This window comes from Podarcis liolepis, assembly GCF_965112155.1.
Source record: "Podarcis liolepis genome assembly, chromosome: 3".
NCBI classification, from domain to species: Eukaryota; Metazoa; Chordata; class Lepidosauria; order Squamata; family Lacertidae; genus Podarcis; species Podarcis liolepis.
This window is the reverse complement of record NC_139557.1, coordinates 75,070,081-75,142,169: the sequence shown is the minus strand read 5'-3', so window position 1 is coordinate 75,142,169 and position 72,089 is coordinate 75,070,081. Positions and strand designations below refer to the sequence as shown.

Here is a 72,089-nt window from a genome sequence, read left to right as displayed (position 1 = left end):
AAGCCTTATGAGGAGGGAGTTGGGTATGCTTAGCCTGGAAAAGAGGAGACTGAGGGGAGATATGATAGCCATCTTCAAATAGCTAAAGGACCGTCACGTGGAAGATGAGCAAGCTTGTTTTCTCCTGCTCTGGAGGGTAGGTTCTGAACCAATGGCTTCATGTTACAAGAAAGGAGATTCTGACTAAACATCAGGAAGGGCTTTGTGGTGGTGAGAACTGTTCAGTGATGGAATTGTCTCTCTTGGAGGATGGTGGACTTTCCTTCACTGGAGGATTTTAAGCAGAGGTTGGATTGCCCTCTGTCATGGATGCTTTAGTTGAGATTCCTGCATTGCAGAGGGTTGGACTAGATGAATGGTCTCTTCCAACTCCACAATTCTCTGAACACATAATTGATGTATTTGAACTGTGGAGGGTAGATTAGATAATCTTCCCAAGTTACCATGTTTTTTCTCCAGTGGGAAAACAGCTTCCATTCCATGATACACTCTGCACTTAAATACATTTCACAAAAACCTCAAGTGACTCTTGAAAAATATATTATTCAAAAATATTTTGTTACAAGCATGTTCTTATCTTTGCCTAACTAGAGAAATCTGATGCTTCTTTCTAGAGAGATTGGTTGGCATTAGAATTCAGTACAACAGTCCAAAGTCATCATGAGATAGTGTCCAAAGAAAATCTATTGGACTGTTTCTTTTCAGCATTTTTGGCACATTTCGTTTTCTTACAGTCTTCACTGTGATCAAAGTTGCTCGTGAAAGCAAAAATGAAATGAGACTTGAAAACAATCTTGCGTTAAAAAATACAAGCTAGCATCAAATATCCGTACTGCAATGCTCACTCCTATTCTCTGAGCGGTGATAATACCAGGGGCATAGTGCATACCCAGGTTCTGTTTAATAATAATAATAATAATAATAATAATAATAATAATAATAATAATAATAATAATTTATTTATACCCCGCCCATCTGGCTGGGTTTCCCCAGCCACTCTGGGCGGCTTCCAAAAGAATATTAAAATACTATGATACATCAAACATTGAAAGCTTCCCTAAACAGGGCTGCCTTCAGATGTCTTCTAAAAGTCTGGTAGTTGTTGTTCTCTTTGACATCTGGTGGGAGGGCATTCCACAGGGAGGGTGCCACTACCGAGAAGGCCCTCTGCCTGGTTCCCTGTAACTTGGCTTCTCGCAATGAGGGAACCGCCAGAAGGCCCTCGGTGCTGGACCTCAGTGTCCGGGTAGAACGATGGAGGTGGAGACGCTCCTTCAGGTATACTGGACCGAGGCCATTTAGGGCTTTTTTTTGTGGAAAATGGTTTTATTTACCCACATAGGCAGGTGAGCATAGGTGGAGACAAAGCTTAACTTCAACAGGTTTCTTAAAGTTCACACCTTCCCATCAGATTCCACAAACAGCCCTCCAAATGCTGTTAGCTTTCAGTGACTAAATCTCAGCCCTCTTCTCTGACTCTGTGTGACTGCAAAATTGCCAGTCTATTATTCTCTTTGACATGAAAAGACACCTCAGTGGCATCACTTCCAACTGAGGCAGGGGGACACAAAGAAAGAGATGCCCTCTTTTGCCATACTGGTGTTGCCTTCCTGAAGCATCTCCAGCTACTTAGTTCTATGGCAACATACTGCCCCTGGCTTACATAACAAAGGGGACCCTTAACATATCCAGCAAAGCTATTTACCTAAGAAAAGAAACTAGTCTGACCATTTTAGAAGTTGTCTTCTTATCCAGATCCCAGTCTTGCAGGCATAGAATCACAGGGTTGGTGGGGGATGCTGAAGAGACATTTAGTCCAACACCAATCCCATAGTATTATTGGCACTAGAATGCATAACTGATTGAGTGTGAAGGTGATGGTAGTGATCAGGTCTCTGGCAGTGATTGGCTGGATTTCCCTGAGGTCACAGCAGAGGCGCTGACTTGGGCCCCAGGTTATGGGTGCCCAATGGTGCCCGTGATGTAGTATGACATCAACTTGCGTCGGCAGAGCAGCAGCACTTCCAAGGCCTCGAGGGGTCTTGGAGGTTATGTCTGAGGCCTCGCAAGACCTCCAATGTAACTTCCAGTTTCTATCAGGTTACATTCGGAGGTCTGGCAGGGCATTGAACATCGCTTCTGAGACCTCACAGGGTTTTGGAGCTCACATCTGAAGCCTTGCAAGACCTCCAACATAAGTTCTGGTTTCTACTGCAAGTCGTGTTTGGAGGCCTGGCAGGGTCTCTGGCTTCGTCTGGGAGGTCACGTTAGGGCTCCGCCATGACGTCTGGTAGAAACCAGAAGTCACGCTGGAGCCCTGCATTGTGGGTGCCCTGGCCCCCTAGAGTCAGCACCTATGGGTCACAGTTGTTCTGGCCACGTAGCAGGTTTCTGACTGTCATTTCCTAAACTGGTTTGATCCTATGGAAAGGCAAGGCAGATAGATGGGCCTACAGAAGTAGTGGTGAAGTAGTCACATGACCATGAGTGTTGGGGGATTAGGAAGCTGAAGTTTGAACCAACCAAATCTTTGGTTGCAGAACTCTAGTCTTGAGAGAAGGGCCATATCTATTCCAGCTTCAACCACTAGCATCTCCAGGTAGGGCTAGAGATTCCTTGGAGCCACAACCAATCAGTGTAGACCATACTGAGCTAGATGACCAGTAGTCTGACCACTTGTAAGGCAGCTGTGAATGTAAGCAAGAATGAAACCCCTTCATACTTAATTTGCTACTCCCTGGATTATACACAACTGTGATTTATGGCAGAGAAAGGAAACTACAATACATCCTAACCTTGAGAACAGTAAATCGCTTTAATTGCATATAGAGAGGGTCACACGCCTCTGTGTTTGAGGGATCAGTATGATCCACATCCAAACTCTGGTCAGTCAAATTTAAGGGCGTTGAGTGCTAACATTTTATCTGGGTCTCATCTGTCTCTTAACCCAAGTGCTAAAAGCATCAACCTGTCAACAGATAACAATAAAAACTTACATCTATTCCACTGAAAACCTAAGGAGGACTTAAGGGATTTTGGTTAATAGACATCTGTGAGAACATTGAGATCAGACTGCATGCCATCTGATGATTAGAACTAATAAAATAATATAAAATGATTGCTCTAGGAATAATTGAAGAGCATTAAATTATTCACAGCATTGAGGAGGATATCTAGAAACTGGAACACAGTTTAAGAAGGTTACCAACCAACAGGGACATATCCAGAGGAGAATGGAAGGCTGATGAGGGGCCTGCAGACCAAATTGTGGGAGGAAAGGTTGAGGGAGTTGGATATGTTTAGCCTGGAGTTAAGAAGAGAGATGACAGCCAACCAATTGTGGTGAAATTTTGTAGCTTACATAAGATATGCTTTCATTATGTTATTATAATTTATTAAATTTGTATACCTCTCTGCCTCCTGCAGGTACAAGGGGGGGGGGGACTTCCATCCCTGGGTGCCAGCTTTCAAATTCATTCCCCTTCTTCTCCTTTTTTACCTGAGGCTGCCAATCCCTGAGAGAACTAAATATCTCCCTGGGTTAAAGAGAACTGACTTGTCACAAAGGTCCAAGCTCTCACTATGACCTCTCACTCCCCAGCTCAATAGATCTACCCTGTAGCTCTGTAACCTCTCCTTTCCCTAAGATACAAAGCTTTCTTGGATCTGTTTCACTCCAGGGAACAGACTCCCAACTTCCATTTTTCACTGCCCACCCCCCACACTGCTTGACTCTCCCGTATTTTTTATACAGTGGCCACTGAGACTTGCACACTGTTCACCCCTGGCTTCTCAACAGCATCTATTTCCAGAATGTTGAGACCATATTCCTATGAAACAACATCAGGACCGACTCCTGCAGAGTCTATCTCCAGCGTTGCACAATCCCTAGCAGTAGTTCTTAGTCATGTGCTTTACTGCACATTTGCGTATTGGTACCTGCTTCTTCCAATGTTCCTATATTGGAATTGTTTGCAGGTATACAAAGTGTGGCATAGCATGAAACAGCTCCTTCAAAGGGCACTTGTAACACAACAGTTCCCCTTACAAAGAGAGCGCAGCAGAATGGAGCTCTGCCACAACATGACATAATCTTACCATGCAGTTCCAGAGATGTAAGGCAAATGGATTATATGCTGTCTGATACTCTTGGGCTAAGCTATAGCCAGGAAAATTGACTCCAGGTCAGCAATGCATTGCAAAATGTATTAATCATTTGCAAAAGTCCAATCAAATATTTTCTCTCTGTGTCATCACTTAGGTTAACTGCAGACCTGTGTGGGATCATCTTCATTCTAGTTTCCATTGACAGACTGGTCTATTACATAAATTTTAGGGGTTTTTTTGGCCGCCTTCTGGAAAAGATTGTATCAGCTTACGGCGCTGGACTCAGTTTTGGCTCCATGACATTGAGAAGGCGCTACATGGCTTTTAAATTAACACATGGAAGCATTTGATCTGGAGCATTGGAATATTAATTTGTGGAAGGTTCATATGTAAGAAACAGTTTTGGGTGTTTGTAATCAGTGTGTTTTGTCACTCAGTTCTCGGTAAATCAGTAGCATTCCAAAACTATGAAGCACCGACAATTATGTCTGGCATCATTGATGTTTGGCAATCTTAAACCATCATTCAATATACTCCTTACATTGTAAGATCAGCCTTGAGTTAGGGGGTTTCAAAGGCAAGAAAAGCTTAATGGAAATGTGTGGTTTTTCCAGATATCACCCCAATTTTATTTTAGCACCTTTCTAATGTAGGCCATATCAGGTGCTGCTGGCATGATATTGCTCATCCTCATATAATGCAAATAATGAATCCATTGATTCTGGGGGTGGAGTGAAGAAAAAGGAGACAATGAGTGACTATTCACAGCTCTCCTGTCTGACACATCTGAGACCATCCTAACTGGTACCAAAAGTGGATTGAAAATGTAAAATGTTCATTACAGTGGTACCTCGGGTTACAGACACTTCAGGCTACAGATGCTTCAGGTTACAGACTCCACTAACCCAGAAATAGTACCTCGGGTTAAGAACTTTGCTTCAGGATGAGAACAGAAATCACACGGCAGCAGTGTGGCGGCAGTGGGAGGCCCCATTAGCTAAAGTGGTACCTCAGGTTAAGCACAGTTTCAGGTTAAGAACGGAACTCCAAAACAAATTAAGTTCTTAACCCGAGGTACCACTGTACTAACTTTCAAATAAAGGTACAGATTGTATTGTGGCATTTCAAACTCCCTCCCACTGTGTTTTTTTTAGGGCCAGTGTGATCCCAATTAAAGTGCAGGAGGGATGAAACACTATAGATCCACAATGTATTTTGGATCTAAGTGGCCCAGTCACGGCGAAAACTCATATTTAACAACACCATTATGTTGCTACAGTAGTTAAAGTAAGGAGGTGTTAACCATATAGTATTATTTTTATATTCGTACCCTCAGGAGGTTTTGAGCTGAAGGCATGAGTTCATGATTATCAGGACTGTGCAAGAAATTAATATGAGGGTCCTTAGAGACCTCAGTGCATATGCGCTACTGTATTATATAGGACAATTTTGTTTCATATAGTTTTTCATTAATTTGGAGCGTTCACCAAAACCATCTTCGTTTCTTCAAAATTATTACTTTATTGGGGCGTATGTAACGCAGTGAAGTGCTTTCTACAAACACAGATAGGAGAGGGTTGTGTGTGTTTATAACATGGGAGATGTGCATTTTGGTGTGGGAGGGGCGCACGGAGCCTTGCAAAAGCTAAATTACAAGGGGGAAATATAAAGCTGCATTATACTGAGTCAGGTCATTGATGTCTCTGCCTCATTACTGTCCATGTTTGGCAGCAGCTTTCCAGGGTTTCAGACAGGAGTCCCTCCCACCTTCACTGGAGATGTTGGGGGCTGACTCTGATGTCCCACCACTGAGACGTAGGAGGAGGAAAGAGATGACGGAATGAAAGGTGATTCCAAAGGCCCTGTGGCTGATTTTCCTGCAACACAATTAAACTTATTAAAACGGGAATAAAAAGCATCTGTCTAATCATCTTGTTGTGCCATCCTTGACAAAATGATGCAATGCAATGTTTCACAATTATGAACTGGACTTTGCCGGCAGTCAACATTTCCTTCTTTCTAAGTCTGGGCAAGACAATGTGTCCCTGATCAGAAAAATTGCATTACCTCAACCAATTTCTTTTTGTCTCTTTGCATTCCTGAGAAGATTTTCTAGGACCTTTCAAGCTGTGTTGCAGGCTGTGCTTTGTCTGATGGTCTTCCCCAGGAGTATGTCTGTCCAGTCTTGGTGACTGTCCTTCTTGAGCCACTGCAAAGACTTTGGAGTCCTGGAGCTTGTGCTTCGGTGTTTGTTCTGGTCTTACATAACTGGGCATTCTCAGAAAGTGGTGTTAGGTGAATCTGTTCTATCCCCTGAAAATTATCATATGGTAAACCTCTGCATTTTATTCCAGCACTGCATAGGAATATCGGGAAGCTGCTTTACAACATCAGGCTGTTTGTCCATCAAGACTGGTTCTGTCTTCTCTGATTGGCAGAAGCTTTCCAAGTCTCCAGCAGAAATCTCTCTCATTACCTGACCCCTTTAACAGGAAATGCTACAAACTGGACCCAGGAACTTCAGTACTCCAAGCACATGCTCAGTCCCTGAGCTGTGGTCCTTCCTCTAACACAGGGTTTCCCAAACTTGGGTCTCCAGCTAGTTTTGGACTACAACTTCCATCATCCCTAGCTAGCAGGATCAGTGGTCAAGAATGATGGGAATTGTAGTCCAAAAACAACCGGAAACCCAAGTTTGGGAAACCCTTCTCTAACATGATTCTGCTCAACATGTATATGAAGCAGCTGAGAAATATTGTCCTTAGGTTTGCTGTGCATGCCTATGACACCCAGATCTATTTCTCCCAACCCACCCAACAAATACAGTCACAGTAATTCTAACCATGAGCTTATACACCAATAGTGGGCTAACAAATGGAAATGGAATCCAAAGGAACAGCAGTCTGATGGCCCATTTCATAGACTCATAGAACTGTAGAGTTGGAAGAGTCCCCAAGGCATCTAGTTCAATCCCTGGCAATGCAGGAATCACAGCTAAAACATCCATGACAGATAATCATCCAACACTTGTTCTTGGGGAATGCAGTTTACCTGTCCTTGATATAGTCACACTTTCTTGGGAGAGTGCATTCATAATCTGGGTTAATATTGAATCCAGCTTTGTTTCTTGAAGTACAGGTAGCAATGGTAGCCAAGAATATATTTTTATCAGTTTACTGCCTGTACCCCTTCCTGGAGGATAGGAATAAGGACACCATCATCCATGCCCTGTTAACCCAGCAAACTGACTATGGCAGGAGGGGTGAACCTTTGGCCCTCCGGATATTGCTGAACTACAACTCCCATCAGTCTTAGCAAGCATAGTCACTGGTCAGGGGTGATAGGACTCAGCAGCACATGGGGAATAACAAAGGTTTCTCACACCTGGATTATAGTAATATTTTGAAGATGGTTTCGAAGCTGCAACAACCATACCAAATTGCATAAAAATTGTGAACTAAACGGTCAGTTCAGTAATCCCATGAGGATGATTTACAGCTTTTCTGCAATGAGCTATCAGTTAATGCAGTTAAGTGATAAGTCCAGATTACGATCTACCACCAGCCATTCCATCAGCACTTTAATTTATTGCTGGCTCTTTATGTCACTTCTGAGAACTGGTGGGATCCGCCAATGTTCGGAAGTACCTGGCATATGAAACAGAGCAGGTGTGTTTTGCTTGGATGTTTCTGGAAGCTTCCATAGCAATCAAACAGCCATACATTAAAAATAAAGAACATTATGTGATTTCTGTAAAGTGCTCCTGCCTCAAGAGGCAGTTGATAAAAGAGATCCCAATACCTTAGACCAGCTGTGGTTGGATGAACTCTCCTGGAATATTTGTACTGTTTTCAGTCAGCCTACTTCCTACCCCACAATGAAAGGTCAACCATGCCTTGGAAATGCCTGGCATTTTGCAGACAGCTATCCTGAAAGACTATGGACATTCCCCCTCCCCCCCTCCCTGGTGCACAATCACTTAAACCAAATGCTTACATAATGACATAAAATATCTGTAAAAGTTAGATAATGTATTGACCAAGTGGCTATAAAGCACATTGGCTGTAGTTGAAAAGTTGAAATTGTATCTTCGGGGGAAAGATCAGATGTGGGCTTTTTCTGCTTCTAAGGCTCAAAAGAACTCAGAATTTAAGCTCAGCTATTCAGCCTATATCATAAGTCTTTGGAGTAAGATAATAATGTCAACTTACGAAACAGATCAAATTAGCAACACCCACAGGGTTTTTTTGTAGCTGGTTTGCAATGTGGCAGTAAAGAATGGGCGTAATGATGACTTCATTGTTACTTTCTCATGGAAATTCAGATCCTCTTACGAGGACTGTTTGTGTCCCGGATGGCATGTAAAAGTAAAATACCATGTTTAATAAATAAAACATTTCTTTATGAGGGATGATAAGGCGCTGACAAGAGTAGTGAGCAATACAGGCAGTGATTTACTGCTGAGCCTTGAAAATTCCATTTGTTTATCTTTAGCAATGTCAGCATTGGCTAAATATATTACTTCTCTAGTGTAGAATCCCCAACAGCCTTTTCTTCCTTTAAAATTATAGTTTTGACTACGTGACAGCTCATAAATAATTTCGAACTATTTCCCCCCTGTTTTGCACAAGTCGAAAACATTTCCCCTACAAAACTCAAATTGCAACTAAATACCGACTTTTCTCTCGCCTCGTTCACTCTTTTGGGACACACTGTGGATACAATTCATTTGAGACCCATTTTGATAAAAAAGGTAAAGGACCCCTGACAGTTAAGTCTAGTCGTGAGCGACTCTGGGGTTGCGGCGCTCATCTCGCTTTATAGGCTGAGGGAGCCGGCGTTTGTCCACAGACAGTTTTTCCAGGTCATGTGGCCAGCATGACTAAGCCACTTCTGGTGAAACCAGAGCAGTGCATGGAAACACTGTTTACCGTCCTGCCAGAGCAGTACCTATTTATCTACTTGCACTTTGAAGTGCTTTTGAACTGCTAGGTTGGCAGGAGCAGGGACCAAGCAATGGGAGCTCACCCCATCGTGGGGATTTGAACCGTCGACCTTCCAATTGGCAAGCCCTAGGCTCAGTGGTTTAGACTCATTTTGGAGTTGCCACCAAACCCTTGACACGCATCATGTTGAAAGCTCTTGTTATTTTTCAACAAAATGTTCTTGTGGAAGGATAAACCAGACAAAATGTTCCTTTCGGGGAAGTATCTAGGAAGCATGTGCTCATCTGATGTACAGAATGGTACCTTAACCTGAGCCAAATTGTTGGTTCATCTAGACCAGTGAGGGGCAATTTGTTGTCATAGAATCATAGAACTGGAAGATCTTCTTAGACTTCAGCTTCCATTGGCCTCAGCCAGCATGTCCTTTGGCCAGGGATGATGGGAGTTGTAGTCCAAGAACATCTGGAGTGCTGCAGGTCACCAGTCTTTGGCTGAAAGGATCCTGAAGGGAAGTCACCTTGGAAACGATGACAAAGCAGAAGTAGAAGTTATTTCTTCTCACCTGAAAGAGGAGTTTCTTTGGGCTGTATCAGATTCCACTTATTCTTGATTTGACTTGCCTTCCATATTAAATATCTTTTTGAAGACAGGTCAAATGATATTACACTGGCCGTGGCAAGGGTTCTTTCAGAGGTTATAATAAACAAAGATCATTATGCCCTAGATAAAACAAAATGACTGCCTTGGTTTCTTCCATCTGTCTGTCTGGTTGTTTTAACTGTATCTAGTTTTGAAATTGTTTTGTGGGTCTTTGGACCGCAATAAAGTATGATTTGGCTCATATATGTGGAGAGGAAACAATAATATATCTGCCCACCAGAGTGACTGCCCTGCTGCTGACACACCACAATATCCACACAAGGGCATAACATTCAAACATGGCTGATGTGAGTAAAATTTAACCAGCACAAGCTAATTTCATTCAATAGATTTCCCAGATAAAATCATAATACATGTGATTGGGTATACATGTATTGGATTTTATGCACATAAGCTGCATTGAACATTATGATCCTGTATGGAATGCAGAAGGCAAGGATGGTTCTGAGTGGGTAGGGAGGACAAATGCTCTCTCATTCTGATTTGCGTGTGTGCGCCACATCAAAGACAGATATCATTTTACAATCCGACACTCTAACTCCCTTTTGTGCTAGATCTTTCTGAAAAATATGAACTCATTATTCTGAAGGCAATAAGTGATGATTGCCTCTGATGAGAAAAGGCATGCTATACCCAGAATGCACTATGCAAGCTCTTGGGATTCTTCTGAAAATAAATAAACCCTTAGCACATTTTGAGGGTTGACTCATTTTTTTTATAAGTCTTTGTTCTGTTGATCGGTGCCCTTTTCTTCCTCCACTCTCAGAAAGAATGCTACTGCCAGATCTGGTCAGTTCCTTACACTGAGAAATTCCTGAAATTGCAAAGCATAACATATGATGCTACATGCATCGATGTTTTGTGGAGTAGTTATTTCTTAGAAGTGAATGTTTTGGAAACCCGGTGCTGCAATCTTAAACTTTACAGTTGAGGCTTTTCACATAGGAGTAGACTCTGACTTTTTGTATTCATTGTTTTGTCAAACCTGAAGAATTAAAACTCCCCTCTGTCAGATAAAAGTCTGATTCATGCAGTGATTCCGCCCCAATTTCCACTGCAGGTGTACATAAACTGGGACTTAAATGGCACTGTTGGGAAGCAACTGTCCATCCAAGACTGGAGTAATGAATGCAGGGAAATATCAGATCTCTCCAAGGGCTGAAATAAGGGAACTAAAGAAGAAAAACCTTCTCATTAAAATGCCTCTCATTAAAGGTTTATTTCTTGCTAGTGGATAGATAGGAGATTACATACACAAACACGCACACCCCCCAAATATAGTTCTCCCTTTGGAGAAGTGAAAAAATGTATGTTTAAAATTAATAAGGGCTGTAATGCAGTAATAGGAAGTAAATATGCCTTGCAGTCCCATCTCATAAGTTGCAGGGCAAATAAGCATGGATTGATGACTGTGCTGTCAGTGCACCCCTGATTTCTACAGTGGTACCTCAGGTTACAGACGCTTCAGGTTACAGACTCCGCTAACCCAGAAATATACCTTGGGTTAAGAACTTTGCTTCAGGATGAGAACAGAAATCATGTGGCAGTGGGAGGCCCCATTAGCTAAAGTGGTGTCTCAGGTTAAGAACAGTTTCAGGTTAAGAACGGACCTCCAGAATGAATTAAGTTCTTAACCCAAGGTACCACTGTAATGGTGAGGATTTTTTAGCATTGTTTTATCAGGTATCGGCAATGCAAGGAAAGCTTTTGCTGGGTGCAACAAATGACCTGCAGTGGAGCAACCATTAAAACATATACCATGGGGTTGTGGGAAGCCAAACCAGATGCCAGACCTGGAGAGTACATCAGTCCTAAATAATAATAATAATAATAATAATAATAATAATAATAATAATAATAATATTAATTATACCCCACCCATCTGGCTGGGTTTCCTGAGCCACTCTGAGCAGCTCCCCAACAGAAGATTAGAAACACAGTAAAACATCAAACATTAAAAACTCCCCTTCAGATGTCCTCTAAAAGTTTATTTCCTTGACATCTGATGGGAGCACGTTCCACAGGGTGGGCGCCACTACCGAGAAGGCCCTCTGCCTGGTTCCCTGTAACCTCACTTCTCACAGTGAGGGAACCGCCAGAAGGCCCTCGCAGCTTCTCAGTCATAGGAGCTGACATTACCTATTCCTACCCAATTTAAAATGCAAGAGGACTCTGAAGATTGAGCACAAACTGTCTCCAGTAGCTTACTTGGCTAGGACCTAGCCTCAGACTTTGAGGTTTCCATTTCAAGCCTGGGAAGAGCTGGCCTGTTTCTCACCGAGTTTGTAATATATATATATAATCTCCTCCATAAAGGGGAGGGGGCATTCCATCAAGGATACCCCCCGTTTGCAGTCTGAAATGGTATTGCTGAGAGACAGGTCCCCCACTTCAGTGATACAACTTGGCCTTCGGCACCTGGTTTCCTTGGCTCTACTAACCACATAAGCTGCGACGGGTGGGGACTTCACAAATGGGAGGAGAGGAGGCTTAAATCTCCCTTGTGGATATTCAGAAGTCATCAGGAATGGAGGAAAGTCAAAGCAGCCAAACACATCCATGCCTCGCAGCTATTAAAGGTACAGAAGCTCAGACCAAATGAGAAGTTGGCAGCTCTCCTCACAGCTGCTGCGAGTGTTGGAAGGAGCTATGTTGTGTGCTGTTCTTCAGTGGAGCAACCATTCGTATTACTTTCTAGCAATTTGAGAGTGGGGTGGATTCCCCCATAACATTTCACATTTAGGATATCAATGGGTCTCTGCCCCCACCCCCATCCCTTCTGCAATTCTTATAGACATATTTTTACCTCCTTGGGGAGTCTCAAGAGTTACTTTCCAACTGACGGCAAAACAGAACTTCTTTTTTTTCACTTTGGGGAAAAATCTATAGCGGAGTCTGCACTGGCCAAAGCAAGATCAGGTGCTGTGAATTAGAAGAGCGGAGAAAAGGAATGGAAATGATGATTTACACTCAGAAAAGCTGCACACTTTTTTCCAGACTTAGGAATGCTAAGCAATAAACGCCTGAGTGGGAAAGTGTGGTTTTGAGAACATTTTCTCCAGAATCTGCCGAATAAAAAAAATAATGCCTATTTTGGCTCTTGAAAATTTTCATACTGAGCCAAAAATATTTGTTTCAGGATCACGCTTTTCCATATTTTCTTTTTATTGCTCACCTCAAATGCTACTTGTACTTGCTGGTTAAGCAGTTTTCATTGTACAATCTGACTTTCTGCCCACTGCAAGGGAACAGTTAAAATTGAACAGGCCGGGGAAATGTGACACATCACTCTATCCTAAGATAACATCTTCTGCTCCATTTGCCTGCATTTTTTGCATTTCTTATCTGCCTGCTGCAGAGAGCTGTTTATGTATTTCCTGGAAGCCTATGAAGTCTGTCTGTATAATAATAATAATAAATAACTAAACTGTAAATCAGCAAAAAAATAAATAAATCCTTAATGTTCACTTCCTTAATGTTCACTTTTCCCCAACTCAGGTTGTGGCTTTACTTCACGGACATGAAAGGAAATAAATGAAATAGATAACGCACTTCTCTTGTGGCTTTTACTTATTTATTCCACATACTTATATACCACTTTGTGCTAAAATAGTCCCTAGGTGGTTTACAAAAGAAACAAATACTATGGGAGGAATTCAGTGTCTCACTAAGGAGATCAGTCTGTAAGTACAAGCAGTTCTGCTTGCCTGATGGAATGATCTCTCATCTCCTCCCTGCTGCCATCGGAGGGTTCTCCCATCTTCACAGAGAAATGGGGGGGGGGTGTCATGGGGAGCACATGGAGGGAGGAGGGAATGCCCTGTTGCACTAGTGAAAGTCCTTGCAAGTGGGACCTGATAGTTGCTGCCAGCTCTATATATGGAACAATAAAACAGAAAAAACAACAATAGAATGCAATACAAAACCGTAAAATTTCCCCCAAGGGGAAAAAAAATAGCAGTACATTTTGAAAACCATCAAGAGTAAGGGATCCCTTCTGTCTGACCTTCTTCTTCTTTCTTCTTTCTTCTTCTTTCTCCTTTGGTGATCACATGTAGCCGAGTAAGATTGTCTTCCATAAACACAGTTTTAACAATGAGTCCGTAAGTGACTGTGGAGGTCAATTCTGGATCATCCTGACTCAGTTGCTCAGATTAGTACATTTAAGAGATATTGGGTAGCCATTGTGCTCTTCTAGTTGTTTGCACAAGCACTGCAGCTTGCCCGATGGAAATATCTCCCTCCATACATTCTGTTCTAGGGGTTCTGCAGCCCCCCCCAAATGAGATTCCTGTGAATAGGGCATGATGGAAATGGACAGATAATCTAGAACGGTTCTTCCCAGTGGGCCTCCTAAAGTGAAGAAAAACCTTCTGAGAGGGAACCTAGTACTATTTCCTCCTGCCATCTCCCCCCTGCCCTCTTCCTGGCTCTGTCGTCTTGTTCACACAGCCAGTCTAGGGAAGCTTTTTCCTTATAATGACCCATTGGGTCTGGCAGGCCAGAGCTGAACTCAGATGTCAAAAAGTGGACTTTGGAGGAATATTTTTCCTTGCTCCCTCAGCTCTACCTACCTGTGAACCATAATAACTAAAGGCCATTGTGAAAGCATCTTTCAAGATCTAAAAGTCGAGGTCCTAAGTCTGACCCCCTAGAAGCTTGACTCAGACTTTCAGGAAAATTTCTACCAGCATCCCAGAAAGATCTTTATTAAGCCAGTCTGTCAACTATGGACCTAAAACTTTCTTCATTACATTATGCACAAGCAGGGGAAGGACTTCTGGAATCTTTTCCTTTTTTTAGGCAGGGAGAATAGCAGTAAAAACCCCACCTGGTGCCTTGGCAAGTCACTGTTAGCTAGAACAAGCAGCACTGGGATTGGCTGGGCTCAGGGTGAAGCATTACTGTTTTGCTGTATCTCTCAGTGGTTTCTCCCCCGTCCTCACTGTAGTGTGTGATGTGCGCTTCAACAGGGTTGTGGAATGAGATAACCAAGTCTTTTAAAACAAATTAGGCAGGGGAAGGTAGAGTGTCTGCTGAGGAAGTGGTCCGGACAACGAGAAAATCTCAGTGATGCAGTTTATATACACTAACACTGAAAAGATGCTTTTTGCCGCAGTCAGTATTGGTATGAATGTCAATGGAAAGAACAGAACAGAGGGTTTCCAAGTCTGCACAAGTGAAATAGACAGCCCTGATATATTGCACAATATTGCTCCAAAACTTTGAGAGGTATTTGTTGGGATTATACTACATACCGATTGGGCTGAGGTAGAATAGCAGATCCATCCAAAAATGATGTTGCTTTTTCCATGAGCCAGAGAATTATCTTCCATGAATAGTGCATCACAAAAGAAAACCTGGCCAACGGCATTTCTGTTCTTAGAACGAGCTATTTATTCTTTCTGCTTTCCATGCTTCTCTTTCTTGTAACAGATTCAATTTATAATCTGCCCAGTGCCTTGGTCTCCATTAAGAATTGCTGGTTTGGACTTAATTTTCAAGCTACTTAAAGGCTAGAACTTCCAGAAGATTTTGTAACGTGGATGGCATGTCAGATGGTGAGTCTTCTGAATCAGAAAAGAAAAGCAATGAACCATGAACATAAAGAATTAATTTAAATTAGTATAAATATCAAGAAACAGAATTCTGTACTCTCTGAAATAGGGCTTTGCCCCCAAAGTGGTGTGGGTGTATGTATACATACATACATACAGTTATGTAGGAAAGTAGGGAAAATATTATCTCTATAATATATCTATACAACTTCTGCTCATTTTACATTATTCTCTGCCTTGGAAAGTTTGTTTAAAAACTAAGAACTAGACTGGTGGGCTAGTGCTGGCAGAGGAGCCCAAAGCTTCTGCTCCACTAGAGCATAAGCCAAACTAAAATGTTTTGTTTCTCCTTGAAGAAAGCACATAGCAGTCCAGTCCTAACCATACCTTATCAGAAGTAAGTCCTTTTGAATTCAGTGAAGCTTACTCCCAGGTAAATGGGAGGATGATTTCAGTCGAAACTAGGAAAATAAACAATGTGCAATGCAAGCCTTACAGTGTAGATATTATTGCAATGTTTATACTTTGCTGCATAAATGCCTGCTTAACGTTATAAGCAGGGCAGATCTAGTGAAATATAGTATGTATTGAACTTGTGTGTGTTGTAAACCGCATTGTGATCCTTGGATGAAGAGCAGTATGGAAATTTAATAAACAAACAAGCTTGTAACCTTGCCACCGGTCGTGTCCCAATTCCTAATATTTTTAGTCAGGAAGTGGTCAGGTTGTAATATAAATGAATGAATGAATGAATGAATGTTAGCTACACACTTATATCCCAAATAAAGGTTGCCTACTGTTATATCCCAGAATGAAGTTCCTGAGATGTAAGTTCTTGCACCTTCAGTATGTGCCATGCAGTCAGTGCTCAGAGAGTGCCTGCTCCTAGGTAACATTATCTGCAAGGAGCCACCTGTGGCTGTTACCAACATGGAGCCTCCTAAAGCCCAGGGCAGAGGTTGTTGCACTGATTCTCCCACCCCCGAGGGCTGCCTGCAGGGTGGAGCTGGGGCCAGGGCCAGTGAGGGACCTTTCTGAGCTCTTGGGCCCTTGTCCAGCGCCCTGGCTAGCCCACTGCAGGAGCCGGCCCTGCAGACAGATGAAAACGCAACAGAAACCTCTGGCAGGCCTTTGTGTTGTGGAAATTCTGGAAAGCGTTTTTGGCTGTCACTGCACACTTACACAAACTTCCGTAATGCAGAAGCTGGATGAGACACCGAAATCAAATTCCTCAGCAAACTGGTCTTCCAAGCAGACCAGAGGGTTGACCTTCTCCCATTAATGCCACAAATCATCAGCTGAGATATATTCCCGGCCTTGTGACTCACACATCATTCCATGACAGGGATTTCTACACGCCAAACACTTTTTCATCAAAACAATGGCTTCAGATGGCATTTTGGTTGCTATATTCATTGGCAGGATTTGTCTGCCACAGTTGATAGATTGTGGACAGGGGCGGGCGGGCGGGAGGTGCTAATCCATAACAGATTGGGTAGCACCATTACTGAGGAATGAATGTTCCTGGGTTCTGTGCATGTCTTTTGATTTGCTGTGCATCTGTTTATTTCACTCCCAGATTTGACTTTATTTCTGCCCAAATGGAAATATAAGCTTCGTTATACAAACAGCCAACCCAGCTCCAGTCCTAACAACTGGGGATGCCAGGATAAAGAACTCCACACATATAAGCAAGGAAAGGGAAACACAATTTCTGTAAAGGATAACTGCTGTCTTGCTCCCCTTTGTTATATGTGATTACTGGATCTAGCCAGAATTTATTGTGGCATGCCACTCTAATCTCATAGCAATGTGGTTCCAGGGATTCGATGTACTTATCAAGGGTTTGTGTTGCCTTTGGAATGAGGTACGGTAGAGACTGTGGTGATGGCCTTTTGGCTAAGATCAAGTGTAGTATCTGTTCTTATCAGTTTATAAGATATAGTTTATTTACACATATATACAACCTGAGCCTACAATGGAGGGGTTTACAGCATTAACACCCCAAGAGGGTCTTGCTTCTGCCATAACAGCGGAATCTATGCTATAGATACCATATTTTTCCATCTATAAGATGCCCCCATGTATAAGAGGCTCCCTATTTCTGGGGACTCAGATTTAAGAAAATGGGGGAAGGCACTACACGTGTATAAGACGCCCCCTAATTTTTGACATTATTTTTTAGGGAAAAACCTTAGTCTTATACATAGAAAAATATGGTAATTGTTGATTTATGGTTCTAACTTGCTGGACTTCATATCTATCTGCCTGTCTGTCTATCTATCATCTCTCTCTCTCTCTCTCTCTCTCTCTCTCTCTCTCTCTCTCTTGTGTTCATGCACAACTTTATTACTGTAATTTCACAGCCTGTTTAAAACACATTTGCATGTTATCAGTCGCTTTCTTGGGACAGGGAATGAATCCAATATAGGAAAGTTTATTGGAGTTTCTGGTTCCCTAAGGGATGGTCACAATATGAATATTTGCAGAAATTGAACAGAGGTGAACTTCTTGCCTGCCGGAGTCTCCAGCCCTTATTCCATGGCATCATCAAACCTCTGTGTTACTTTCTTTTCATTTTTTTGTAACTTTATTATCATTTATTGGACTGAATTTACAGATTACAACCTGGCACATGTCACTACTGATCTGGTTGTTTCATATATTTTGCCCTGCCAGCTAGTAAAGTAAGTGTGTGTGCGCGCACACACATTTTAGCATATCAGTGTTGGCTCTTGTCTTAAAAAGAAAGAGGCTGGGACAGAGGTAATGTCATCAAGGGAGTGTATCATTGGTTTCTCTCAAATGTATAGTCACAGTAGAATATTGAATAAATGGACAAGCACTGTAGTATCACCAAAATGGGTGGGTGGAATTATGTCACACATCATAAGCTTAATTTCCTTGGCATATAGTATGTGGGTAGTAACAGAAGCAATAAATTTGCTAAAAGATTTATTTTTATTTTTTGGAAGAAAGAAACATTTGATAGTCTCTTGATTGATCTGAAGCCAGTAAGTGAGTGAGTGGGGATACCATGTGAAGTCAATATTAAGAAACCAAGAATAGACAGCAATTTGCTAGAGCTGCCATGTATGTCCTGCTCAAAGCATAGTAAAGACCCTACAAAACAGAGATCGCATACCTGAAGGTACTAAAATTTAGCAGGAAAAGGCTGCTGTTTGATCATGGCAACCGTGAGTGGCAGCATGGAAGCTGGACCTGTGACGTGTGAGTGAAACTTTTTGCTTTTTTGTAAGGTCCTTGGTGAGTGAGGAAAAGCAGCAAGCAGGGGGGCTTTTTGGCAACCCAGTTCCTTTCATATGTTTTGGGTTACAATTCTCATTGGCTGAAGGCTGAAGTAGGCACCTATGGCAATTTTATCATGATAAGAGTTCCAGCACCTCATGAAGGCCTTGTATGTCCTGCTCAAAGCACACAAGCTCAGAGCGTTACATCAATAGATCAACAACAGTGAAGGAAAGCACTGGAGATTTGGATTTCCAAAATAAAGCCAGAGACAGAACATCCCAAAATCCACAGCTTGGGCCCTTATTTTTATATACATGATGGATAGGACAAAATTTGAACCCCCCTCAGGTTTGAAAATGATGGTGCTTTAAAAAATCTGATGCAGCTTTCCACGAAATGGGAGCAGTTATCAATTATTCTAATTGAACACAGCCTGTTGTCTTCTTAGCAGGGGGAAGAATCATGCGGCAAAGGCACCATAAGTGTACGGCTTTGGATGATGAAAGGGCCTCCAGATGAAACTTAAAATACAGCTTGGAACCTACAGCAAGAAAACAATATAGGTTCCATCCAGGATTCTCCATGCTCAAATGCAAAGCGAGCTCTCTTAGCAGGAGGCCGTTCTTCACGATTTTCTAAATGTTTTGGAATTGTTGACCTCTTCAGCAGAGCATATATGGGGATAAAATATGACAAATCCCCAAATACACTGAACAGGTGCTGAAGAAAATGTTCTAGGATTTATAATGCAAAGCGTCTTTCGTGTTTACTCCTGAGGCAAATCCAGTTCTCTCACCGAATTCTATTTAGGATTCAAAATGAGGCTTTCTACCGGAGGGGTGAGCTCACACTTGCAGTAATGGTCACCAACTGGTATGCTTTTAAACAAGTTTTATCATGCACAGAGGATAAGACTAGCAATGGCTACTGTTCTCTGACTACCAGTTGCTGGAAAATGCAAGTGGAGACTGTGCCGGTGCACTCAAGAAGCTGCTGGTGCCGTGGTCTAAACCAATGAGCCTCTTGGACTTGCCCATCAGAAGGTTGGCGGTTCGAATCCCCGCAACGGGGTGAGCACCCATTGCTCTGTCTCAGTTCCTGCCAACCTAGCAGTTCAAAAGCATGCCAGTGCAAGTAGGTAAATAGATACCGCTCCAGCGGGAAGGTAAACAGTGATTCTGTGCGCTCTAGTTTCCGTCACGGTGTTCCATTGCGCCAGAAGCAGTTTAGTCATGCTGGCCACAACCCGGAAAGCTGTCTGTGGACAAACGCCATCTCCCTTGGTCTGAAAGCAAGATGAGCACCGCAACCCCATAGTTGCCCTTGATTGGGTCCTTTACCTTTTTAATATATATTTTCTTGGGGGCTTCCTATTCAAGGAGCATTAGGCTAGCAAAAGCTACTAGTCACAGTGACTATAGAGCAGGATTTCTTAAACTGTGGGTCACGATTCATCTGTGATGGTCATAGCTTTTATAAGTAAACCCCAAATAATTATTGCCTGCAATCTTTAAGTGGTATGATGAATGCCTCTTAACAACTTTTTGTTCTGTTGGCATGTTATAGTGCAGTGTTGTTGCTTGTAACCAAAACCCAAAAGCCCGGGGTCTTACATTTTAATACTTAGGAATTGCTCGCTGGTGGCAAAGAAGGCCTTCAGTCCAGAATTCATGTGACGATTAATTGATGGGTCACCAAACCAAGTAAACTGGACTTGTGGGTTGTCACACCAAAACGGTGCTGGGAACCCCTGCAATATCATAGAATCATAGAGTTGGAAGAGACCAGAAGGACCATCGAGTCCAACCCCCTGCCAAGCAGGAAACACCATCAGAGCACTCCTGACATATGGTTGTCAAGCCTCTGCTTAAAGACCTCCAAAGAAGGAGACTCCACCACACTCCTTGGCAGCAAATTCCACTGTTGCCACGCAACCAGTCTGTGCAACCAGTCCAAGAATATAGTACCTCCAGCATCAGATCAGGGTCAGTGTGCCTCTGAATGCCAGTGGCTGGGAATCACATCACGGGCAGGAGAGCGCTATTATGTTCATGCTATGCATGTGTTTTGACCTCTGTGAGGAGAGACTGCTTTGTCTGATGCAGCAGGACTCTTCCTAGGCTGCAAGTTCAGGAATAGTGTTACCACCATCTGCTATCCGTGAGAATTAGGAGCCGAAGACCTGAACTAGGAAACGGCAAAAAAGGAACCTTGAATTCTCCAGCCACTTTTTAAGCGTGACCCCACTTCATAAAACCAGTCTACACATCTAGAGGTGAGGCAGAGCAAGGTGGAGAATTTCCTGTCTGGAGCTCGGAGGCTGCCTGTGTAGCGTAGCGTTATGCGCTGAAGAGATTTCCCCTCTGGCTCTTGCCTTACAGCTGGATCCTGCCTGAGCGCTCTGTCAGTCTCCCTCCCTCTGGACTCCTGCTGCTCTGCAGCTTCTCCCCCTCCCCAGCATGCCAGCATCTCCAGAAGTGAAATATGCAGCTCTTCCATTCCCTCTCCATGCCTTTCCCCCAGCTCTATCCTGACACTGGAGCTGGGGAGGCAGGGGCGGCGACTGCTGCTGCTGCTGCTGCTATCTGGCCTCAAGCCTTGCACCAACCCAGCTAATGAGGGCCAGGTTTATTCCACACGCTAGTGCGCCTGCCAAGGAGACAGTGTTGCTAGAAAAGGGGAGAAGGAATCCACGTCAGGCACGGCTTCCCACAACTTTTGAAGTTCAGCAATTGGAACAGTCAGTAAGTGTGGTAGACATGTTTCTGAATCACGCACAATTGCATTGCACCCATCTCTTTTTTGACAGGCTTCTCCTTGAGAGAAAATGAATCCTGTGCTTTCATCTTGGTTTGTAGCAAAATATACTTTTAGGCTGCAATCCTGTACACCAGTGGCTCCCAATAGCTAAGCACTGATAACCCCCTGTTTTTCAAAAGCCGAGCCATGGACTCCCCCCCTATTTTTGAAAATGTTGATGTCTCTGTGGAAGTTTTTGATATGTGAATAGTGCCACCACACCCTTCGCGGTGTCCCAGCACAAAACTGGGGTGCACATCTTCCAGGTCACATTCCTGCATGAGTCAGGTGACCTACACAAGAGAGTACGGCACCATTTTGGGACGCCACGAACTGGCGCAAGATGTGCACTTGGCTCACATGTTTTTGGCCACTGTGCTCTCACACAAAAGCACAGCCCCCCCCCCAAAACAGGATGTCCCTGAAGTTGACGGGTATGTGCCATGAAGACCCTGGGTGGGTTACATGGAACCCCTGGGGTCTGTGGACCACCAATTGGGAAACACTGCTATATGCAATTGCTTGGGAGGAAGTCCCATCGAAGCATATGAGGCTGACTTCTGAGTAGGCATGCATAAAAAGATTGCACTGTCAATAACCGAAATCCTGCTCTATAGGCACAATGCACCCAGTGTTTAATGTCTAAAAAGAGGGATACTACAGTACAAGTTTATCAGGACACTTGCCTAGAAGCCTTCCCATATTACTGATAATACGTGCAAGCTGGTTGGAAAAGAAGCATCCTCTGAAGGTTCTCAAAAGAGAGTCTTCCTTTTTATCTTACATCGGACCATGCATACCACCGAGAGCCGTCCTGTTCTTCAGAGTTAGAGACAAGTAGCACTCTTAGGTCTTAACAAGAAGGTCCTTGTTCCAAGCGTATGGAATGTCCCGTCAATCACATCCACCTGCCAGCATGGAGGTCTCTGCACGTCTCTCTCTCTGCTGGAACAGTAGCTTTGCCGGACTAGTGTGTGTTGCTAAGAGCTTTCTGGAGGGAGAAGACTGATATTGATCGGGAATCATAGAATTGCAGAGTTGGAAGGGACCACAAGGGCCATCTAGTCCAGCCCCTTCTCTCTCTCTCTCTCTCTCTCTCTCTCTCTCTCCCTCTCCCTGCAGTGGATATATAATACCTACCTCTGCACTTGCTTCTGAATCTCTCCTCCTCATGTTCAGTTGTAAATAAAAAGGTGGCTGGCTGCATCATCCTGTCCAAAGGCTCCTTCGTACTTGTATGGGTGACTGGGGAAGGACCGTAGCTCAGTGATGGAACATTTGCATGGAGGTCACAGGTTCAATCCCTGGCATCTCCAGGCAATGCTGGGAATGTCTATTGTGTCTGAAACATTGGAGAGCTGCTGCCAGTCAGTGTGGACAATTTTGTAAATGGCGTGTGGAAATGCCTGTCCATCCTGGGAACTTTATTATTATTATTATTTTAAAAAACATTTTTATTATTAACAAATACTACATAAAATGAGCATCAAAAGCAGAGAACAGAGAGGTAGAAGTCACTGGGCTGTATCCAGCAAAATGGTCCTGGACCTTAAACTTGGTTCAGGAGTAGATGGGCAGCCAGTACAAGTGGAAGGTCCTTGTGTGAACAGGATGAACTCACTGAATCCTACAGTAATGTCTAGCATCAATCTGATGTTCTTCCCCCATCCTGCACTCCCCCATCCTGCACCCACCAGCATCACCTTTGTACAGTTGATGAGTGTAGGACTCAGGTAGACAGCTGTTCTTCAAGAACAATACTGACCTAACTTAGTCTTTCCTATATGCAAAGAAAGGACTTAGAAAGATGACCACTCTGTCTTGCCAGAATGGTACATGCATTGGTTTTCTCCCGCTTGGACAACTGCAATGCGCTCCATGTGGGGCTACCTTTGAAGGTGACTTGGAAACTACAACTAATCCAGAATGTGGCAGCTAGACTGGAGACTGGGAGCAGACACCGGGACCATATAACACCGGTCCTCAAGGATCTTCACTGGTTCCCAGTACATTTCCGAGCACAATTCAAAGTATTGGTGCTGACCTTTTAAACCAGGCATAGGCAAACTCGGTCCTCCAGATGTTTTGGGACTATAGCTCCCATCATCCCTGACCACTGGTCCTGTTAGCTAGGGATGATGGGAGCTGTAGTCCCAAAACATCTGGAGGGCCGAGTTTGCCTATGCCTGTTTTAAGCCTATACGGCTTTGGCCCAGTATACCTCAAGGAGCATCTCCACCTCCATCGTTCAACCCAGACACTGAGGTCCTCCCCCCTCACTGTGAGAAGTGAGGTTACAGGGAATCAGGCAGAGGGCCTTCTTGGTAGTGGCACCTGCCCTGTGGAGCACCCTCCCTTCAGATGTTAAGGAGATAAAGAATTACACAACTTTTAGAAGACATCTGAAGACAGCCCTGTATTGGGAGGTTATTGTCTGATATTTTTATTATGTTTTAAAAATATGCTATAAGCTGCCCAGAGTGACTGGGGAAACCCAGCCAGATGTGCGGGCCAAAAATATAATAATAATAATAATAATAATAATAATAATAATAATAATAATAATAATATCCTGAGACTGACTCTCTCTCCTCCTGGGGTGGGAGTGGAGGTAAGGAAGCTGTGCTTGGTCATGTGCCCTTAGAGGATTTCTTCCCACTTCCTGTGTGCAGCTGTGTGGCAGAAGAATGTAAAGCTCTTCCTCGCTGGAGATCTTCCAGCAAAGGCTGGGCAGCCATCTGTAAGGATTTGGGAATGCTCAATCCATCTGTGCCAGCCTGGTGCCCTCCAGAGTTTTTAGACTACAACTCCCACTAGCCCCATCTTGAGGGCACTACGTTGGCACAAGCTGCTGTAGCTTCTGTGTGGAGAGCCAGTAAATTGCAGTGGTTAGTGTGCTGGAATGAGACCTGGAAGACTAGGGTTCAAATCCCCACCCAGCCATGAAACTTGCTGCTTCTCAGCCTGACCTATCTCACAGGTTTAACTGAGGAGAACCACGTATGCCACCTGGAGCAACGTGAAGGGGAAAAAGGTGGGATTAAAAATGCAATAAATGCACAAAATTTTCTACACCAAGAAGTAGGGATGGGGAGTTGGCCTGCAATGCACTTCTTCAGCTTTGGGTGAAGAGTAGCTGGTGAAACCCAGCCAAATGGGCGGAGTATAAATAATAAAATTATTATTATTATTACTTTGTAACGCTCTGTTCCTCAGCATTCATCCTTTGCTTCTTCTCCAAGCGGCCATCCAGAATCTGGACCCGTTTTGTCCCACCAGGAAATCCAACGGGATCATCAAATCGCTGGGTGAAAACAAAGGCAAAAAACCCCCCAAACACCCAAATTCCTCCCAAGTGTTTAGGAATGGGGAGGAGGTGTGACCATGCCTCATTCCTTTCTCCCTCTCGCTCCTCCCCTTCTCCAGACGAAGAGCTGCCAAATTGGGGGGGGGGGAGGGGGAATTATTGTGGTTCAGGATGTGGCTGGATGTGGGATCGCCTTCCAGGTAGGCGAGCGAGCAAATTGTCCGCTCGGTATGGGGAATTATGTCATTGCCGCGGAGGGACGCCTTCCAAGAGCGTTTCCTCCGCTGGCTGATTGACAGGCCTCGCATGCGAGAGGAGCCTATATAAAGCAGGCGAGCCGAGCGCCGCTTTGAAAGGCAGCCCGGCTAAGAGGCGAAGCGGGTTTTTTTGCGCGCCCCTCCCCGGCCGAGGACTTGCCCTTGCAGGGAGCTGAGTTGGCTTCGCGCTCTCGCCACGGGACTTTGGGAACTCGCCGCCTGCTTGGAGTTGCATTGGGAAGCGGCAGCTCTCAAGAGCATCGCGGGGGACTTGCATGCCAGGTAACGACCCACGGACCAGTGGGGACAGGTTGGAGCCGGATTGTGGGTGGATGAGTGGGGGGTCAACACAAGGACGCCCCCGAAAGACCCCGGCAGCACCACCTCCAAGGAGTGAAAGGAGACTTGCTCCCTAGGGTCATCTTAATAATTAAGTAAAGGGGCTGGAGCCAAATCAAGGGGGCGCGATCGCAGGATCTAAGTCCCGTTGATTTCAAAGGAGATTAAGTGCAAGCATCCTATGTATGCAGTTTTCCAACCTAGAAGGGTGCCTAGGACCGGAGCCTAAGGCTGCAATCCTAACTCCGTTTACCTGGGACTAAGGGCCATTGAATTCAGCGGGTGGTATGCAACTAAATTTTACTCAGCGTAGGCTCGTTGGAATGAATGGACCTAACTCAAACATGTGAATTTCAGTGCGTCTGTTCTGAGTAAATCGTATGGGAATGCCATTCAATAGAATGGGACGCTTAAGATTGCACTGGACCCAATTCCTGTCTTTTCAACCCCTTTCCTTGGGCAGTTTCTCCGATTTTCCCCCCATTCATTCCCTAATTCTTCCTCGTAAAGAAAGCTTTTTTTTTGACTGGGCTCAAAAAGGGACTAGATCTTTAGGATGAAGAAAGGGCACCATCCACCACTGGGAAGTTTTCCTGTGCAAGCCCCGTTGTCAGGAATGGCAGCTGGGAACACACACACAAAAGTAAATGCTCACAGCAGCTTGACAGGCAGTGGCGTAGCGTGGGTTGTCAGCACCCGGGGCAAGGCAAGTAATTTGCGCCCCCTAACCCGTGGATTTGCGCCCCCTAACCCTAACCCCCAGATGTTGCGCCCGGTGTGCCCGGCCCCCCCTGCACCCCCCACGCTACGCCACTGTTGACAGGGCAGGGTTCAATGCATAGTCTGATCAATATCTAGTGCGTTGTATGGTGCAACCCTAGATAGCTTCCAGAAAAAATGTTCAAGGCTAAGATGCAGCAACTCCTTTGGGGCAGTTCTCATGTACAAACCCCTGTGAGAGTGATGGGAACTCTTTCTTTTCACTGGAGTTCAAGCAGGACAGCAGAGCTTCCTAAGGGGAAACTGGCCTTTGTCACTCTATATAGCATCATTGTAGACTTTCTGTGTCTAGGGATGGCACTGATTTTCTTATGATAAGGGCATGGGTTGATAAGGTGACTTCAAAGTACAGTGTGATCCTTGTAGCCCGTAGCCCATACAATCCAACCATAATTAAGCAGAGGAATTAATTATGTGCACAACCCCACTTCTGGAAATATTCACCTTGCACAAAAATACCCAGTTTTGGTGTCTTCTTTGGGAAAGTGCAGCAAATAATGATGCAAGCTGTGGATGGGGGAGATTTACCCAGAAACAAATTCCACCTAGTTCAATGGGACACCTAGTGAATCTATTCTGGATTGCAGCTGCAAACCTATCATTTTGGCTAGGGCAGGTCGTGAGATTTAAATTTGCATCTCTTCAAGAAGTTTGGGTTATAGAAATCATCAAGAAAAGTATCTGGCAGAGGGCTAGGTCTACTCTCCTGAGTCCATTCAGACACAGGACAGATGTGTAGCCCATTCCTGTGCTTGTTTACTCAGAAGTAAATCCCACTGACTTTTCTAAGATCTGGGCTGCAGTTCTAATAGTGTCTACTCAGAAGTAAATGCTGCCAAATGCAATGAGGTTTACTCCCAGGTAACTGGAGTTTGGAGTGCAGATTGGATTGGAGATGCACCATCATTTCATCCTGATGTAACACAATTGGGATAGAGAAGCAGGCTGTCTCTGTCTTTCCAGCAGTAAGAGAGTATGTATGTGTGAATGAGTGTGACTGAGACAGGGAGAGACTGGAATTTGCTATTGTAGCTTAATATATAAGTTAAATTACATGTGAAATGCTCCTGGAAATACCATTATCTTTCAAGAATGTAGCTCTACGGCTTGCCAAAAGTGGATTTAAGAGATGCAATAACTAGTAGACTATCTGAGAGCCCAGACGTCTCATGGAAAACTTTTGAAGACAATTCTGGTTGTATCATATATATTTCCTTGAATTTATTAGGAAGGATATTAAACACTTGAGCCTCCCCCCTTCCCCTCCCCGTGCATTTAAAGCGTGTGCTTTCACTAATGTTATCATAATCAAGTCAGGATCAAGCATCTGGGTTCTCACACATATAGAGGCATTGTCAGAAGTAATAAATGTCCTGTTTGCAGGGTATACCAGGATTCATAAAAAAATGCCCCAATGATGGGTTGATTTTTAATCTTTGTCTACCACACAACAGTGAAAGCTTTCTGAGTGGTTTGCAAGTAAAAAAATACAACAGCGAAACATAAATATAGAATGGCAATTAATTGATGAAGGACGATTTAGAAATAGGTGACATAAACAATAAAATAGCACCTGACAGAACCAACATTTGCTTTCAAATTAGTTGTTTCTGTTGTAAGCTTGTGGGAAACATGGGGAAATTTAAAAACAGACAAAAGTATCAACAATGTGCACATCTTGCTTTGTTCATAGGCATTATGCAGGACAGGAGCTGGCTGTTGTGGCTGACGATCTTGCTAGCTTTATGGATTTCCTCAGAGGCTCAAGGTAGGTCTTTAAATATCTGTAGCATTGAGGCCAAGTATTTCCAGAGTGGACTAAAGCTCTGGCAACCGTAGCCTGATGCTTAAAAGGAGCTTGGCTTCTGCTCGCTCACTTGGCTTGGTCTTGAGAATAATTGCTCAATTATTTCTTTCCATGGCATGCCTGAAATATGAAACTAGCCTGCATAGATAATATACCTTACTATAAATGCATCAAGGAAATTGGAGGGATATGTATGTAGATCAAATTGAGGGTTGGCAGCAATTGGTCAAATTAATTTGTGGTGTAAAGACCTCCCCCTTTTAGAGCACCAACTACTCAGTTGGCTGAAATGTATGTATATTTTGGTTCTCCTTGTTGGAAATTAGGATTCAGCTAGCAAGCTGAAAAACTACAAAAAAAATGCTTTGTTATTATTGTTTGTTGCATTGATACCCTACTATTCCCTAAGAAAATTCAGAGCAGCTTATATATGGCATCCAGGTTCTCACTTTGGATATTTGCAGACAGTTTGATTTGAAATTTTGTTGGACTGGATCCAGCCAGTGGGGTTTCCTGGCTCCCTTCCACCTACAGTAGGGTTTCCTGCACCCCTCTTGCCCACTCTATTGTATCACCTCTGCCCCCCATAATCAATCCTGAGAGTTGAGGCACATGATGGGGTCTGGGAGTCTGCAACAACACATCGAAATTAGGAGAATTTGTTGGGGCAGTCATGCACAAGTAGAAATGTATATTTCAACTTGAGCAAGGCATCTCTGGATCTAAGCCATTCAGTTTCATGAAGGATATTTTCCACACATTTTCCAAGAAGCAGTACCAAGTAGATGGAGTCACTGAATTTGGTGTTTTGTGCCAAATGAACAGCCATTATTCACATCCCATTAGAAGAAGTAATAGGCAAAGACACATAAGAGCCACCATTTTCAGATTGCCAGCATCCCAATTGGATGGGGGCTTCAATGGTAGGACTCGTAAGATTGCCTATATGTGGTCCATGGTTCAATCTCCTAGGAGAGAATCTTCTACAAGTCCCTTAAGAGGACTGTCAGGCTAGGTGGACTGCCAAGTTTGACTGATCACTCAATTGCATGGACTGCTACTACTGTTTCTCTACAATGTTTGATGGTTCCCTGAGAATGTACCCACCCTAAGCGTCAGATCATTTTATTCATCATTTAAGTCAGTGTGGCTCATTGGAAGTGTGTTGGATTTTGATCAGGGAGACTCGAGTGTCCATTTCCATTTAGCTGGCTGGCCTTGAACAAATTAACTTAACTTTACTCCATCTGTGAAAACTGGAGTATCTGTGGCGTGCCTCATAAAGTGAGGGTGAATGAGATAACCCCATGCCTTACATTTCTTTGTTAATCATGCTCCTTCATGTTGTTGCCTTTGCAGATGACGGCCAAGAAGATGAGTCCACTTTTGACTTGCTGCAAATAAGCAACATAAACAGGAAGACAATTGGAGCAAAAGTATTTCGGGGCAACCATTCCAGTCTCCCAGCATACCGCTTCATCCGGTTTGATCACATACCTCCGGTTAACTCGGAGAAATTAAAGCAGATTATTAAACTGATCCAGCGAAATGAGGGCTTCCTTCTTGTAGCCACCTTCAGGCAGGATAGGCTGGCCAGGGGCACCCTCTTGGCACTGGAAGGCCCTGGCACCACTCAGCGCCAGTTTGAGATTGTTTCCAATGGCCGAGAAAATTCGCTCGAACTTTCCTATTGGGTAGATGGCTTTCGGAAGAAGTATCTTTTGGAAGACGTGGACCTAGCCGATTCACTATGGAAGAACATCACAGTACAAGTAGCCGGGGAAAACTACAGTCTCTATGTTGGTTGCGACCTCATTGACAGTGTGAGCCTGGAGGAGCCTTTCTATGAAAACCTGAAAGCAGAGAAAAGTAGAATGTATGTGACAAAAGGATCTGCCAGAGAAACTCACTTTCGGGTAGGTAACCTACAACACCCGTGAGGTCAATGACGTGCAGTTCAATCCCTATGCATATCTACCCAGGGGTTGTAATGAAGTTAGTGAGGCTTCCTCCGAGGTTGGTGTGAATAAGACTGCAGCCTTATAATGAGATCCTGACAGAAGGCAGCCCACATAGTAGCCCCACTGAGACTTTTGTCTTGGACTGTGCAATGGGAAGGGTGGCAAATTTGCGCAGCAGAGGGATAAATCTGTGGGCACGGGAAGAAGGTGGTGAAATGGTGGCTGCTCTGCCTCAGACAGCAGAATGTCTTGTGCTGGTCCTGGATCCTGTTTAGTTTGCCTTATGTATGCTTAACAATGTAAACTCTTAGGCCAGAATTAGAGGGGATTCAATTGGCACTTTTGGAGAACCAGCTTCTCCCTTGACTTTGGTGCAATGACAGTTCTGTTCTCTTTCTGACAACTCTTCACACATACTTAGTCTAATTGTAAATGGATTCAGGAATATTTGCCCCAAGTGAGGAAGGGGTATCTCTGTTTGATTCATCTTCGCTCTGTGGCAAGGTCACAGAAGTGAAAATGGAGATGTTTTCCATAAAGGTGGGTGAGCACTATGCAACAAGTCTCTTCAGCTGTTTGTCCAGGAGCCACTCCAAGATGGGAGAAGGAGCTGTCTAAAACCCTGACACTTTTTGGCCCACTTGCTATATCCAAACCTCTGAATGTCTACCAAGAGTTGTAGATTGGCAGCATGGAGCCATATAGGCTTCAGTCCTCTACACAGTTACCAGGGAGTAAGCTCCATTAAAGTCAGTGGGGCTTGCTCCTGAGGAGAAACGTATAGAATTTCACTGGCAGCTTCTGTTAAGATTTGCTGCTCTAACATCTACACCACACTGGCTGTCATGTCTGGGGTAGGATGGGGGAATGACTCAATAATATCAGCCACACATTTTGTTTGCTACACTCATGAGGAGAGGAGGGAGACATGGGGTTGCTGTTTTTGGTAGGAAACCATTGTTCTGCACTGCATCTTGTTCTGGCCTCAATGGCAAATGTCATGGTCAGGTAAAAATAAACCTGACCATGGGCACTCTATCTCTTGGCTATTAGAATGCTACCTTTGCTTTTCCTTCAACTGGATGATTCCTCAGAGCATGAGCCAAGAGCTCCACTTTCTGATGGCTAAAGAATTAACTTAACCACATGCAGTAGAGGCTAGTGTTCGTTGGGATGGCAAGGTGGAACCAATGACAGATGGAGCCAGCAAATTCTGGTTGTGTTCCTCTCCTTTGCTTTTTCCCTGAAGAAATTTTCCAAGGCCAACACTGAGGGGCAGTGGGAGGAGGCTGACAGGCAGTGCCATCCCATGGCCTGGATGTAAGGAAGGAAGCAAACAAACAGGTGAGGGCTGGCTGAAGTTGATGGGGCAGTGGCTACTTTGTCCTAACATGCCAACCTCCACTGCTCACCTGAATTAACCAGAGTTCAGCTGGATGGTTTGGAGTGCTTTTACTGAAAGCTCTGTGGTGGCTCATTGGCTGCTGAACGCTGGGATTTGGTTTGCATGTGACACTAAGCCAATCCATATGGGTTCCCACAGCAAAAGTCATGACTGTTGCACTCCTCCAGTTCTACTGCTGCTGTGTTACTCAGGACTGCATTGCATTCAAATCTGGGCTCATGGTTTGTCTCACTTCAGGCAAATCATGAGTTGTAAACAAGGTTTGTTCTTCATTTATTGCCTTTGGTTTGACTGGAGCAAAGGTGTCATCTTCTTAAGAGGATTGAGGAGGCCCATGTCTGGTGTTTTTCAATTTTTTATGTGTTGTAAGCTGCCCAGAGTGGCTGTGGAAACTGACAATTAGAACTTCTGGCAGTGCATTAGCAAGAGAGCTGGTGGAATATTTTCTCCCATGCTGAGAAATTTCTGCCCTGAACCAACATATTAGCCACAAACAATAGTATTTATTCTTGCAATTCGTATATGTGGTCACTGTGCCCCTATGGAGAGATGGAGGACCTATTTGGATTGTCTGTGCTTGAAGACTGGAGGAATCTGATGGAATCCGGAATGCTCTGGGGGATTGTGCCCTCGAGTACTGTCCAGCAGAGCTTTTCTGGGTGGTGGAGCTTTTGGAGCCCTTGTAAACCTACCTTGAAAAGTTGCAAAGCACTTTGAGGGCAAAGTCACACATATTTGGTCTGACCTTGACACCACGGTTAATGCAATCTGGTGGAGGCATCTAGAGCACTGCCTTGGCTGGTTTGGGATCAGGTTCAGTTATTGAGACATGGGAATATGGATAAGGAATTTGAGTGTTTGGCCAATACATCCCCTTTGCAAAAGACCCCCCCCCCCGGACCCTAAAGACACAACTGTCACCTAATAGCAACTATCCTGATTTTGGACAAGTTGCTGGAGAGGGTGGAGGCTTAGCAACTGCAGGTGTGCTTGGAGGAAGCCGCTTATCTTGACCCAATTCCATTATGGAATGTCAGGACAAGGGGAGTACAACCATATTGATGCTCCTCAAATCTCACAATGGCTTGTGACCATAGTATCCTCCTGAACTGACTCTGTGAGTTGGGAGTAGGAGGTAGGGTTTTTTAGTGGTTTCTCTGGTTTCAGATATTACTATTAGCATTAGGGATCTATACAAAACTTTTCAAAGCAGTCAGAAGATTTGAAGGAAAGTGTCATCACTATGCAGATGACAGGTTTCTCCTTGGCATTGGTCTCAGAAGAAGCTGTGAAGATGCTTGACCAGTGTCTGAAGACAGCACTAGGTTGGATGAGGGCCAACAAACTAAAGCTGAATTCTGACAAGACAGAAAGCTCCCAGGTTCAGCAATTAGGAAGGTGGCCTGTTCTGTAGGGGGTTGCATTCACTCTGAAGGACCAGGTGCAAAGTCTGAGGGAACTATTGGATTCAACTCTGAAACTTGAGTTCCAGGTGATCACAGTGACAAGGAATGCTTTTTTCCAGCTACGACTACTTCACCAGCTATGGCTCTTCCTGGACAGGGATTTCCTGGCCATAGGGACCCATGCTCTAGTAACCTCCTGTTTGGATTCCTGTAATTCACTGTATGTGGGGCTGCCCTTGAAGATGTCACAAATACTGAAACTAGTTGAAAACGCTGCAGCCAGATTGTTGAGGTGTCTGTGTGAGTTCATGTTACAGTTGTTCTTAAACACTTGCACTGGTTGCTGATTAGACACTGGGACAAATTCATGGTTTTAGACTTGATGTAAAAATCCCTAACTGACTTTGGACACATCTACCTGAAAAAAAAATGCAAGGTTTAAGGTTGTCTGTGGCAGCCCTGTTAGTAGAATTATATTTAAGGGAGGTTCATAGTCTTTTCAGCAAAGATGGTCTTTTCAGCAAAGGCATCCTGACTATGGAACGTGTGGCTGGCACCATGGTTTTCATTGCCAGCTAGAATCCTTTTTCTTCTGCCAGGCCTGTGGGTAATATGATATCTGACCTGTTTTGATGACAGCATTTGATTGGTTGTTGTGCAGGACTTTTTCTTCTTCTTCATTTCTCTGTTTAATTATGTGGTGATAAGCCCTGAGGTCTGTTGAAGAAAGGTGGAATATATGGTATTTAAATGAATAAAATAAACAAACAATTTATGCAGGATTCAATTCAGTCAAGGTTGAAGAAGTTCTGAAGGAGGCAGGAAGTAGACTAATGATTTGCTGTTATCTTAAATGATACAAACATTTTGTGTGTGTGTCTTCTTTGCAGGGTCTCCTCCAAAATATTCATCTAGTTTTTGGAACATCAATAGAGGATGTCTTGCGCAGTAAAGGATGCCAGAGGAGCCAGTCAGGTAAGAAGGAAAAAAAAAAGTCTCGTTCTTATTGCTCACAGTAATTTGAGGGAGTGGCCACACATACCATCAGTTTTTATTGGCTCCTTCCAATATTAGGCGGAATGAAGAAACCAATTAAAATCTGTATTGACAGAGAGTTCTGCAAAGGGTCAGTTTCATGCTGCTGTCAGATGAGCTTCACCAACTGGGGGGACAACCAGTCACGTCTACAGATGACCTCCATGATGGGTTTAGGCCAGGCACCCCCAAACGTGGCCCTCCAGATGTTTTGGGACTACAGTTCCCATCATCCCTGACCACTGTCCTGTTAGCTAGGAATGATGGGAGTTGTAGTCCCCAAACATCTGGAGGGCCGGGTTTGAGGGTGTCTGGTTTAGGCTGTCCCTAAGGTACCCTGGACCTAAATTGTTCAGGGCTTTGTATCTCCTTGGTACTATAAAGAATGATATTGCCAGGTGACTCTTTTGTATGAATGGTGATCTTTAAAGAAGCATCATTTATCCTTGACACACATATACAAGAGAGGATTTTAGGTCCAAACATCTCCCCAGACATGTTATTTATTACTTATTTTAAAAGGCTAAAGCTACCCCCCCTTTTTTGCCTCTCTCTTAAGACACAAAGGCTGAGACAAGTGAATGCCAACATTTGTGATCAAATGTGAAGTATGTGGTGAGCTGCATTGAAAGGCCGGGTTCTACTTTTCAAGATGAATAAATAAAATTGCCCATTAGTAGTAGCTTTTCCACTTGAAACCATTTTGACTTTCAGAATAAATCGTGTTTACTACCAGGGGAAAAAAAACAGAAAGTGGAAAGATGCAAGACTCCCATCATAGGCTGGTCCCAGATGTTGCCTTTCACTTCCATAGGCTGTCTACCCTTATTGTTTCTGCCATAGCTTGTGCCAACAAAGCTACTGCACTGACTTTAGCAATCTTAAAAACACGCAGTTCAAAACCTGAAATTAATGATCTCAAAAGTGTCACATGTGGGACTTACATAAATTTTCATGGCAAGAATACATCTTTTCATTGAGTCAAGATGACACTCAAACAAGTGACATTTCATGATAAATTACTTTATTGTGCTGTGTTGCATTTTTAGGGTTTCCGGTCTACAGCCAAGATATTTAAAGTTCTTAGCTCTGGAAACAATTCATTATAAACTTTTGGAAAATGTTTACTTAACTGTTGTCACCATGTTTAGATTGATTAGCTCCATTAGCAGCAATTAATCATTTCCCTGCCCAAAGTTTTTTGTTGATTCTTTAGCTGTATATCTATGTCTTTGTTTATTTTCAGACCTAATATGCAGTTCTGCCCTTAGAATGCTTTATACAGTAATATTATTTGCTGTCCTGGAATCATTCCTGATTTACATTAATACATCTAAGTCAGATCATGACCTTCTTCGATTATTTTTGTTACCGTGCCATTGATAGTACAAGTAAAGGAATAGAGTGACAGATTTATGAGCAAGTTTTAAGGGCCATCCTCGAGTGGGCTCCTTCCTTTGTTGTCATACTGAAAAACAGAATGGTTTGCATGAATGGTTTGCATCTTATTGAGGCCACATGAATGTGTAGGCTCCTCAAGACGAGCTCTCGGCTGCTTTGCTCCTTCCTGGTCTTTTTTGTTCCTCATCCCACACTGTGATGAACTAAGCCGTGGTATGGCATCCTGTGTTGTCTGAACCAGGACTTGTGGTTAAGCTCTCTCCTCACTAAGCCTAAGGTACCGTCAAGGTTTATTCTTAGCTGCAGCTCATGGGTCGCAAGGAGAGAGCTAAACTATGAGCCTGGGTTTGCCCAACATGCTAAGCCAAACCTTGTTTTAGCTCAGCAAAGTACAGGAGTAAAAAAGACCAGGGATCAGCAAGGTAGCTATGAGCTTTTCTCTGGGAGACCACATGTTTGTGTGGTCCTGGTAATCCTTACTGCGAACGAGGCCTTTATAATTCAATGGCGTTTGGTAAATAAGTTTATATTCTGTTCACCACCACTAAACATGTGGCTGCTTTAGTGTTTCTTGAGGGTACCTAAGGAACATCAGTTTTAGTGAAAATATGTGAGGTATGATGTGCAGATCAAGCCTACATGCTTACTCAGAAGTAGGTCCCAGTGGGTGGAAGCCAATGTAGTGCTAAGTCTCTCTTTCTGTCAGTGCAAAGATTTCTCCTTGAAAAGTGGGATGTTTCCTGCTTTCCTCCCCTGTTTCCCCCTAAATCTGTTCTAGGGGTTCCCCTCTGGAGCAGATTTGGGGAAAGCATGGGAAGCACTGGGGAGAGAATGGGGAAAGTCCTGTTACACAAATGGAGATTCTTGCACTGCTGGGACACAGCAGTTATATACCACACACCAATTTCAGTAGGATGTCCTCCCTGGCATAGCATCTACCTGACATCATAGAATGGGGATGGCCATGCTTGCCTGTGGCCTATGAAGTGTTCAATGGCCTCAACCTGATGAGTGGTAGGAGCGCAGCTTGCTCCAATAGCATAGCAGGGGTGGCTTGCCAGATGTGGTTGGACTCCAGGTCCCATAATCTCTGATCATTGGTCATGTTGCCTGGAGCTGATGGAAGTTGGAGTCCAGCAACACCTGGAAGTCCAGCAACATATGGAGGCCCACAAGTTTCCGATCCCTGATGTACAGGAATACAGCATTTATTTCTGCTTGTGATTTAGTATATAGTATGCTGTACCTGATGATGTGCACTCCATTTACAGCCAAATTGTGCCAGTTTTATTGTAGGGTCTCTCCACTCATGAGGGGGGTAGTTTGTGCAGCAAAATAAACTTTTAGCCCCCCAACTGCTCTCTGAATAATGCAGAGGCTCCCAAGAATGTGGGAAGTGACCACCTCAACAATAAAGGATGAGATCCTATAAGTCATACTGAAAGTTGCCCAAAATCATAATGATGTAAAGGTATCAGAGTATCCTCTTGCATGTCTACAATGAGATGCATGTCATCTGAATTTGCACTATTTTTAAATACATGGCTGAGACTCCAAGAGGATGACAGTAAGACAGCTCCGTGCGTGCAAAGGAAATGCTTGCTACTCTTTCCCCATTCAGTGATCTGGTTTTGGCCAAGAAACATAACAACTAGGGGAGGAAGCATCCCTGAGTTTACAGTCTGGTTATGTTGTCAGTACATGCTCTTTTGGCATAAGCACTGTGCCAGCAGCAAGTATGCTGCCTGCAAAAGCATCTGCTGCAAATGCTTTGAAAAAGCTATGCTGCTTGTGCTTCTTCATTCCCTTCAGACACACATTTAAAATAAATTGTGCTGGGTAGGGCTACGCCGAACCTTTACTTCCTTAATTTTGGAGGCCAGAAAGTAGTGCCCGGAGAGAATAACATTCCCTGAAAAAAGAACCTTGCAAGGAAAAGCCTATGCACATTTACTCAGAATTAAGTTGCCCTTTGTTTAATGGGCCTTACTCCCAACTAAAGGTGCATAGGGTTGCAGTCTTAATTCATCCTTTTTCGTGGCTTCTTACCACTGCTTATATCTATGGCTATTGCTTTCAATTAATCAAGCCAAAACGGTCATCTTATCAGCACTGTGTTCTTATAATTCTTTGGGACTAAAATGTCAACAAGCATTCAACCCATTCTTGCTCCCCTGCCAGGGTGATCATGAAACCTTGGGAACATGTGATACTACATCATCATCATCATCATCATCATCATCATATTTGTATACCACCCTTTATCCGTAGATCTCAGGGTGGTTCACAACATAAAATTACAATATAAAAACCACAAAATACGTAATAAAAATCAGAACAAAAGCAAACCAATAATCCCCCTTCCCACAACACATTTAAAAGGGCATCAGATGTCAATCAGCCATACTTAAGCTTTTAAGTGGATAGTATTTAACATTGCATATGTTCAATTGCCCTGTCCTGTGTTCCCAAAAGACTTTTCCATTGCCTCTAAACCTGCAGACCTCTTTGAGAGCTGGAATCTAAACTGTGAAAAGGAATGACTATAATTGGAAGGGGCCGACATCCAATCCTTCTGTTATACCCTTGAGTATAATTTGGCATCAAACTTGTTCCAAGAGAGATACAGTTATAATCCACCTTTAGTACCAATGTATAATTTGAGCCAAAAGTTGTAATCAGGGAAAAGCTGTTGCATATACGTAATGGGTTTTATTTTACTTTCTCTCTTCCAGCTGAAGTGAACACAATCAACGAGAGCACTGAGATCCTTCACCTTCCTTCTGTCATGACAGAGTATGTTGGTGAAAACACAGAGAAAAAGGCAGAATTCTGTGATCGCTCTTGTGAAGAGCTAGGGTCTATGTTTACAGAACTCACTGGACTGCGTATTGTTGTCAACAGCTTAACAGAAAAGTTAGAAAAAGTGGTAGGTATCACCAGTGTGTTCTGCTCTAGATGTCTGGTCATTCATTTGCAGCGATTGCTCCTCAAGATTAGCAACAACAAATGAACGGTCAAGTCACTGGCACTACAATAAATCCTTTGTTTGGGTATCTACCAGACATTGATACGGAGAACACTTATACATGTTGGAAACATGCCAAAGTATTGTATGAAAATTGTCTGAGAATAGTGGGGTGGTGTATTAGTTCTGATGTCACCTCAGGAGCTTCCCATGTTATGGGGAGGACACACTAGGTAGAAAATTCTGAGTGCTGTGAAAGGGTGGAGTGGCTTCTGTTCTAGGTTCCAGCCATCCAGCCATGCCCTTCTTGAGGATGTTCCATTCCATTCTCTCTCCCTCAGCTTTCCATTCTCCCCACCCCACCCAACAATCAGTTAGCAATCTTCAGCCAGTTAGCCTGCTGGGGCTTTGAGTGTGTTTGTGTGCTGCCCAACACACAAGTTGAAAGACATTGCAAGGTGCTATATGTGTGCACATGAGTAGATCTCAGCCATGCAAGGAGGGGGACCTTCATTGGGCAGGGTCCCTGCTCACGAAAAAGAGCTATACCAGCTTACATCTGTAGGTGGGGAGAACTCCTGTCATCTGTTGAACAAGAAGACATCCGTAGAGCATGGCAATGATGGGCTAGACTGCTGGGCTCTGCACCCGGCTTCCATATGTTTTTTCAGCACATGGAATGATTCGTGTGAACCACATTAAGGACAGCCTTGATGCTGCTAAGACAATACTTTGTCGTGGGAGACAGCTGGATGATATTCTTTTTTCAGTTGCCAGAGAAAGGATGAACACACAGGCCCCAGGGTTTGCGCGGGGGACGGGGACGGGACAGAAAGGGTGAAGAGAGAGGGTGACAATTGAGAGGACTAGATTTGCCCCCGTGCTCAAATGGTGTGGTTAGGTTAGTGCCAGGTGATTTGGCACCATCTAGATAACTGTGTGACACTGGCAAAACTGCCCTCTCTACCACATGTGGGGTACTGTTGCACTTGCTGGTGCAAATATTGCATTCCAGCAACTGCATTTAGGAGTCTGATTACTGGGACACAGGGACTTGTCGGTAGGTAGCTGTGCCTTCTGGGACAACGTCACAGAGGGAGATGAGGGAAGGATAAGTGACCCCCTACCCAGTTCCATGCTTACCCATCTCCTGGAAAACCGTAGTTCCTCGAAAGGCTCTTGGTGGCTAATCCTTAAAGTATTTGTGTGCTGCACATACTACCACTGCCAGGGGTGGCATGTCCCATTTTGCCGCTTGAGGCGACATGGAACATGCCTGCTGCACTGCGCCACTGCCACTGGCAGAGAAGCAGCACTGACATCAGCATCAATATCCAGCGAGATCTTATGAGAGTTCACTGAAAATCACCAAATCTCTTGTACTCTGTGAGATCTCGCAAGATTTTGGCTCCCACCTTCTGAGGTGGCTGCTTCACCCCACCTCATGAAGTCATCAGGCCAGCCCTGATCATTGCACAGTGTTAATGCATATGTGGGCACCTTGATAAATCATATAGAAAATACACGAATGTGCCTTGTTTGTCATTGCCTGGCTTTTGTTCCATTGTCTGCTTCAGTCTGTGTTATGAATCAACTTCACATATTTGAAATAGACCTGAAGTGGTCTAGCACATGTCTCAAGAGTGAAATCATCTTCCCTTTTAAGGAAGATGAGTGATACTGGAAGACAATCTCTTCAGTAGAATTTATGGAGATCTGTGTAAGCGCTGCAATCCCAGATTGTAACATTAGCTGGGACGTTTGCGCCCAGAGGAATAGTGCACTCACTGAATTGTTTGCTTCTTTTCTGGCTCAGTTTAGCTGGGTGAAAGAAGGAATCTGTTCTGAGCAGCCTAGCTTTCTATGCTGAGGGTTAGTGACAGTTTCACTCTTCTCTGACTATGGTGCATTGCAAAACGGCCAATTCATCGCTACTGATGCTACCTGTTTCATTGTACAGTCTGAGGTGAATGAGAAAATTGTGTCGGAACTGCTTGGCCCCAACAAAACACTCAAGAACCAGTCGGCTTGTTGGCAAGATGGCCGTGAGTTTATGAATAATTCGCATTGGGTTGTGGACAGCTGCACGAAATGTCACTGCCAGGTAAGGCATCAATGAATCATTTACTCTTCCCCACCCAATCACACAGAGGGGTTTTTTCAGCTCTGCATCCAATCAGGAGTACATTGGTACCTTGGTTCCCAAAATCAATCCATTCTGGAAGTCTGTTTGACTTCCAAAACTTTCGCAAACCAAGGCACGGCTTCTGATTGGCTGATTGGCCCCGGAAACAATGTTGACAGCTGAAATGGACATTTGGCTTCCCAAAAACTGGAACACTTACTTCTGGGTTTGTGACATTCGGGAGCCAATTTGTTCAGGAGCCAAGCCATTCGGGAACCAAGGTACCACTGTAATGAGCTATTTTAATAGGCATCAATCTCTTTCTGCTGGGCTTTGCACTGCTCTGTAATTTCAATTTATTATTATTATTATTTATTTGGCAGGGTGCCTTTGATAAACTGTTATGATGGATGGCCACATATTCTTGGGGTTGAATCAATACATCAGTGGAGCAGACTGCCACTCATGCAATGGGATTTCCCCTTCCTCTTCCATAACCCTCCAGAGCAGATTTTGGAGGAATGTAAGGAGCTGCAGAGTGGCGAAGAAGGGCAATCTGCTCACCTCACCCCATGTTGAATTCCTTGGCCTTTAGTAGCCAGAACCCTCCTCCCTCCCTCACCACTAACTAAATCTGGCGTCATCAACCCTAATGGGGATGCAGCTGTACAGTTTGGCCCACCTGCTGTCACTGATGCAAAACTACAAGCTTTATTACTGATCGACTAGAGGGTGTTATAGCCCGTTCTTCTGTGTGGTATCTCATATTGTCAGTTGCATAAGTCTCTGATGGAAAATAGCATGGTGCCAGTTGCACTTTTTGATGTGCATCTTTTGTCAATAAGGCAAACTTAGGTACTCAAGCATAATCCCTGCAATGAACATTTTGCATTTCAGAGGGTTGGCCTGGAGGACCCTTGGATCCTGCCCAACTCTGCAATTCTATGATTATATTACTTTTTCCTTCATTTGAAGAATGTCCTGCCAAAAGATAGGGTATTTAGATTGACTGATATTGGAGTAATGGTTCCATGTGTTTTTTCCCCCCTTTGCACATACAGAACTCTAAAACGATATGCAATAAAATCACATGCCCAGCTGTTCACTGTGTCAGCCCCACTTTTATTGATGGCGAGTGCTGCCCTGTCTGCTATCACTGTAAGTATGGCATGCAAGGATAGCTTATTGTTAAAAGCTTGCCTAGCAGAGAAGTCTCAGCTTGAATACCTCTTGCTGGGTCTTCAAAGAGCAAGGCTGCAGATGATTCCAGCTAGACTTCCTATGTCAGTCTTGCACACTTAACTAGCTATACACTATGTGCTGTTACTGCTTGGCTGATCCCTGAATGTCTTGCCACCTGCATAATTTTCTTCATTTGATGAAAGTACCGCAGGGAATAACATATGACAGAAGGAGGAGCAGGAGAGGTGCAAGGTTTCTGACTTCTGGGATGATTGCCATTATGCTTAGGCAGGGATAGGGAACCTGTGACCCTCTAGTTATTGCTGAACTGTAACTCCCATCAGCCTCAGCCAGCATGGCCAGGAGTCAGGGCTGATGGGAGCTGTAGTCCATATTGAAGTGATCATCTTCATACAGGGATTTCCCACTTCAGTTTTTACAAGGGGAAGAGGTTGCCGGTTTACTCCTGTGTGATGCTCACGTTCCATGTGAACAAACCAAGTATATCAGTGAGAAGCCTTGAGAAACAACCTTTCTCTGAGAGAGGAGAGAGATTTGCATGTGGAGAGCAAATTTTCAAATGGGACACTTAAAAAGAAGATGTTATTGAAGTAAATCAAACAAAAATAACAGAGGAACAAAAAAGCAACACAGTATATCTGGGAGAGAGAGACTTAATATTAAGTTGGTACAGTACTTAAGACCATTAGGAAATCTACATATCACATTGCACTGTGCAGAGGGAGTCCTTTGTGTCTACCTTAGCTGTATATAAGATAAATTCCCACCAAACCGCATAGAATTTTTCCAGGGTCCATCAAGCTTTGGCAACATGTAATTTATGAGTTCTTTTTTTCAGTTAAAATCCACATATTACAAGTCCTGTAAGGTTTTCCATTTGGGGGCAACTGAGGTTTTGGCAGCCACTAGTAGCCACGTCAAGAGGTCCTGAGAGCTGAAACCTTTCAAATTGTTTGCCTCATAGATTTTGTAAACAAAGTGGCAGCGAGGTTGGAATGTGATGTTTGAGTATTTTGGTCATTTCTTGACAATTGTCCAGAATTTGAATACTTGTGAGCAGCCCCAGCACAGAACACTATTGGAGCACATAGCTTTACAGACCAAATGGACAATATGCTTTGAGAGTGATGTGTAAGACAAACAATGCCAACAATAATAATGTGTAGCTGGTTGGGCTGTGTCTATTCAGTGCTTCAGGCTGTATATGGGCTTAAGCTTTGAAGAGCTAACCCAACAGATGCATTGGTTCACCTGTTTCTTTCGGCTTATTTTTGGCTCCCTAATGTATCTGCAAATTCCAGCAGGCTTTTACATGTGAACAAGACAGTTCAGGGCACCTCTATGATTCTTCTGATTTGCAGCTGACGACAGTGAAGAAGGCTGGTCACCCTGGTCTGAATGGACAGAATGCTCTGTCACTTGTGGATCTGGAACCCAGCAACGAGGAAGGTCATGCGATGTCACCAGCAATACTTGCCGAGGGCCCTCCATTCAAACAAGAACATGTTCCCTCGGGAAATGCGACAATCGCAGTGAGTGTTTGTAATGTCAAGCTTTTATCTTTGTAACTTCTCCTTTGCTTCTCAAACAAGCAAATGCTACTCACCTGGAATCAATCCTGTATGCAAAAGAAACACATCCACTCATGAAAGAGCTTGTGTGACTTTTTTTTAGATTCATCAGATGTTAAGATGTGACCTGAACTACTCCCCTTACCCACAAGGCAAAGAGGTAGATAATAGATAATTGACAGGTGAGGACACTGCTCTTTGTGGCCCACATATCCAGCTATGATTAGCACGTGGGGGCAGTAAACATATGGCCACTTTGACACTGATAGACATGGCTGAAAGTTGGCGTGGACTGTCAGATAATCACAGCTGCCATTGGTATTTGTACTGCAGTTACAGTTTTCCTTACATTGCTAGACATTAAAGGGGAATTTTTATTAGAACCTTTGAGGATTTAGGGACTTTAGGGCCTTGAACTGTGATTCTTTTTCTCTCCTTGATCAGTACGGCAAGATGGCGGCTGGAGCCACTGGTCCCCTTGGTCTTCCTGTTCTGTCACCTGTGGGGTAGGCAACATAACTCGCATACGTCTCTGCAATTCCCCCATCCCACAGATGGGTGGGAAAGGCTGCAAAGGAAGCGGAAGGGAAACAAAAGAATGTGAAGGAGTCCCATGTCCAAGTAAGTGTTTTGGTTTGAATTCTCAGCCTCTGATAAGGCTGCAGTCTAGATGTCAACATTACTCAAGCTGAAAGAACCTATCCTTTACATTTGAGATCAGCAACTGGGGCTCTGTTAGACTGAATCCACATCTACTTGGCCCTTCAGATAAAGTGATAAAAAGTATGCATGCCATAAAGGAATCTATGGCACACTATTTTAGAGGGTCTGCCTTGAACGGGAAACTTTTTACTCACTTTTCAAAGTACCCCTTCTCGAAAGCTGGTTGCTGTGCAAGGCAATAAATAGATTATGTAACAGGTGGTGTGGTGGCATCACTCATCTGACCTCTGGTCTATCAGGAGGTAGAGAGGGAAAGCATCAGTTGGCATGGTGGAAATGCAGCAGTGAGAACACCAGATCAACTCACTCTACTGCCTCCCATTCCTGGTAAGAGGTAGTGATGCAGAAGTCAGGTGACTGATGGTGCCCCACCACATGGTCCACTACTGAATAGAATATCATAACATTCTACTAGACTTAGGCTGCATTTCTGTGCACATTTATGAGGCAGTAAGTCACACTGAAATCAATGGAACTCACCTATGTAGGGGTCTACTATTTGCTCAGAGGTTTCATAGGTTTACAGTATATTGGATAGTATAGATGTTCTATAATAGATGTTCTATAATGGAAACCTAACATTATTCTCATTATTTGAGTTTAATAACATCTACATGAAAAGCATGTTCTAGCAGGAGAGTGAAGTCTACAGTTCCATATTTAACCAGTAATGAAATTCAAATAGAAGAACCTCAGTCTGTCATGAAATTTGCATCTTCCTATTATCTTTACTTCAGTGACAATGGGCTGAAACTGCTATAGCCTGAGGATGTGCAATGTTTTCAAAAACTGATATCTACCTTTGAACTACTAATTGCTTCTTCACAACCTATTTGTTGATCATTCTTCCTGATTTGTTCACCTACAGTTTGCAGGGAGGTTAGACAATGTCAGCTTTATAGTGAGCATTCATTCTGATTAGGAGGCTATATAACAACATCTTCCAGATCTTTCCTCCATCAATTTCTGTACTGCAAAATGTATTGGGTTTTTATGGGGGGGGGTGGGTGGATGTGAGGGTAAAGCAGATTTGTTGTGCAAGAGCATCAAATCTACTTTGATTGTGCAATCTGAATTTGCCAGGGTGCATCTGAATCCCACTTGCAAAATCACACCCAGAGTCTTTTCTATGAAAATAACATAATTCAGATTTGTTGCATGTATTTGTATATATGCATGGGCAAAGTCATGTGGAGAGAAAGCTGGGATAGATTACTATGTGAGCAAAAATATGCATTCTTTCTTGCACTGCATTATCCTTCCGGACTGCCAGTTGTCTTATTGGATTCAGGGGACTGAAGAGGCTGCCATCTATAACCCTTTTTTTTAGTTACCCCATTGAAGTGAATGGGGTACTTCTGAGTAGGAGGATTGTGGATTATGGCCAAAACAGAGTTTGCAATTTGAGCAGATTCTTTTCAGGTTCTTTGACTAGACCAGAAAGACAATTTGTATTCATTGTACTAGTGAAGTGGCCAGGTGAAATAACGTCTTGAATCACTGAATGACACCACTCTGTGTGGTCAGTGTTTTGTTTTGTTTTCTTGACTGTACTGTGTCTGCCCATGCTAATTTTTTCTGTTGTCTGTCCTACTCCAGTCAATGGTCGATGGAGCCCTTGGTCTCCTTGGTCTGCATGCACTGTTACCTGTGGCGGAGGCATTCGGGAAAGATCTCGTCTCTGCAACAGCCCAGAGCCTCAGTATGGTGGAAAGGCATGTATGGGAGATGTCATACAGCATGATATGTGCAACAAACAGGATTGTCCAATAGGTGAGTGTGGAATGTGCTGGATAGTTAGCTGTGTTTTAAACAAAGATACCCAAGTATACTTCATGCCTCACATGGGATCTAGTACTCCAAACCATTCTGCTAGACCAGCCTACGATTGTTGGAGCAGCAACTGCACAGTGGCAGAACATGGGATTTGTATGCAGCAGACTTTGGGCTGGGTTCAACTAATGGGTCCTGCTTGTGGAAGCTCACACAAGGACTTATGCCAGCACAATGGGGCTTTCTCCCCACTCCCTCCACTTGGGATGTGTGTGTCAGAAGAACACCAAGAACAGTGCACGGGGGAAGGAGAGGAGAGATTGCACCTCTAGCACAAGCCTGACAGAACAATTTCCTTAATCCTATATTGAATTCCTTCGATGAGATTCAGTCACTGCCATCTCCAGTTAAAAGGATCTTGGCTGAGAGTGCTAAGAAAGGCACCTGCCTGAAACTGGAGAGTAGCTTCCGGTCTGGAGTAGACATTTTGAGCTAGGCAGTTTCAGACATACTATATCCTTACTGCTGTGCCTTTGTATACAACTTGTCCTTTTGGCATCGTCTATCTGGGACTGGTATAAAATATATTCGTAGTAAATTTTAATACAGTTGCTTCGAAGTGGGTGGGGAGATTTAATATAGAAATGATGTAAAGCTGTTTTTCTTCCTCTGTATTCAGATAAGGAGATTGGCTTCGTACTGACACAATTAATGCTCTTTCCCCTTGCTTTGGCAGATGGATGTTTGTCAAACCCTTGCTTTCCTGGAGCAGAATGCAACAGCTTCCCGGATGGTTCTTGGTCCTGTGGTGCATGCCCTGCTGGTTACCTTGGAAACGGAACAGTCTGTGAAGACCTTGATGAGGTAGACACAGTTTTGGTTCATACAGAAATGCCGCTTTGACCCCACCCAATGGAAACACTTAGCCAACTTCGTTGGAGGTTCCTCTGTGATATAACTCAATACTTCTTTCTGGTTGTGTGTGTGTGTCTTTGTTTTTTGCAGTGTGCAGTAGTGCCAGACGTTTGCTTTAAGTTAAATCAGAACCACCGTTGTGTAAACACCAATCCTGGATTCCATTGCTTGCCATGCCCTCCTCGCTACAAAGGAAGTCAGCCTTATGGGGTGGGCCTAGAGGCTGCCAAGAAAGAAAAACAAGTAAGTGCTGTTGAAAGAAGGCCAGTAACGGGATGGAAAATGTGATACATCTGCTATAAAACTATGGCACAAAGAGGGTGATGAAGTATCAGTCCTAAAGACTTCATTGTCTTGGAGCATCTCGAAATGAGCAAGAGTGCAGCTTGCATGTTTATAATGTACCCCTTAGATTGGAAACCTGGCATTCAAAACCACTCCAAACTCTTTAATAAACTGATCTCAAAAGTCATTTCTTTATATTAAAAAAAGAAAAAAGATTAGGGCCAATTGAAAAGGGTCAAGAAGGTATAACAGTGCATAGGAGGAGAGGGATTAATTCTTCATATAGCACAGGATGTAATGATGGCCGCTAACTTGGATTACTTTAAAATGGGATTAGAGAAATCTATGGAAAGGCTACTAGTTGTGATAGCTATACATTACCCCCAGTAACAAAGGCACTATGCCTCTCTGACTGAACACAAACAGGGAGAGTGCTCTCGCACTCATGTTCTGTTTCTGGGCTTCCCATGCTCATCTTGTGAGAACAAAATGCTGGAGCAGATGGGTCTGATCCAGAAAGCCTGTTCTTATGTTAGCCCTTCAGCCACAGGTTCTTCACTAACATATTCTTAATGCATTGCACTTGAGAACCAGCACAATTAATATAAGGGATTGTTTGACGCACTCTGTATGAAATAGGTCACTTTGGGGAGATCTTTATTCAGTGAACATGAGACAATGCAACTAAATTAGATTTGATAAAAAGACATTCCCCACCCTCATTTTAAAATAGTTTCATTGGGTTTTACTCACTCCCTTCATAGTTCTCCGTGTTCTGGCTGACACGGTTTGTGAAGTCTAAATGTGAAACATCCGTTAATGTTAAACTACTCTAGCAAAGCTGTCAATCAAAACAATAGCAATACAGAAGTACCAGTCAGGACTTGTGGAAAAGAAATCACAGTCCATTAGGCTGTCTCTCTATGTGAAAACAAAAACAAAAACCTAAAGGCAGCTAAATAGCTGGTTTGGTGCTACATCCTGAAACTGCTGCAAAGGAAATGGGTGGGGTTGATTTACGTTAGTTAATGACATCCAGAATCAGCAGATGTAAGAGAATTTTGTGAAGTAATGTAAAATTCTGCTTAAGGCGACCCTTTAGTTAAATAAAGCATTATTCATAATTACTGCATTGACAAACGTGTGCAGCTAATTAGCTCAGTCAGAAAGGAAATGTTCCTTGAGGCTCTGCCCAGGATTTTAATAAAAGGTTGTTAAATCTGGGCCCAGCTAAAGGATGTGTGGCTCAAAGCTCAACAATATTATGGGAAACTAAAACTGCTGTTTATCTACTCTTCTGAATAATCAGATATTTTGGATGCTTCATGTGTCATTTGAGGGTGTGTTGCCTGCTTGACTATCGGTACTAAAATGTGTGTTGCCTGCTTGACTATCGGTACTAAAAACTGTTTAAAATGAGGCATTTGAAAAACAGACATTTTTGGCCAACTTAGTTGAATTCAAATTTGGCTTTGAATGGCTTTTCCAGCACTATGTGGAACTGAGTAGGTCTTGCCATCCAAAGCATCTCTTCTCTTGTGTTGTTATCACAATTCTTACCCACAGATACTGTTGTGGTCCCAGCCATTCCAGGAAGGTTTTCCTGGTCCCAGCCACCATATATTGTCCTGTTCCTAAAGTCACCTGTACTGCAGAAAGCACCCTGCGAATTCTTTTCAAGTATTGTAACTTGCTATGATGAGAATGACATAAAAGCAAATATATAATAAACAAGCTCATGCCCCTGTAGCTCATAATACATTTATTTAGAGAAAATAAAATGGGATAGCTTGCATCAAAGCATCACTGTCTCCTCTTCCAATTTAGCTGGGGTCTGGTGCTGCAGTTGACTTAGCTTAATTTAGCCCCAGACCTGAAGTACCCTTATGCCCGTACAGAAGCATGGTCTGAATGATTATGATTTGCTTTTTCAGGTATGTGAACCTGCCAATCCTTGCAAAGACAAGACACACAACTGTCACAGGTCAGCCGAGTGCATCTACCTTGGGCATTTCAGTGACCCTATGTACAAGTGTGAATGTAGGACAGGCTATGCTGGTGATGGATTCATTTGTGGTGAAGATTCTGATCTGGATGGATGGCCCAATCATAACTTGGTCTGTGCTGCCAATGCAACTTATCACTGCATAAAAGTAAGTAAGAAGCAATGGAAATGCCATAAATGTCTCACTGAAGGGCAGTGAATGAAGGGCAAGTCTAGTGATAGCCTCCAGTGACCATCATTTTCTGAACCATTTGTTAGGCCACTGTTGAAATAAATATTTTTCCAAGGTTGGTAGGGCTCTCAGTTTAGAGAATCTGTCCATTTTGGGCTCCTAGTCTACCAAAATTATATTCCTCTTATGATCCACCATAAAGATATGACTGGATAGACATGTCAGAATCGGGATCATTCCACTGAAATAGTTGAATGCACAATGTATTGTTGTTATTGTTGTTACTATTATTATTATTATAATTAGAATTTATATACTGCCCAATACCCGGAGGTCTCGGGGCAGCTCATTGCTTCATGCAAGGGCAGTGCTTCTGTCACCTTGCTACACCATCCTTTCATCACAAAATATGGCTTAGTCAGGTTACTGATAACATACCTTCTCAACAGGTTAACCAAATAAACCAGTGAAAAGCAGATGAGTAAGTGCTGAAGACACCCTTTATCAAACCAATACAGTCAAAAACAATACAGCACCAAAGTATATCACACCCCCCCCCAACAGCAAGTGAATTGAAACAAACCAGAATTTTGTGCATTACTTTAAACTTACTTTAAACTGCGAGAAATGCTTGTAACTTGAAGCTGAATGTGACTTTATAAGACTGGGGGATGGATCTAGGAATGGATTTCTCTTTTCCTGCTTTTCCATGATCAGGGAGGGAGTATTAAATGTTCCTTGGGCATACAATTGAGATGTCAAATTCTTTCAGCCCTGGCTAATGTCTGCTCATTTGTTAATGTGACCAGCTCAGCATATATGGTTCTTTCTTTCTTTCTTTCTTTTTGGTTCCTGTCACCAGGACGTACTTCATTTGATTCAAGAAGAATCAGGAACTACTTTCATTAAAAGACAAAAAAACAAAACTCAAACATGCGGAATTCATTTAGGGGAGGTTCTTCCCAAAAGCCAAACCCATTATTTTTGTAGTACATATGTTGATTTAATAAAGGTTAAATGCTTTCCTTTAAAGCAGTCTAGCAAAAATATAAGGTGGCAACCATCATCGGATATCATTCCACTTTAGCAATATAATCCAACACAAACCAAAGGCTGCCTAAAAGTGTGTGAAAATTAATTGAATACATATGCATGTTGACTTTAGAAAAGACTTCAGAATTCCCATTTTGAAGTCGCCCAGTGCCGTATTTTGGTCTCTGGAGGGGCATACAAACATTTAGTCAGAGTTTGGCATTATTATCAATTTGTGAAATAGAAGCATGTGCCAATCTGGGGTTGTCTGTTTTTACAGGATAACTGTCCTCTTCTGCCTAATTCTGGACAAGAAGACTTCGATAAAGATGGAAAGGGAGATGCCTGTGATGAGGATGATGATAACGATGGTGTTGAGGATGATAAAGTAAGCTTGTTTTCATTAACCCATCTTCTCCTTTCAGAAGAAATAAATATGGACACCATTAAGAAGTTGTTGGTATATTTGCTGCATTCTCATTTCTCTACATCTGTTGTCAGATATCAGAATTTAAACTGTACCATTTGGGATACCACTATTGCTTACAGATGTCGCTGATCATTACTTGTTCCACATTTCAGACCAACAGAAATTCTCAAAGAATGTCGCACTCTATGGGATTTTTACAGCTGTTTTGTTGGCTTGTCGTATTCATATGGGGAAAGGTTGAAAGACATTGACTCAAGCAGAGTGTATGAGAGAGTGATAGTCTTACATATGCCTCATTTGATGCTAATTTACTATTATTAGCAGTATTTACATGAAACCCTTGGGAACCCCAGTAGGTGTATGCTATTTGATTTACAGAAAGGGAAAAGGTTGATTGGAAATATAATGGTCTCTGAGCTATGCTTACACCTCTTTTCTTTAATCTTTTTCCTTTTTTAGGACAACTGCCCCCTTATTTTTAATCCTCGTCAATTTGATTATGACAAGGATGAAGTTGGTGACCGCTGCGATAATTGCCCCTATGTGCACAATCCTGCTCAGATTGACACCGATAATAATGGAGAGGGTGATGCATGTGCGGTGGATATTGATGGCGATGGTAAATTCTTATTCATTCTCATATATTTTGTTTCTGTTCAACGTGGGAGAAACTGGTTCAAAATAAGCTATTGCCCTCACCCTTGTGAACAACTCTATCAAATCAATCCATGCATTGAAGGCAAAGGATAGGGTTGCCTCATTTGCAAAAAAGAGGACGCTATGACGACTCTCATTTTAAACACCCCTCCTATATGTAGGCTATAAAAGCTGTGATATATTGCTGAGGGGGGCAGGAGAAGAGAAGAGGAAATCAAGCATTTTCAACCACCAGTTATGTCTATGAAGGATTTCTTAATCAAAGAAATCTTAGTGGTGTACCTAAAACTTATGGTTTGGTGGGGTTTACTGGGCAAATAATTTCATGGTAAAGGTTTTGCCATTTCTTCAAACCAGTTCTGGAACAGAATGGACTATTTGCATAGTCTCTCTGACAAGTCTTTAATGATCTTATAATGGGAAAGGTACTCTTTAAGAACCCACGTCCCATTTTTAAGACTATAACATTCACTTGATATAATAATTTCAGAAGTAATGAAAATTATGGCCAGCAATACCCATATTCTTTCTAATTATTTGTGCTGTCAAATATGCTCGCATGAAGAGCCACACTTGAAGTGCCAGCCAAATCAAATGTCTTCACCCAATGTGTTTGCCAAAACGCCTTGGGAGAAAAAAGGAAATTTCTTTTGGATGCTAGAATAATAAGGATCCCAAGTTACATTTTTGGCTCAGGAAGGAGGAAAAACCCAACAGTGACATTTCAGGTTATTAAACTGGCAAACCTGACCTGAACAGTAGCCCAGTACTGAAAAAACCTACCAACCTAAATATATTTGGTGTTTTTGGAATGCCTCTAGGCTTGTGGTTTTTGGCATGACTTGGAAGCAGAAGCTTCAGTGTCCTTAGAGGGACGTTGCTGCTGCATTTCCTGGCAGATGAATCCCAGTTTTCAGCACTGGAGAAAAAACCCCTGTTAAGCCTCAGATTTGATTCAATAAATGTGTAAAGTGTTGGATGTGTGTATCAGCAGATATCTAAAACCCTTGAAGGTTTTCCATAGTATGGAGTTTCCATTAACACTCGTGGTTATTTATTTAGACATATCTAAATATACAAGGCAGCTTACAATCAAAATATATATCATTGCAAAAATAAAAATAAAAATATATAAACCAGTATTCCTGGAAAGGGTTTTCTTCTTGTTTCCTGCAAATATTGTAAGAATCAGCAAAAAAATTTATTACTAAAAAATAAATGAAATCTGAAATCTAAAACAAAACTGCATAAACCTCAGGTCAGCTCAGGGGATACATTTCATAGTAAATTTTATAGTATTGATTTAGGACATTTGTTGACCACCTAATCAACAGATTCCTCTGGACTGTTTACACAGAGTTCAAACAATAAAAATATACTAGGGGACTGCACAAACCACAAGATTTGGATCAGACCTCATTTTGCTGCTTCAGGAAACTGTTTGCCTTGGTCCAAGTTGTTTCATAAGCTGCCCATCAGAGTACTGCTCTCTCCCATTCACTATTGGATAAAATCGGAAAAGTTGGACTGCCCTATCTTGAAAGGTCTGCATGAATCGACTACCTTCAATTGAGAGTGGAAGGTGATAGGTCATCAACTGATTTGTCACAAAACAGGGTGGTTTTGTTCTTACCTTCTCACCGTCACCAGAAAATGTGTCAGGCAAAGCTTTTATGTGACCAAGAGTTGGGCAGAGAGGGGTCACCACAGAGCTGAATTAGGGAGAGGGACCAGCTAGTACAACCCTACAGACTTTATAGTATTTGTAGCCTTGTAATTTAGGGAAGGCACAGCAAGACAAGCGCACCCTAGTTAACAAGCAGTAGTGCTATCAGTTCAAGATATAATGTGTGCCACCTAGCATGGAGAGACCAGGCTTAAATACAAAAACTCACTGGGTTACCATGGTCCCATCATTGTCTCTTGGATGCACTTAGTTTCCAATGAGAATAAAATGGTGGGAATTCTCATTCATGGTTGTGCTAGTTTCTTGGAAACCAGTGCATGTTGCTTTATGCAAGTGGAATCTGAACATAATGCTTTTGAATTGCTTTTCCCCCATCCCGGCAGATGTTTTCAATGAACGCGATAACTGCCCATATGTCTACAACACAGACCAGAGAGATACAGATGGAGACGGAGTTGGTGATCACTGCGATAACTGCCCACTGGTGCACAATCCTGATCAGGTAAGTAGTATATACATGGGGGGGGGGACTGTATGGATGTGAAGAACCTCTGTCTTCACCCTTGTAGAGGTACCACTACACTGTACTGTGTACTATTAACACAGGCTGCCTTTTGCCTGCTTTGAAGGATATTTCAGCAAGGCTGGTTGTTCCTTTCTCCCCTTTTCAAGATCTAAATTCATACCTGGTTGGATTTAGGGGTAAAGAAGGTTTTTGTTATTGCAGAGATACTCAGTGTTCCAATTATATGCTTTTGGGGGTAGATTGTTTCAAGATGCAGGAAAGCAAGAATAAAGGAGAGCTTTTGTTCATGAATAGTCTTTCATCCCTCTTCCTAACAGGGAGTCTTCTAGTTTGAGTGCAGGTTCATACAGGCATCCAGCAACAACCCTGTGTGGTGATGGCTTGTATGTGTGACACCAGACATCCAACACCACATGTGGAGATTCCACTCCCAGCCTGCAATATTTTCAATGGAGGCAGCTCACACATTCAGTTCCAAGTCATCCACCACCATAATCCTGTGCATGTCAACTCAGAAAATCTGACTCCCAGTTTCACCCCAGGAACATCTCCTGCTATTTTCTCAATTAAAGGTTAAAAAAAAGGTAAAGGACCCCTGGACGGTTAAGTCCAGTCAAACTTGACTATGGGGTATGGTGCTCATCTTGCTTCAGGCTGAGGGAGCCAGCATTTGTCCACAGACAGCTTTCAGGGTCATGTGGCCAGCATGACTAAACCACTTCGGGTGCAATGGAACACTGCGACGGAAACCAGAGCACACAGAAACGCCGTTTACTTTCCTGCCACAGTGGTACCGATTTATGTACTTGAAGTAGTGTGCTTTCGAAGTGCTAGGTTGGCAGGAGCTGAGACAGAGCAACAGGAGCTCACCCTGTCATGGGGATTCAAACTGTCAACCTTCTAATCAGCAAGCCCAAGAGGTTCAGTGGTTTAGACCACAGTGTCACCCGTTTCCCTTTCTCAATTAAGCCCCAATATATACAAGAGATCGCCCCTTTCTGATTGTCACTAGTTTCTCGCCAGGTTGGTTCTGATGAAGGAGAAGGTGGGGAGCACATGAGATTTATGTGTGAAACAAACTGTGTGCCTCTGAGAGAGATTATGTATATGTATGTGCTTTTTTATTTGGCCCACCAGGCACTTTAAAATGGGTAACACAACTCCCAGACCACAATGGGCTTTCCAGCTCTGCATTTCAGAAATGCTACTTCCTAGACTTACTTGTAATTCTATTCGGGAAGTGGGAGGGGAAACCACCCAGTTTACGTAGAATTAATATGGTTCTGTTCAGTCACAGGGCACATGTTTATATTAAAGGCAAATGTTGGTGGCAAACGGCATGGTTTGAGGTAAATTGAATGCCCAGGTTATTTTAAAAAAGAAAGAGTGCAGCTTTTCAAGTTTTCAAAGCTCTGACACAACAGCTTTGCCTTTGATTTGGATGAATGGTCTGGAATTTCTAATTGCGCAAAGTTATTGCCGTTGGCTTCTCGGGGCATATATATATACATAAAAACCCTGAAAGCAGCTGAGGTCAATAGCAGTCACTCATAACATAAGAATGCTGCCTAGGCAAGAGAAGTTTCTCACGAGAGCAGCGCCACTTTTCTCATCTGCAAAATCTTACAAAGGGGCCTAAGGCTAGAACTGAGATCTGTTGAGGACGTCAAAGGTCTTCCAGTGTGTTGGCACCAATTTCATTCATTAAAATGCCTGCATTGCATTTTCATCTTGCACTCTTCTTAACAGATACTTTGGGGGCAGATGCCAAATGCTTACAGTATGAAAACAGATGCAAAAAAGAGAGAAAAGACCACGATTCTGGAAGAATTAATGTTATGTTGGAAAAACTGTATGAGTTAAAGATCAGTTAGAAAACATCCCTTCAAGCATACCACCACCTACCCTGATAATCCACTTCTTCAACTTAGCCAGCCTCTGTTCTATGCAAGAAATCACGTAGAAACCATGCTTCCCAAACTTCTGATAAATGACACATTTCTTCCTTCCATTAAAATTGGAGATGCTATGGGCTTGCATCTGTTTGCTTTTAGGGCTATAGGTGGGATATAAATTTGTTGTTTAGTAGTGTCTGACTCTTCGTGACCCCGTGGACCAGAGCACGCCAGGCTCTCCTGTCTTCCACTGCTTCCTGCAGTGGGATATAAATACAACAGATAAATAAAAGTAAGTAAGTACTTAAGGGTATCGGCTTAAGAGTCAGTAGATTTAAATGAGGAATTTGAAATAAGAATCTATTTTGCAAGGTTGGGATATCTCAGTATGTTTATAGAATATTACTTTTCAGACTGCCTTCATTATACATTAACATTTCTGAAGGGAACCATTAACAGTGTGATCATGTGGTTCCCCTGCCTTTTTTGGTTCACCGTTGCAAAAATTCAAATCTTGTTTCCTGTCCCCGCCTTTAGACTGATGTGGACAATGACCTGGTTGGTGATCAGTGTGACAACAATCAAGACATAGATGAAGATGGCCACCAGAATAACAAAGACAATTGTCCGTACATTTCCAATGCCAATCAGGCTGACCATGACAAAGATGGTAAAGGGGATGCTTGTGATTCTGATGATGACAACGATGGCATCCCAGACGACCGGGACAACTGCCGACTCACATACAACCCTGACCAGAAGGATTCTGATGGTAAGACTATGGGAACTTTAAAGACATATACGGTGGCATATCATTTTGTGGACTACAGTCACCTTCAGGCATACGATGGTGTGTTCCAGGGATGGAGAACCTATTCCCCTCCAGGTGTTGCTAGACTACAACTCACATCATCTCTACCATGATGGCTGAGATTGTTGGGAATTGGAAGCTGACAACATCTAGAGGGCCAGAAGCCCACCTTCCCTGCTGCAGTCCACGAACGCTTATGCCATAGTAGATTTGTTAGTACCATAGACTTAGGTGTTTCTTCAGTGAAGACTAAAGATGGTCCTCTCAATCCAAGCTGAGCCCACCAGCAGTAGATGGTGTGGTGCCCTTGATCTCTCTCCAGCTGAATCGTTGCTGTGTACTGGGACTGAAAGCAGGACAGGGGAGGTGGCAGCGAGGTTGGCCTAGTGAAAACATGCCAGCAGAAATGCCAGGTTGGCTCAGCCAGTGTTCTCCATCCATCTTGGTTTGCAGCAGGGACTCATCCACAGGGAGTGGAGGTCAGCAGGGCAGCCCTACCATAGCATCTGCTACTGGCTCATATGTGTTGGAAAGCTGATCAAAGTTTGACTTGTTTCTATCACAGATGAGTCTGTTCAGGTGTGTTCGCACCCAGCTGCTGGCATGCCTGTAGTGTTGCATGCAGTTCTGAAAGTATTCCTAGGTCTGGAGAATTCACAGGTGGTCTCCTTTTAATGGTGTACTTCTTTTAAGTGCAATGGCATTAGCAAGTTGGTTTTGTAGGTGATCAAGCAGGAGGGCCACGACTGCTTTGTGATGCTCAGAGCATCCCTTTGTAGTAGAATCTGACAATACTGTGATGAAAAACATCCGTACAGGTTGTTAATGAGACATCTTCATAAAATATTCTTTGAGAAGCTAAGAAAGAAAACTGGGATTAATAACTTCTGCAAAGAATTATAGATTGAACAGAGTACTGAAGTGAGATGACTAATAAAAGTAGCATTGTTGTTGTTGTTGTTGTTGTTGTTGTTGTTGTTATTGTTTTTAGCCACCCATCCTGACTGGGTGGCTCCCAACAAAATATTAAAATCACAATAAAACAACAACCATTACAAACTTCCCTGAACATGCCAGCATGTTCAGATGTTCAGACAGCCTTCAGATGTCTCCTAAAAGTCAAATAGTTATGCAAGAATATGTTTAGCATCCCTTAGCTCATCAAAGGCACACCCAAACACATCCTTTTGCTGAAATCTTTATGAGGGTTTTCTGCCTGGAGTAATCTTACTAAATAGTTTTAATATATTTGAAAGTAGTGCTTTGAAAACGAGTGAGCCAATCCATAAACCAGCTGCCTCAAGGTCATCCAGTGACCTCATAGCTGAGTGGGGAATTTGAATCTGGCTCTTCCTGCTCCTTAGCAGACAGTACACAACACTGGCTCTCGGGTTAACACCACAGCAGATCCTGCCCACTTACGTATTCTGCCCAGTTATGTCTCTAATCACACAGAGCAGGAGGAGCTTAGATTTCTCACCAGTTAGCTGTTCTGTGACGGATACTCCACAGTGTCATTTGAATCTAGGGTCAAGAAATAAGGCAGAATTTTACTGTGTCCTGAACAACCATCTTCCAGAAAGCAGACCTCCAAGGAGCCTGTGGTCATGGCTGGTGGGGCAGATGCTTTTTAAACTTTTTGATGAAAAAACAGCCTTGTCAGCAATCAGCACCACAGGGAACGTAAGAAACATATGTGGTGAAAAATTAAAACCTCATTTGGACAAAGAAATTGCTTCTTTGATGTTGGCAAGAGGATAAAACTGGGAACACACACTTTCCCCCTTAAGTGTAAAGATAAACACGTTCAGGAGCATACAGCTGGTCAGAATTTGGAGTTCAACTTGGCAACCAGCCAGCCAGTCAGTCCGTGGAATGTGGAGCCATTTTCTCACAGAGATGAACTACAAAAAGCATCTGAGATGCTTGACTCCGTATTTTTTTTTTAAGAACTTTTTTGGCAGTTCCATAACAAAGTCTGTCCTTGAGGATTAGAATAGAAGATTGGAGTAGAGAGACAGTGTTCTAATGAAACATGCCTGCGAAACATGTGGTAGGAGTCTCTACTGATAAGAGAAATGAATGCAGAAAACAATAAGTGAATCTGCAAAAACATAATTGGCTGAGATTCTCATCATTCTCCCCACCACCAACCCCCCCCAACCAAGTTTAGTGTCCTCATGATTCGAGAGAAACACAAGAATTGTATTTCCTTATCAAAGAAAAAAGTTTGGGGAAAATGTTGTAGAATGTGTGTGTGTGCCTTTAAAAAGGACTTGTGGAACAGAAAACATATTTGTGACATTTCAGTTTTGTTGTTTTGACATTTATTTGAATGTCTACTGTTCTTCAACCCAAATAACTTTTTAACCCAAACCAGTATAAATATTACATTCTAAGACACACAGCTTGCAAAGTATTTACCACATTGCCAACAGCAGGGCTTCCTTATAACAGATCTGGTGGTTGCAGTCTCTGTTCACTTGAATGGCTCTGTCTTAAATACCACATTAATCACTCAAGATTTCATTATAGCCACATTCCAAGTTTTAGGGGGGAAAATGATTATTTATCCCATAGCTTATCACTGCTCTCCCTCCCTCTCTCACACAGTCTCTCATAAATAAAGAGTAGCCAAGAGCTGTTTTAATATGATTTACTGTAATGCCTTCTTCACTCGTTTGCTACAGATGTGACAAAAGTACATGGTCACAGTCTTAAGTATTCATGACAGAACAATGCTGAAGGCATCTGATGACATGGAGATAATATGGAGTTTTAAAATTCCAAAGCTCCTTTTTAATATTGTGGTTCTCCTGGCTTGTTAGGTTATAAGGGAGTTTTTGTCAGCAACTGATTTCCCAGATGGCCTGGGCCCATCCCCAGATTTGCACAGTCCTGTCTGCACTGCAGATCCCATCTTGCACAGAAGGTTGGAGTAGTTGCCCACCAAGATCCATTGCAACTCACCCACTGCGCTATCCATTCCATTCCCCTGGAGTGCAAGATGGTAGCCCCTCTTCTCTTAAATTTAATTCTGTTGTCTAGAGAAGGTGGCTTGGCTGCTTCCTTCCTTCCTGTTGAACATGGCTTCTTCCTACAGAAAGAGAGATGTGTGAATATAACGTGAAAACCGTTCAATGTTTTGTGTGCATTTTAGGTGATGGCCGAGGTGACATCTGCAAAGATGACTTTGACAATGACAAAGTCCCAGATATTTTTGATGTTTGTCCTGAAAATGATGCCATTAGTGAAACTGATTTCAGAAAGTTCCAGATGGTCCCATTGGATCCTAAAGGAACAGCTCAGATTGACCCAAATTGGGTTATTCGACATCAGGGCAAAGAACTGGTACAGACGGCTAACTCAGATCCTGGCATAGCTGTAGGTGAGTATGATTCAAATTAATCAATTGATTAATTGATGATATGAACAGAATTACACCAAGAGGACAGAGTTTAGTGTTTCACAAGGGCTTCCATGAACCCAGTAGCTTTTTGGACTTTGTTTTCTTGAAACAGACCCCCCATGACATATTATAAACTGCTTTTGAAACACATCTGCCTTGTGTGATGTTGGGGCCGTAGGTTAAACACTGCAAATTCAGAACCTGACAGAATGCATGGAATTAGCCACATGCTTCTCCGAATTGTGCACAACTATTAGCTAGAAATTAGATTGTCCGGGCTACTGATCAGAAGAAGCTGAAATATTTGAGGCAGTTTATATGTTCAATTTAAGAACCTCTTTCTAAACTTAACATTCTGAAATGGATTTGGAAAAGTTGGAAGCACACATAACTTCTGAGGAATGTTTGGCAATAATAAAGAGCTGCATAATAACAAGTCAGCATTCATAGATGATTTAGATTGGAATATATATATATATATATATATATATATATATATATATATATATATATGAGACTGGATGGAATGTATTAATCTTTCTGCATCAGGCTGTGGGACATAACCCATAATATTGCTCTTGCATGTGGTATACAAGCATTTCAAAAGCATTCTGTAATTGTCACTTTTTTCTTTTTAAATATTTTGAAGTTTTGTTTTTCATGGCTGTAGAACTGAACTGAAAAATGTGAAGCTCCTTCCTATATCAAGGTCCATGTGTGCATCAATAAATATGCCTATTTAAAAATGATTTCATTATAAAGCAAGTATGAAGTAACAGAAAGGGTAGTGACTGATGAAGTCTAGAAACCAAAGAACTGATAATATGACTGGAGAAAGAAGGGATGAACCAAATCAAATAGCATCATAATAGAAAGTAATGGCAAGTGCCTGAGACTAAATGGATAATCTAGCTTCTTTCTGCCCAAATTCTCAGCAAGCTGCAATCCCTTTGGGAACTAAACACTTACATTTTCTACCCTCCTCCAGGTTATGATGAGTTCAGTTCTGTTGACTTCAGTGGTACGTTCTATGTCAACACAGACCGGGATGATGACTATGCTGGGTTTGTCTTTGGCTACCAGTCCAGCAGTCGCTTCTATGTCCTGATGTGGAAACAAATTTCTCAGACATATTGGGAGGACAAGCCCACCAGAGCTTATGGTTACTCAGGGGTATCACTTAAAGTAGTGAACTCTACAACTGGCACTGGCGAACATTTGAGAAATGCCCTTTGGCATACAGGAAACACACCTGGACAGGTAAGAGATGTATGAGTCACATTCAGCTAAGTGTTCTTCGAATTGTCCCTTTCTCATATACCATCATGACATAGCATTGGCAACCATTGTTTTGGTCCTATCTTTCATTATAATGATCAACCAATGGCCAAGTTTTTATTTCATTCTATTTCTTTTTAATTGGATATTGTCTTGGAAACTTTTGGCCGGGATTAAACTGCCCCACCCAAGAAGCCTCCACTTCCAGGTTGGACTTCAATAGTGACCCTGTGTCCAATTATTTTCTCCTGTATTAGTGAATTGTTGTCCCTTGCTCTTTGCAGGAGAAAGTACAGTTTGGTACCTTGGATCACGAACGCCTTGCAAGTCTAATGTTTTGGGTCCCAAACACCGCAAACCTGGAAATGAGTGTTCCGGTTTATGAACGTTTTTTGGAACCCAAACGTCCCGGGTGGCTTCCACGGCTTCTTATTGGCTGCAGGAGTTTCCTGCAGCCAATCGGAAGCTGTGCTTTGGTTTCCGAACGTTTTGGAAGCCGAACGGACTACCAGAATGGATTCCGTTCGACTTCTGTGCTTGGGAATACTTTTGCCAAATGGGTTTTTCACATCCAACCCTGAGCAGCCCAGGGATCCCTTTGTACAGAAAGACAGTGCACCCTTTACAGGTACTCAAAATATGCAACACTCCCTCTGCTCCCTGTCTAATCACAACAGCATTTAGCTGGGAAAGCTACAGAATGAACATCTCATATTAACTGACCAAACTGGAGGGGGGCATAGAAACTATGGCAGCGCATTTAAAATGTGGGTTGTGGTTTCTGTCTAAAAGACAGAGTTTATAGGAATTGGATTTGCCCCACTTGTTAATGCAAATCACTCACTGAAGTGTTGTTGTTTTTTAACTTCTTCCACAGGTGCGTACCTTGTGGCACGACCCCAAGAATATTGGCTGGAAAGATTACACTGCTTACAGGTGGCATTTGGTCCACAGGCCTAAGACGGGATTAATAAAGTATGACATTTCTTGTAATACACTGTATTGCTTTTCCATCTGATCATAAATGAGGTTTTATTTAGTGGTTTGTAACCAAATTCCAGCACTGTCACTTCTTTTATGGCAGACTTTCGGCACTGGAAGATTTGGGAGTGTTCCCCAGCTTTCCACGCCATCAGATGTGTTCAATTTCCTTCAAATGGCTCATATAAACACAGCCATTATTAGATAAAAAAATGATACCTCCAAATTTTTGGACTTTTTTGTACTAATCTGAATTTTGAAGGGAAAAAAAGAAAAATGTCAAAACAAAGCTAAAATGAAGATTGGAAGAACTGATTCCCACCTTCTTAGAACTAAATGGAACTGAGATTAAGGCAACTCTAAATATTTTTGTAGGCTTGTGATGTTAGCTCAGATTTGTCCATCTGAAGCCAGTCTTAACTTAAATGCAGACATGCAGCCATTTATTCACACAAATTATTTCAGTGAAATACCCCCATTCTCACATGTTTTTTCATGATAAAATACCTGCAGTGTCAGGACTCCCATGCAAATGTGACATTGTGTGAGAATGGTGCAGGCAATATGCCTATTCAGTAAATAAAACAGACGTTCTTGTCATTGGTAAACTTAGTCGCATGGGTCCTTTAGGCAAATTCAAGTTTTTAAGAAATAGTATATAGTTTGGGCCTTTAAGGTTTACAATATAAAAGCACAAAAATATATAACATAGTAACAAACAACCACTATAGTTTAAAAGGCCATGTATTGTTTAAAAGGCCATGTATTGTTTAATTAGCCAAAGGACTGGGAGAAGAGGAATGTTTTGCCTGGCATCTGTACATGTCAGGAGCTTTTTACATGGGGGGGCATTTAAACAGGTAATTTTCTCATTTCCCACTAGAGAGCCCTTGAGAGCCAGTATGGTGTAGTGGTTAAGAGCGGTAGTCTCGTAATCTGGGGAACCAGGTTCGCGTCTCTGCTCCTCCACATGAAGCTGCTGGGTGACCTTGGGCCAGTCACACTTCTTTGAAGTCTCTCAGCCCCACTCACCTCACAGAGTGTTTGTTGTGGGGGAGGAAGGGAAAGGAGAATGTTAGCTGCTTTGAAACTCCTTAGGGTAGTGATAAAGTGGGATATCAAATCCAAACTCTTCTTCTTATGCTATATACCCCGTTCTGTGCCCAATAAGCACATTTGCCCGGCAGCGCTGTAGCCCATAGATTGCAGCAAAATACTAGGCAAATCTTCTCTCTGCAATGGTCTCATCATAGGAAAAAGCTGCCCCATGAGCTCTTGCTGCAGAGAGGAGGGGAAGCCTATATAAGGCTGCTTCCCCTGGAGCACAGAGCCACTTTGCTTTGAGAGCTTCCTGCCCGCACACCCTCGTGTTAGAGCCTTCACTGAGCAATTTTGGGTTGCTGGTTGACAGAGCTGGAAATGAATTCCTCCCACCCTTCTCAACCTGATTGGCACTTGGTTGGGTTTTCCCCCTCCTTTCGCTCAGTGAAATTATGGTTTCCTTGTTAGGTGGAAGAACTTTGTTTGAGTGAGGAAATGGCATTGGTCAGGATCAACATAGTATATGGGGGGGGCCATAAGGGGCCTGTGGGGAGGATTGACCGCAGCAAACCTAATCGTGGGTTTGGTATCTGCCTGGTTGGAATCTGCATCCTGGTCCCCCAGTGAGAACTTGCTTGCTTGACTTGCACCATGGCAAGGTTTAACCCTGGCCAACTCCCATGGTACAGGTTTGGAGAGATCCAAACCCAGTGCATCCATTCCATCAACATGGGGCATGTGGAATGATGAAGGGATCGTGGGACCCAATGCCAAGCCAACCCTTTGCCCTGCCTGCTGTTGTCAATTAAAGATTTGGCCTGATTTTATCCCATTGCCATTGTATAGTCCTCTTGTTTTGCCGCTGTCATGGGTCACAAAATGTGCCCGCCTGGGCAACCACATAAAATATAATTATGGCTCTGGTTAAATATCTTGGCACCTTAAAAGAACCTGTAGGGCACATATGAGTGGCTGTTAGCTATTGTGGTCTGCGGTTGAAGATGGGAACCTAGTTAGATTGGTCTAGCCCAATATAGCTGTTGTCGTTCTGGATGAATATGTAGCCATACAGCACACCAGCCTACTTCCTGGATTTAGCTATATTGTTTGAGGATATAAGAGAAGATTTCTCAACTGGTTGTAAGATATAACTTATTGGGCATATAACCGCATAAGGATACAGCAGAAACTCAACTTCTCCAGGTTATAGCTGGATCATCATTCACACACAGCCAGATGCAAGGCTTCCATCTGTTCTTGGCACTGCTGAACAGTTGCTTATCCAGAACCTTTAAACTTGTAACATTTGTTAATTCAAGTAGGTTTTTGCACTCTAATTTGACTCTTAAGAATAATTGAGCATTTTTCAGAAGTCAGATGCACACCAGATGCGTTCTGATGTGCATCCAATCTCCATGAGTCACACAGCACCCAGAATACACAAGTATGGACAACCAGTTCCCAGGAAAATTTGTCATCCCTATGACCTTTTGGAGTTAGTGAAACTTAAGTTAATCATGGCTGACTTTTAATGTGGCTCAAGCATGGTAACATTCTCTGGGTTGGTGTTAAAGTCTGTCGTGGTGTAACCATTCTCTGGCAGGAATATATATATATATATATATATATATATATATATATATATATATATATATATATATATATATATTTCTGTGAGTTTCTCTCACATTCAATTAGCCCTTCTTTGACAGCTATATTTTCCCATGCTCTCACATCTAGAAAGCAGTGCCACAAACAAATCCTAATAATTATGTTCTCAGCAAAACCTAGGGCTTTGAAATAGAACACGTATACCACTTATTTCATTGCATAAGCCCAACCATTAACTGTCTGAGGTTAGTGGGAATGTTTCTTTCTGAAAACAGGCTAATGTATTATGGAATATTTAGCAATTTCAGCTGAAATGCACAATAACATCAGCTGTCAGAGATCACACAGTGCACAACATGACCTCAAGACTATGGAGTTGTTTCTTCAACTTGCGTGCATGACAACAACAACAACAACAACAACAACAACAACAACAACAACAACAACAACAACAACAACAATGTTGGAAGCCACTCTGAGCAGCTTCCAACAGAATATGCATCTTACCTCTCCTCAGAATAGATTCACTTCATTGAACTTGGCTGGCCTAAATCAGAACTGGGAAATCTTTTTCAGATGTGTCCATAAAACTACTTCTGTGAGGAGTGTTTGAGCAGACTGTGTGGTAGATAGGTAGAAGTTGTATACTGTAAAAACCTGGGTGTGAATCTGATGTCACTTTGTTTTTCTTATTAGAGCTTTTACTGCCACTAGAAAGAAAGTGTATCATTTCAAGAACGGTGTCTAATCTAGACTTTGTTCCCCTTTCAAAGGGTTTTAGTGTACGAAGGAAAGCAGGTCATGGCAGACTCTGGACCAATCTATGACAAAACCTATGCTGGTGGGCGATTAGGTCTTTTTGTCTTTTCACAAGAGATGGTTTACTTCTCTGACCTCAAGTATGAATGCAAAGGTAAGTTAATGCATCCATCACCATAATGGCAATAACTACTTTAGTGTTTGCAGGGGGGTTGCAGACTTTTTCAATGGGAGGGACCATGGACCTGATCCAGCAGGGTCTTATGTTTTTATGGCTCATTCAAACTTGCAGGTCATCCGATTTTGCAGTATCAAGTGTTGGCCATGTATTTGTGAAGCAACCTTCTGAGTGCCTTTGATTCCTTTTATTAAACAATCTTTTATATATGTATCTACATTATGAATGAAAATGGATTCAGTGAGACAGCTTTCTTAATAGCAAATGTGTATAGCAATTAATAGCAATTGTGTGTATCCAGCTTGAGGCTAGAGCAAGTATAATCAGTGCTCCCCCCCAAAAAAAATATGTTTAGGGGTACTATCATTTTCCTACTCATATTGAAATACTGCACCTCAATGAGGCCAAACTTAGATTTACAAAATGTTTAGGGGTATGCGTACCCCTGCGCCCCCCCCGAAGAAAGCATTGAGCATAATTAATTGTCATAATCAGAGCCAGATTCCATGCATTAGGCAACCTGACTTGCATGTGCCACTCCTCATATGTGAGGTCCCCCCCCCCAAGCAAATATGACCTATGACATAAGGCTAAGCATTTTCCCTGACCATCATTAACTTAGGCATCCTCAGCCTTTTCAGACCCAGGACCCACCTTTAACCCAAATATGCATTTGGGGACCAATTTCTGAATCGTTTACCATATATTTGCATGGTGGTGGTGCTCTTGTTGTGCTCTTGTTGTGATCACCTTGGGTCCGAGACCAGAGAATCAACCATATAATCTGTAGCTAGCAGTATGGTCCGAAGGACTGGAGTTACACAAGTAGCAAGAGACAATGTAGTGGTGAGAGTAGAGTCTCAGACTTGGGAGACCTGGGTCCAAATTTCAGTACAGTCATTAATTTGGGTGACCCTGGGGCAAGTCACTATCTCTTAGCTCAACTTACATCACAGTATTGTTGTAAGAATAACGAGACAATGCTGTGCAGGCCGCTCTGCATTCCTTGACAGAAGGGCAAGATGCAAATGGGAGAAGTAACAGCCCATTGGAACCCATTGGTTTTTACCTGATTTTTACTGTGCATATTTATTGCATTATAATAGTTTGCTTTTTGAAAGATGGGATAAAAGCTTTAAATGTCCAAACACAAGTAACTCCCCCCCCCCCATGTTTACTGCAATGCAATCCAAATGTGGGAATTGTACTTAGCAATTGCTTCTTTCTGTTGCAGATGTCTGAGGTAAAGCTGCTGCAAAACCAGCAAAGTACTGTAGATGCCGTTAAACTAGACACCTCTGTTCATCCTGGTACTCCAAATCCCTCACTTATTTTTCAACTCTGGCATGTTCCCCAGACCTTGTGCCTCCCTGCAGCCAGGAGAAATCCCTCTGATTCTACACCCCAGTGCCTTCTAAGAGCTTGGACTGACAGGGCCTGAATGTGACCATCAAACCCACCACGGAAGCAAAAACTGATTGACGTATAGAGTGAAAACTTGGCAGACACATTTATTCAGTCATTTGTTTAGGGTTGTTGTTGTTGTTTTTAAAATGACGTTTACATATAAAGTGTAAAAGTGTAATTACTTAATGTATTTATATGGATATAGATATGGAAGAATGTGAGGGGGGGTATTATTACATCAAGAGGGAGGAAGTGGTTGTAAGTAAGACCACTTCTTCAGGCCACATTACTTGCTCAGATCAGGGCTGGGCCTTGGTGACACAAAATCTGGGAGATATAGTTCATCAAAACTGAGAAGGACCAAACCCTAAATATCCTACTCATTTAAGAAGCCATGGAAAACTAAGGCAACAGCCACCCAAGAAGATGGCTCCACAAACTTCAAATGTTACTAATCCTCTAACAGCTTTTTAGGTAAGCCACATGCTTGAAGTTTAAAATAATGCTTCTCTTCTAATGACAAATACTAGCGCGTGAGCAGGCTGCAGAGAGAACGACGACAGCTTAACATCCAATGGGGCTCTTTAGATCTTGTATCCAATTCTGTTTTAAAGAAGTGAATTTGGAATTATTCTCCTGGGGGCATACAAATTAAAATGCCAGTTATTTCAGGGTTGTTCATTCAAAGTATGTGGATATCAGGGAATCTTGATACCTCATGAGCAGGAGCTGGCAGGCATCTAGTATCCTACTCACATATAATTTTGTGGGGAGTGGAGCAGGGAAGCTGCATCAACAGCCCAACATTATTAAATGTTTATTTTGCATGTCTCCAAAGTAATACTTCTAGTGGAAGTGCTGCAGCTCAGAGGTAAAGCATGTGTGTTACATGCAAAAGATCCCAGGTTCGTGCCCCAGAATCTTTGGGTAGGACATCTGAGTCACTGGTGAGCAACCCGCCAGTGTAGACAATACGGATGTAGATGGACCAATGGTCTGATTTAGTACGAGGCATCTTCATATGCTACACTCTGGAGGAAACTGGCATTATATGAAGCTCAGCATCCTATACTCTGGAGCTGTTCTTGTGACTTTAGGACTGCCCTGCAATAAATTGGGGAGGGGGGTTGTGAATGTCAGCCAAAGCTTGTAGATGCTCCTTTTTATAAAATGGGTTCAACTACTTGATGACCCCTTTCCCATATGAATTCACCCTTTGCCTCAAAGACACACTCAGCATATCACTGTATACCATGCAGTGTACTATGAAAGGTTGTATGGGGGGATTCCTGGTGCTTGGCCATTGCATTTAGAGACATTTTATCCGTGAGTGCGCATTGGGAGCCATGGAGATGCATGCTAGTAGTCACAGTCAGAGCAGACATTCTGAAATTAATAGACGGGCACGACTAATTCATTGTAGTGGGTCTACTCTGAGTAAAACTTGGTTGCTTATAACCCAGAGGGTGGGAAAGTAGAAAATGTGGCTGTCATGTAAAGCGTATAATCAGCCCTTTGAATTTTGTCTAGGAAGATAAGCAGTGGTGAGAACTTAAATGTGCACTAATTGACCTGATGAACAGCAGCGTGCTTAAGGTGTCTCATGAAAATGGTTCCTGGCCAGGTGAAACCTTTTTCCTGACGCTGTCACAGCAAGCACTTTGAAACCCCAAACTTTGATCCGGGTTTCTGATAAGGTGGCAATGCTACCATTAACAAAATCTGGTAACATATTACGGTTCCAGTTATAAGGACGTCGGTGCTATTTATTTATTGCGATGCGCAGCTATGTTCTCCAGTAATTTATTTGAAAGCATAGAGCACCTTAGCCACGGAAGAACTCACAGAAGAGATGACTACATAATGCCTTTAATGGTCCAACCGGTGAATACATGTTATATATGTAATTATACGTCACAATAATTTTAAATTGCTCTGAAAATTGCCAAATAATTAAGTAGCCCTCGAGACCTTCTAAGTGGAACCTTGATATTTACTATTGCCCACCATTTTTGTATTATTATTTTTTACGTATGTCTGCTGTATATAGGACTTTTAAAGAAAAGAATGCTGAAGGTATGTCAGCCTTTATCCTAACCAGATACAACAGTTATTCCATTATACAATAGTATGCACATATTTAACACTCTTTTTTGTTATTTTAAACTGAATGAACTTTGCCCATGAGGTAAACTTGCTGGTGTGGTTTTGTTCGTGGGTGAGCATTACTAAGAGAAGAGAACAATGGCCTTGTTGCTGACTCCTCTGTGCACTCTGCTGCATGCGTCTCTCTGGATTGCAAAAGAGGGTTGTGCATGCGCAGCTGTGTAAAAGAATCTAGAAACCTGCCAATCCGCTGTTGGGCTGGAGTCAGGAGGGGGCAGAATCCATTCTCTGTCACAAACAGCTGCCATGTGGGAATCCACATTAAGATATGTATTAAAGCCCTGGCTGCTTGGTGAGGCTGGGGAATTGCGTGGAAGCTTTTGCAGCCAGCCAGGGATATGCATGTGGATGTCTCAAGAAGGACTGTGGCAAAAGAATTCAGCCACAGGTGAGTACTTCCAGTCGCACAATTGTCAAAGCATCTTCATGGATGCAAAAGGATGCAATTCAAGCTCAGGGCTGTCCCTACCGCTGCATCAGAATGAATGCGACAGCTTCTGTAGCTGAGGCTTCTACATTAGCATCTCAGCTGCTGCATTCACAGCCAGGTTTGGGCTTGGGATAACAATCTCCTGCCTTGTTTGAGAATACAGTGAGCAAATGTCAGCTGTTTTCAAACCAATTTCTGAGTAGATTTTGATGTTATATACCTTTATCAAGAATCCAGTGCTTCTGGCTTTATTGCACATTCTTAGTTTTGCCATATTAACAACCTTTTTAAAAGGCCTCTTAATGAGAGTTTTTTTTTTTTTTAAAAAAAAGCTTGTTCAGAGTGGGGTTTTTTTTTTTTTTGCAACTCATATTTTTAGTATTTCTAAAAGTGTAGCCCCAAGTCCCAGAGAGAAGTGAGGGAAATTTCATTCATGTAATAATGCTTATTGTATCCTTCAAATAAAAAGAAGACATCAGCGATGGGACTAAGATGTTAATATTTCGATTGTACCATATTTGCCTATACTATGTAAATTATTTATGACTGTTTCCTTTTTCCTTTGTATGTGTGTGTGTGTGTGTGTGTGTGTGAGAGAGAGAGAGAGAGAGAGAGAGAGAGAGAGAGAGAGAGAGAGAGAGTTAGAGAGAGATGGTGGGGAGGGGAGAAAGAATATATGTGGATAAGCACAAGATGCCAACAAGACTTAACATTCTGTTTTGCCAAAGACTGTAAATAACTATTTATTTGTTTGCACGGATAGAATTTCACCATTTAATGTCCCTCAGTTATTCAAATCTTCATTTTTATACATTTTAATAATAGACAATAAACTGTAAAAAGGTTTTATTCAAAGTGTTCTCTTTACTTTTACATAGCTTAATATATATACCACAACCAACCAAACCCAAGAACCCCCTCTTTTGGAATTCATTGTTGAAACCAAACACATGATCTTAAGCTGCCAGAATTGGTAGCAATGGAATTCAGTTTGATCCTATTATATATCCAGTGAGGATGGACCAATGTCACAATTATCCTCCCGTGGAACCCCAGCCATTTGGAAGCAACTTGTGCTGGAGACATTTGTGGTGGACGGTATTTCCTTTATTTTTCAGTGCTCAGAAGATTAAGAGCTTTAGTTGTTTTTATCAGCATCTGCACAATGCATACATTTCTTCCCTAGGCTCATCTTTTCTGAACAGATACACAGAAGCTGGCATGGTGCCATAGAGCTGCCCTTCTGACACAGGCCTTGCTGCCGCTAGCTGGGTTTGTAGTAAGGTTCAGGCTGCATGGGTATACTGGCAGAACCAGGATAGCACTTCTGCTGGTATATTCACATAGTCTGACCCTGGTAAGCAGCACTGATACTGGCGTCAGAATGGCAGCTCCACCCCACCCCACCACCCTCTCCTCTCTATGACTAAGGTTTGTTGTTCACAGTATGAAAACTACTCTCATTTGTGCACGTTTATCAGAATCCATTTAGCCAGACCTAGAATCAAAGAATTGTAGAGTTGGAAGGGATCCTGAGTTTCATCTGATCCAACCCCCTGCCAGGCAGGAATAGGCAGCTGTCCATAAATGGGGATCGAACCTGCGACCTTGTGATTTTCAGCACCATGCTCCAACCAACTGTGCTAACCTCACAATCACTGCAGCAGGCATCCCCAAACTCAGCCCTCCAGCTGTTTTGGGACTACAACTCCCATCATCCCTAGCTAACAGGACCAGTGGTCAGGGATGATGGGAACTGTAGTCCCAAAACAACTGGAGGGCCGAGTTTGGGGATGCCTGCACTACACTATAGTCGATGCACTATCAGAAACTAATTCAGCCCGACACAGAAAAACCTTACGCTTTCAAAACATATACAGTGGTACCTCGGGTTAAGTACTTAATTTGTTCCGGAAGTCCATTCTTAACCTGAAACTGTTCTTAACCTGAAGCACCACTTTAGCTAATGGGGCCTCCTGCTGCTGCCGTGCCGCCGGAGCACATTTTCTGTTCTCATCCTGAAGCAATGTTCTTAACCTGAAGCACTATTTCTGGGTTAGCGGAGTCTGTAACCTGAAGCATATGTAACCTGAAGCGTATGTAACCCAAGGTACCACTGTATTAGGTAGCCAGGAGCTGGCTGCCACCCTGCAAAAACCCACAAATCCACATAACGCAAAACAATTTCTCCATTAGCATAGGATAAAGGTAAAGGTAAAGGTACCCCTGCCCGTACGGGCCAGTCTTGACAGATTCTAGGGTTGTGCGCTCATCTCACTCTAGAGGCCGGGAGCCAGCACTGTCCGCAGACACTTCCGGGTCACGTGGCCAGCGTGACGAAGCTGCTCTGGTGAACCGGCACCAGAGCAGCACACAGAAACGCCGTTTACCTTCCCGCTATAAAGCGGTACCTATTTATCTACTTGCACTTAAGGGTGCTTTCGAACTGCTAGATGGGCAGGAGCTGGGACCGAACGACGGGAGCTTACCCCACCGCGGGGATTCGAACCGCCGACCAGGCGAAAGTCTTAGGCGCTGAGGTTTACCCACAGCGCCACCCGCGTAGGATAGGGAAATGCATGATTCTTGCCCCACTAAGCTCAGTTGAGTTATACCAAAGACTAAAGCAGTTGCCTGGGCCTCAATGGGCTTGGCCTCCCAGCAATCTCTGCACATGGGTGTGGAAAGAGCTGGAAGGTAGACTTGTCCACAGGATTCCTTGTACCACATAGCAAGTTGTTTTATTTCAGAAACTTCGTTTCTGGCTCTACCGTAGAACCAATACTGCCATAGACCTGGTCCTGAAAAGACTCAGCAGCCAATCTCACAGCTACTTCTGCCTGCACAGTCACACTTATAACTTCAATTCTAGGAGAGCACAAATGGCTAACAGGTAGTCTCCCATCCATCCTGTTCTATAGCCAGTCTTGTTCAGCTTCAACAATAAAAATGAAAACCCTGTTACTCTAGACTGATCACCTGAAAAGAGCTAGAAGTGGTCACATATCCAGCTATCTGCTTTTTTAAAATG

The 72,089-nt window shown here is 42.9% G+C and overlaps 1 protein-coding gene across 1 annotated transcript; it reads left to right on the top strand.

The window, feature by feature from the left end:
- Positions 1-24,783: 24,783 nt before the first annotated feature.
- On the top strand, positions 24,784-69,913 carry THBS2 (thrombospondin 2). The gene is made up of 22 exons (XM_083496414.1): positions 24,784-25,168; positions 27,699-27,773; positions 29,172-29,728; positions 33,475-33,559; positions 37,756-37,949; positions 39,949-40,092; positions 41,175-41,271; positions 42,678-42,848; positions 43,332-43,508; positions 45,210-45,383; positions 46,120-46,247; positions 46,389-46,541; positions 48,518-48,736; positions 50,073-50,180; positions 50,682-50,841; positions 52,950-53,068; positions 55,525-55,759; positions 58,959-59,186; positions 60,196-60,467; positions 61,363-61,460; positions 64,892-65,031; positions 66,290-69,913. Exons 1-22 carry the CDS (start codon positions 25,162-25,164, stop codon positions 66,295-66,297), a joined length of 3,549 nt encoding a protein of 1,182 aa, XP_083352540.1. The 5' UTR covers positions 24,784-25,161; the 3' UTR covers positions 66,298-69,913.
- Positions 69,914-72,089: the final 2,176 nt, after the last annotated feature.

What these genes read in the sequence shown, in the direction of transcription:
- THBS2 (XM_083496414.1), top strand. An exon ending in ATGCCAGAGGAGCCAGTCAG is followed by an intron (nt 33,560 to 37,755) that starts GTAAGAAGGAAA and finishes TCTCTCTTCCAG; the next exon opens with CTGAAGTGAACACAATCAAC. An exon ending in TGACCAGAAGGATTCTGATG is followed by an intron (nt 55,760 to 58,958) that starts GTAAGACTATGG and finishes TGTGCATTTTAG; the next exon opens with GTGATGGCCGAGGTGACATC.